Source organism: Cinclus cinclus, chromosome 6 (genome assembly GCF_963662255.1).
Source record: "Cinclus cinclus chromosome 6, bCinCin1.1, whole genome shotgun sequence".
Classification (NCBI taxonomy): Eukaryota; Metazoa; Chordata; class Aves; order Passeriformes; family Cinclidae; genus Cinclus; species Cinclus cinclus.
Window position 1 is genome coordinate 47,588,392 of NC_085051.1, and position 72,089 is coordinate 47,660,480.

Below are 72,089 nucleotides of genomic sequence, written 5' to 3' on the forward strand. Positions count from 1 at the left end.
CACATCTTAATAACATCTCTTTCAATAGCAATGCTAATTGCTAAAATCTTACATTTTGATTTCTTCTGCCTGAAAATCCTTCAGCCATGAAAAATGCATAGTCACAAGACCACAGATAAATTTCCTGGGATAAGTCACAAGTTCAGGGCAATTTTGCTTGATTGCTTAACAGAAACCTTTGTTCCCCTTTTAATAAAAAAATAGTAAGAATGAAAAGAATGACGCATCAGCGTATGAATCCGCACAGGCTGGAGAAGCACACAGGTGACACCTCTCTCCATTTAGAGGGAAGTGTCCTCCCATTTAGAGGGAGAGACCTCCCTCTGACCCATCTGTGATAAACTACTGCCACTCTGGCAGATCACCCTCTCCTCAAAAGATCCTACTTCAGAAGCTTTTTGTGGACACTCAATTCAAACTTAAAAGTAGGGGAAGAGAGGGAGAAGAAGCAGAAGGCATCGCAATATCGCTTTCACGGGACGCAGCATGCAATGCTTATGCCTTTGTGAGGCCTTTTCCCTGGGCAGCCCAGGTGGGTGAGTTTATCCTTCCTTGGAGTAGTAGCAAGCCTGGAGAGCAGCCTGTTTTTCTCTTCTAGGTCACTGAAATTAAGTCCTTGGCCACACAGCTCCCTTCGTTGCTTCATTTCACCCACCTTGCGTACTCCGTGTGTGTGCTTTGAAAGTTTACCACCTCCTGCGCCTTGATGGGGATTTGGGGATTATACAGCTGCATTGTTATCAACTGTTTTGTTGTTTTGGGAGGAGGTCATTGCATATTCGGACCGACTGGTTCCGTTCTCTTCTTTCCTCATTGGTTTCCTTGGGTGATCCCAGATTCGGTGATGTACAGGCAAAGCAGGGAGAGAAGAAAGAACAGACATCAACATCTTCTTTGTCAATACAGATCATCAAAAGCAAGGACGTGTAAGGTACATAATAATACTAAACTTCTCCTGTCTATTTTTCCCTTTTTGAACACATGCCAAAGCAGCAGCTAATTTTGTCAAGCATTATAATCTACCTGGAAGGTGACAGGTCTGATCCTAAAGTGTCATGATATGCTGTTGGTGTCCCCAGGCTAGCGTGGTAGTGTTTACAGGTGTACGTGTTGCATGAGATGAAGGCTGCTGGAAGGAATGTCCTCCACCAGCACCTTCACCTCTGGAACACAGGCTGGGATGCTGGGCTGGGTACTGGGGCGGGATCTGCCTTGGGGCAGCCATGACCTTTCTCCTCAAAGTGTCTTATTCAAACTGGGATGATGACCAGTCATGTCCACCAAGGACCCAACTCCCTCAGCAGTCATCAGGACACCACTGTGTTCAGTCACTAGGAGTGGACTCATCTGACCAGTGCAGATAGGTACACCTGTGGTGACTACCCCAGACAATCTCCACAGCTAGTGGAGAAAAACATGTACTTATAAAACATGGTTCAGAACAGCTGAAAGTGGATACCCAAAATATGTCAGATGCTTTGTGCCCAAGGCATTTGCATTTCCCTGCTCTGAGATACAGGCGTCTGTGTTCTAGGTGTCTGAGTTAGTGACTGAAATATGGTGCCTGCTGTGACCTACCAGACTTCCAGCACCATCCCCTTCTTGCTTTGTTTAGTGGCCACTCATACTATCTGGTAACACAGGATCATGTGTTAATTGTAAGACAACTCAGGAAATTTTCAACAAGTGCAGAAAACTATCAAGAATCTGTACATCACAGAGCAAAATAATTTATTTAGGGTTTTATAGTTACTCTGAAAAGGGAAATCTGAGCTTGAGTCCCATAACAGACTGTGTTTCATCTTCTAACTTCCCCCCACAATTTCCCTTCTCAAAAGTGGCTTAGCTTGAGGTTTTAAACATAGTAGGAGGAAAAGAGCTTTGTATTGTTCACACAGATATTTCAGACAAGTGTCTTGAGTTTAATGTGTTGCTGAGGGCAAAAAGAGGACCAGATACAAGTATTATAACCCTCAGTCTGTGCTATTGTTCTTGTCAATTTTTAACAAAACCAACAGCAATGGATAAAAAATGGTTAATGATATTTAATTTCAGCAAACTATTAATGAAAGATTTATGGAGAGTGATTACAGGTAAGTCAATTTGTTTGCTTGTAATCTCAAAGAAAATACTTCTGATTGTGATAACTTGTGCCTCTCTACCTGGTAAGAGTTAAAGCTTGTTAATATTAGTCATGATTCCAGCTATTAGAGAATGGAAACGGGAGACTAAGAGTTAAGGAGGCTAAGGGGTTTGATGAACTGTTTTTCAGTGCTCAACATGCAGTGCCTGTCTGCACCTGACACGAGGGTCTTTCTTCTGTGACATTGAAAGCACACATCCACCTCACCACATCCCTGACAGGAAGAATGGAGAATCTGATGGCAGTGCTTTTCTGGGGTGGGGGGCAGGAAAAATGCTGTGGCTGTCTAAACATCTCGGCTGCTTTCAAAAATTATCTTGTTTTTCTTTTCTCCCAGTTCCAAACCTATCAATAGTTAAAAAAATGAAGACATTTTGGCCACTTTAACTCACTGTTTTTCTTCTATTTACCCCTTCTTTCTTTGATCTCCTATGTTTCTGCACCTCTCCATTTTCTTTTCCTGTCTTTTCCTCTTCTTTCTTTACGTCAAAAAATGTCTTCCTCTCATTTTTATTTATATTTATACATTTTCTAGTAGTGACTTTAAGATGCACTGATTCAGTTGTCCTGAAATTTGCACTTTGCCCTCCCCAGGCTGGTGTCCCAGCACAGACCTGGGAGGATTGGAGGCTCTCCTCTGATGGTGAGATCTTTCTGCAGACCCTGTTAGACAGGTTGCCAGAGATATCACACCACTGGCACTTGCATGCAATGGAAGAGTATTTTTTTAAGAGCCTGCAAATAGGGGAATGGAGATTTTATCAAGGTTCTGCTTCTGCCTTATCAGTTGCTCTGGCTTAGTGCTAGCAAAACAGAGCAGTTATTTTCTTGAGTCTCAATGAAAAGACTATTGTCAGATGCAAAAGTTCAGGCTTGGAGACTGCTCTGTTTAACTCCTCTCAATTTGATTTCAAACGCACAACAGGCAGGGATTTGGAGTCACACTTGCCCCAGTTACACCATTTGAATCACTGTTTTGGGACATTGCTATACACTTGTCACTGTGATTAAATTGGCCCGTGTATTTAAATATACAAGGTCATTTTGGCTTGTTGTGATTTTTCAAGTACCCTCTTGCATTAGGGCATTGGCTCGCTGTGTGCCACTAGCTTTGTGCCACTAACTCTTTTTACTCCAATTTTTCTTGACTGTTGAGGTCCAAGCATGCAAACTTTCTTCTTGCACACCAAGGGGAACCCCCTATTTTCTGCCTAAAAAGCCAAACTGTGCATGATTGCCCAAAGCGTAATACTCCAAGCCCCCTTTCAGATGGTAAGCTATGGACACAAATTTATGCATTTCCATTATAGGGTTGCTCTTCATTGGTTAAAGGGAGGTTTCAAATTAGTGAGGAAATGAGTAGGGAACTATCCATATCTGTAACATACTCACTTGGTGGCAGGCGAAACACGCTTTTCACTAATAAGTGGTTTGCATTTTTTTACAGTATAATTTGCTACATATTGTATAGCAAACAAATTGGGTCTTCATGCTAAACATCTGTGAATGAAACTCTGGCCATGTAACTCTGTACAGCTTAGCACATGCCCGAAATGATGCCTCAGAGTCCATAATGACCTCTCCACCATGCATGCATTAACTTGCGCGAGTCCTAAAATCAAGAAAGCATCAAAGAGCCATTTAAGAGTGTATTTCATACGTCCAGCTAAAATTTCAGATGAGGTTCTGATCACATTATATATCTTACTTATCAAAGAATTTCATATTGGCTCGTTATATTGGTTTGAATCAATCCTCTGCAGAGTCCTGGGTAAAAGTCAGTGTACTGATGCACATTTAAACACAATTTTTATGTTCTACGTTTAGAAAACTATTTAAAAGAAGCATAGTTGCTGGCCCTTTATCATGTCTAGTCACAAAAGGTAGTTGGTATTTTTGACAAAACCCTCCTTGGCAGCTTTGGCTACTGTGTAAATTTGGTGTAGACCTACTGTTTGTAAGGCAATTATGTGACAGAGAACTAGGAGAGGGCTTCACCTTGTATCCCATTTGTACACACTTCAGAAAATCTGTCTGTGACTACTCTGACAAAAGCAAGTAAAACCAGAGCAGACTATTCATTTATCCATGACTTTATCATGCCTCATTATAGGCTTAATAAGGCTTTGAGAAGAGTAAGATCATTTTGACATGGGAACAGAAGTTTTGTCCAAAACAGAAAGCTGCAAGAGAGTTTAAAACTCCCAGTGCAATCCACATCTCATACACCTCCAGGTGCTTCATGCTTGAAAGGGATTAGAGTTTAGAATAAAACCTGATTTCATAAGACAACCTGAGTGTTGCAAACCTGTTTCTCCTAACTACCACCACAGCAATGTCTCTGATGAGTGACCATGGATCAAGTCCAGCATCTGGGAAGGCTGGGTTCCAAGGAAATCCAATCAAGCTAGGAAGGGGTGACCTTGAGCTGGCAGCAGAGACATGACAGGATCTCAAATTCATCTCCTTCTGGGGTTCCCGTACCCAACTCAGCACTGCCAGGAGACACCTGTCTCCACCTGGGGGTGTGCTGCCCTGGATTATTCTCTGGGGAAATATATATCCTATTTCTTGCCATACAGGAATAGAGGGTCATTCTTCTTTTCAGGTATAGTTAGAAGATGGAACACTTTTTTTGGTATGCGTTGTTGGAGGGGATGACCAGTGCTCAGAAGTTCAAAGTGAAATTTCACTCTTTGCTGAGCAGTGGTATAAAATTGTAAATTGTAAAAGCCAACTGCAAAATTCTCTTTCTATATACATACATATATACATGAAAGATTGCACTGTATGGGTATCAGTATCAAGTGACAGAGATTTTACCAAAGGGGAAAGCTATGAGGCATCTCAGTACTTTGCATGATTGTATCTGTGCCAATGCACAGGGTGCCCATGCCAAAATTCCCTTTTTGTTTTCAGTTCCTCTCAGGAAGGTGCTCTTCAGTAGCATGTAAAGAGCTTGTCTCTCTCCTCATTGCTGTTTCACCCCTGAGCAAAGTTGTGTAGGCAGCTCCATTTGGCAGCCCCACTTCTGTGCTGGGCGGAGTGTGTCCCTGCTGATCCCTGGGGCAAAATGGCTGAAGGAGAAGGCAAACCAAAGAGCTGTTTCACTTTTATGTGCAGTGATCTCAGAGCTCTTCTCCATAACAATATTTCATTAGCTATCTACACATAAAAGATAATGATTTTCAATAAAATTGAGTCTCATACAACACACCCATTTGCATCACAGGATTGGTCTGTCCTCAGGGGACATAGAAATACCAGAAATACCCACAGAAATATCCAAGTTACCTATATACCAATAAATAGAGATCAAGCTGCAGAGGCATCCTTCTGGGTTACAAAAAGTTGTCTAAGAATCAGGATAGATATATCTGTATAGATATCTCAGCTTCATCTCCAGGGCTAGGATGCTAGCAATACCTGTGGCAGTGCTGCTGAGAGCCCTAGGCTAGACTTCACTGCTGGAAGCCCAGACAAGATGATTTGTGGGCTACAGTCACACTTCAAATACATCCTTATTTAGCAGATAGGAATGGAAGAATAAATTTTGTCATGTTATTCAGTTACTAGACCATCACTCTGCATAATCTGAATAGGAACATAAAGAACATTAATGGAGGCTGTTTACATCTCAGTACTGGGGATGTTCATCAAACAACTGCTTGATTCATGCTGGCCATCAGTCATAAGAGGTGAATGACTTTCCATGAGAGCAAGAGAAGTTGCTTTCTAAGAGCAGTTTGTGAACAGGACTCCTGCTAGAGGAGCTCAGTGCACTGGCAACAGTTGTTTTCAGGGACACAGCCATTAAATTAGTGTGTGGCCACACACAGCCAGCCTTGCTGGCCAGCCTGGTGCTATAGCTCAGACGTACAGGGCTCATGTTGGGGGACACTTCTCCAGTGAAAATCTTCAGTATCATGGAAGGAGTCTCATTCTGACTTCTACCTTTCACTGTCTCATAGAGGCAAGAACAAAAATCAGTCTGGATATATTTTATTTGACAATGTAAAGGCAGAAGTCAAAGAAGAAACCCAAATGATGAAAATTCTCTGGAACCTTAGTTTGTCTCTATTAAATTAGCGAATGGCCATATGTGGACCATCTATCTGTCCAGAAAACAGGCAGTACACTATTCATTACTCGTAGGAAGAGGTTACTGGCTCTACTACCTCCCACATACAAAGCAAATGTTTTACACTTATAATAAAAAGCAGCTCCATCTGGACAACTTTTATCAACACAATCACTACCGCTCAATGTTTGTGTCCCAAGGCTTTTACATGTATCCCTCATATATCCATCTCCACTCAGGTAAGTTAGATAGTTCAATATCTAAAAGACCTACAGACTGTCTTGTCTCAGTGTTTATTACTTTTTATCACAATATATATTTTTTTTACTTACTCTTCCAAACTAGAAAGTGTTATAGGTGTCTTGAATAATATTACCTGCAGCATTTGAAAAGACTGTGTATATTGGGTTATTTTCAATTTTAGACATTTCACGGAGTTCTCCTTCCTCAAGCTGCATTGTCTCTTTGCTCCTTATGAAAACAAATAAAAAGTCTTTTGTGAATCAGAAAAGGCCATTCTTTCCCTAGAGACCTTTGGGTACTTCAGTCTTAGCCAAACTGAACCAGTGGTCAGATGACAAAAAATATTTACAAGAGCAAGTAATCATACAATCTTTAACATCTTCAGACCTTTTCTGTCTGTCCTGTGTGGACAGGGAGAGATCTGTGCAAGTGCTCTGCATAGTGTCAAGATGATTTTGCAAAAGGAGAAAGTCTCTTTCACAGCTCTGGAAATCATGTTGCAGAATAGCTTGCCATAATTCCAAGATACCAACTGCTAAGGAGAGCTTCTTCTTTTCTGACTGCTCACGTGAGCGTTTTGAAGCCTGTGATTTACAGCTAACTCAGCTCTGCCTCACAGCCAATTTTAGCTGACCAGTTTTTGGAGTATATTTAAGCAAGCCCTGCTGGCATGTGGGCAATTTCTGTTTTGGGATGGCTCACACTCAAATTCCTCTCTCTGTGCATGGATTGAGCCTTTGCTGAGTGTTTCTCTTATGGAAGAAAAGAATCCATTCTGCTTGGCAGCCATTCATCAGCACTAAAGAGGTTCCCTGAGCTGGTGAACTGGGCTGTGAAGCGTGGGGGGCAGATTTCCTTCTGCAGAAGTGCACCTCTCTCAGCCTGCTGAAGTCACTCTGGGTATGTCTAAAGGGAGGACTTGGACTGTTCAGATTGCAAGTAATTGCAGTGGATTGCTGAGCCACATGTGAAATTTAAGAAGTGGAATTTAGTCTCCATTTATTTTCAGCAGTGCAAAGTCAGAGTAATTCCACAGACTTCGTTGGACTTGAGGAGGATTTGTTCTGATGTTACACAGGAAGAAGATCTGTCCCTGGGAGACAAAGGTGATGGATGCAATCCCATTTCCTACTAAGACTTCAATTAAGCTAACTTCAGAATTATGCTCCAACAGAAAACCAATCTTAAGGAAGAGAAGCAGCTTTATTATTATGATACTGGACTATTAACTGACATAATTGATAAAAGTACTCTCAGTGACCCCTCACATAATAACCCACTCTTTGCATTCCCCCTAATGATCTTTAAAAGGTTTTATTGACTGGAGGGATATTACTGCTGACATTATCTGTTGGGTGTTGTCAGTGTAGAATACAATGTCAATATGTTTTGATTATAAAAGGAGAAAAATGAATGGGACTAATGTAAAAAAAAAAAAAAGAACTCATAATGCCAGCTTTTCAGACTGGCAAAAAGCTACTAAACAAGATAAAAATAAAAATCAAAGTAAAAATAAATTTAAAAATTATATTCAATGCGTGAAATGAAGGCACTTTGAACAAAGCCAAAACATGTCTGGAGGATGGTCACACCATGGCCATGCCTGGCAGTGGACTATGCACTGGCAGTGCCCTTTGGGGATGAGCTGGGCACACTCCTGCTCCTCAGAGGCCTGTCCTGTTACAGAGCAGTGCAGGCAGCTAAGGCAGAGTCATGGAGCTCCGTGCATGGTGCACCATGATCTGTTAAGCATCACAGAAGCTGCCTGGGATTGGAAATATGTATGTTCCACCCAGAAAAATGAGATTATTTGTAACTCTACTACATTAGGCATGATCTGCCCCCACAAATCTGGGACATGCATGTTCTCACAGATGCTGGCATGAGGGCAACAAACTTATCTGCCACTCTGTAATACAGAAAACATCAGTGGAAGCCCAAACCTAGATATCTCTTTTAGTTTTTTAAAATTCACTAGACCTTCTAGACAGATTGAGCAACTATTTAATGCTTGCTATCTTCAAAGTGCTTAACAAACATTAACTAGGAAAACTGGAGAAACATTAGAAGGTGTCCTTATAAAATGATGTCCAAATTGGAAGGGAAAGTGGAGGAGGAAAATGGAACAAGAATTCCCTACTATCTTTTCAAAATGAATGGCTGTTAATGCCTATGCTCTGCGTCAGGGTGGACATCAGTACTAGAAAAATGGGGATTTGAAATAATGAACAGAGACAGGAGATGAGCAGGGGCTGCTCTTTCTTGCTCTCTATCAAGGACAATACTCCCCTCATCAGTCAAGTGACTGTAGATACTGGCATTTTAGGCAATGGACTTTTCGATCCCCCAAATTATGGTACTTTGTGTCCAGATATTTTGCTGAATGCAGATAACTACCTTGCCATTTAATCACTGTCGAAATTAGGCAACAACTTGAATGATGGACTTGATCCATACAGAAGAACGAAGCTACTGCTATTTCACAGAATCATTTAAATGTAATTTCACAATATTATTTAAATAGTATGATTGATTTCTGTGCAGATGAACAAAAATTCTCTGCAGATTTTCTGTTACAGAAATGTCTTTGAAAGAAGAGTGTCTGCAACACAAATAAATGCAAGGAGCTGAGAAGAAAATTAAAACTCATAAAATTAACTGACCTTTGCAGCTATCTAGATCACTTTGCATTTGAGGCAATCTGTCTCTGCCTTCAACCAGACTGAGACCACTGATTTTTATGCAGCTGCTTCTGGCTTTCTTCACTCACAATGAAGAGTCTGCACAGCCAGACCCTGCTCTTTGCAGGATAAATGCAAACACAATGTCCACGGACTGCACAGGGTGGTCCCAGCCTTCCCATGCTCCAGGTGTGCAATGGGGCAAGACCATGAAGGGGCAGAGAAACCAGCAAGTCCTGCTCACCTTGACGTCTATGCAAAGATTTGGTTTTGTGCAGACAATTACAATTTAGACAACTGTAACTGGAGACAATTTCTGAGGCAGAATTTGAGTTTAGCCAGTCTCCACACTAGCTTCTCGGGGCTCAGAGCAAGTGAAGGGAAGAAACTACAGTTCTAGCTCCTTGCAAGTATTAACATTTTTCATAAGGTTTCATGCCACTGGGTCAAGAAGCAGACATCAAAGGCAGCACAATTTCTCCATGTGGGTCCTCTTTTAATGGTCTCTTTCAAAGGGTGGAATGAGGAATGACCCTATTTTCCCACTCCTACCTCACACACAGCTGGGATCAGACTCTTTACACACACCTGTTTACACACATCATAACCCTCTGTTAGTGCTTCACTCCACCACCTGGCATTAGCTTGGGAAATGGATGTTGTGATGCTCATCCCCACCAATGTTGGCTGACATGGCTAATTAGCCAACAGGTCTCCAAGACGGACAAACCAGTAGCATGGGTCTCCAGACCAGCCACACCAGAGGGGGTGGCCATGTGCCTGCTGATGGAGGGGACTCTGGAGTGAGAGCAAGGCAAGGGTGTTGTGGAGAGGGACCAGCCCAGCAGACACAATCTTCTCCCATGCCCAGCTCTGCCCACGCTGACCTACTGCGTGTGTCGCCTTCACGGCAGGGCTCTCTGAGCAGGGAGCTGTGTGCTGCTTAGCAACCCTGCAGCACGGTAAATATTGAGCTCTAAGTACAGGGGTTGCAGAGAAGAAAGGACAGAGGTAGCAGAAATCAGACCATGCAGCCCCTCGAGCACAGGTCCAAGGGGCTCAGGTGTGGCTGTGACTGATGTACACCCCATGAGTGTCACAGACATGCAGAGGGGAGAACCCTGCCTGTGCCTTTTCCATCTGGACAACGTAGCTGCAAAGAGCAGAACAAGATGAGGGGGTGTGAGATGTGATCTTCCTTCAGCTAGGACCCTCAAAACCATCTCAACTCACCAGGAGCTGCAGCTGTTCAGCCACTGGAGAAATCAGGCTTTACCGCCTTTACTCAAAATGTACTGCCAATCCTTTGCAGAAAACAAAAGAGGGCAATAAGGCCATCAAGGAGGTTTCCATGGGATTCTTTTTGTGCAGAAGGAATTTCTGGGTAATAAGGAGCTGGAGTATGGATCTACACCCCCACTCTGCTACCATGGGCACAAGTTTCTCTGAGTCATAAAAATATTGACCCAGACACTGCAGGCTGCTGCTGCTACAGGATTCTTGCAGGTCCTAAGCTCAAACCTAAACTCAGACACTCCAGATAATCAAGACAGAATGTTTTTTCAAATGTCTCTGTACCCTGTGCTGGGTATGCCTCAGCCACAGCTCTGGCTTTTCACCCACAGGGTCAGCCACAAGTGTGCTCACATCAGCTTGTGGAAAGTATGACTGGCTAAAAAATTAAATGAGTGCCTAAGGAAATTTTATTTTTTTGTCTTTTGGAAAAAATGTAATAAAAACATTATGGTGCACTGACCACCTCTCCTATGTGTTTCAAAGCTCTAGTATTAGCTTGTATCTTCTGTTTGTGTTGGGGTAAATCAGAAATGCTGCAACAAATATAATTAGAGAGAATAAATGTATGAGCATTATGTTCTGTCACAAGTGTGTAAAATCCATCCATGGCTATCAGAGTTGCACTGAGGCAGTAACACCCAACAATTCCTGCCTGTATGGGTAGACTTCTGCCCATTTGATGTGGCACCCTCATCTGCAGTAGAAAACAGAAAAAACGGCAAGTTTGAAAAATTAATTTGTCACAGGACAGACCATAATTCTCCACAGATTTCTGTTGGCACCTTTGTCAATATATCACAAATTAGGAGTGAACAAGTGCAAAATGATTCATAAGAGAGTGTTCTGTGAAACAACTGGATCACTTATTTTATACTGAAGACTAAAGCCTCTTGGAGGCTTTCAGTGTTCTTGACTATGAGGAACAGTGGGACATTTTACCCATTTATGACCACAAACTTTCTCCCTAGCAGAATTTTTGAGCTTCCATAACTTAAAAGAGACAGAGAAATCCTGCCCTACAACACTTACAAAAACATGTAGTACTTATAAAATTCTCAGACTGACAGCACTGGAGAGCAGATCCTTCTGCTTTTCTGACCAACACACTCTGCACAGACAACAGCAAAACAAACTGTTCTGCACAGCAGTGCCCATGTGGCTTGGCTGAGCCATCTCTCCAAGTAAAAAGCTGTTTTATCCACTTCACTCATCAGCCCTTGAACTGAGCCTAACAAGTAGTTGCAATACTTTTACTATTCTACTTCAAAAATGACACCAATCATTATTCATCTTTGTGTACCCAAAAAACATCAGGCAGCACACACCACTAGTTCCCTGTCCAAAATCCCCAGATGTCACTGAATCAACAGAAAAAATACAGCAGAGCTCTGGTATCTTCACTGGGCTTGGGTCAAGCTGTAAAGATCTTCAACAGCTTGTCTCAAAAACACTACACTCAAAATTGATGCACAACCAACATCCAGGCTTCAATACTGTTTCCTAGAACAACTGATTTTCCTGGTATTAGCGCTCAGCTTTCATCAAGCTGGGCTACATTTAGTTTAGTAAACAGTGATAAATTTGAAAGAACACAAGAAAACCAACAAAAACTCTCCACCCACAGAGATATTCAAACCCCAGCAGGACACAGACATAAACAAGCTGCTCTAGCTGACTCTCTTAGGGCAGAAGTTTGGATTAGATGCTTTCAAGCTGTCCCTGCCAACCTCAATCATCCTGTAATTCTACAAACTCATTTCTTGCTGATTAAAAAATGGGATCTCTTTCAGAAAGATTAGTTGCTCAGGGTATTTAAATTGTCTTTAGTAGATCATCTGCAGCCTCATGCCAAGGATGGGAGTCAATTCACCACTGGGAGATGATCAGGCATAGAGGGTAAGCAACACATGGGGATGTTGGGCTTTGGTTAGAGGTGACAGAAGACCTGGATAGTGGTGTTCAGTGGTAGATACTAATCCTCTTGTTGATAAACATTAACATTCAGACAGTGGAATCAGGCCACAATGCAAAGATCTTTTCCCTACTTTTCCAAAGTATTTAAGTCTGACTTTTTCTCAGCTGTCCTCAGTAACATTCCCAGGGTCTTTCTATGAAGACTCTATTCCCTTTTGAATGGCACTTCTTAGGGATTGAGCTCTTTTGCAGAGCTGAACTGGTCTGACATCAATGAATTGCATCAAAGGCACAGAGATCTGTCCCCACAGTCCCTCTTGTTCCCTTTGGGTGTCTCCCACTCAAACAGGATTTCTAAACATATCTTTTCCACCAACTATCTCACTCCATCTTCTGAGTAACAACTGTCTTTCCCTTCACCTGCTCAGAATTAAGGCACCATTTCAGTACAAACTCCTCTAATGTGTCAGGGAGAATAGGAGAGATTAACAATTTCAATTCACCTTGACCGTCTGTCATCAGTCATGCAGAGAATTGCTCTTCAAAGCAATTAAGTACATTTAGGATTCTGTCTTCTTTGCTCAGGCTAAACAGCACTATTTTGTTGTAATTAATACTGATTTTGGACTAGATCATTCTTAGCTTCAATGGCTCATAGGAGATGACCATGCAAAGGACTAGAGTTCTTGCTCTTTGGGGAAGTGAGTGGTACAAAATCGGCTGGGGAAAAAGTGCAGGGCTATGGCCTTTTTAGTGGGACATAAATCCCTGCACCATGGCACACCTTCACCACAGCCCCCACTGCCAGTTCTTGGCCTCCTTAAGAAAGTGTAAGTGTCTTCCCCTTGAAAGTATCTTGTTAAAGAAAGCCAAATTTCAGAACCTTGTTCCCACTTCTGAAACTAGACTTTGTAGTATACAGGGGCCATAAATCATACACAAATGCTAAGCACCCTAAAAATACCTGAACAATGAATTTTAAGACAGTTTAAATATGACCTGTCATTTTATTTCAGTACAATATTTTCTTCCATTTAATTATTATTTGAAGGTGAACTCAGAACCTATTTAAGGAAGTGACTATGTAGGCATTTATGGTACCCTTCTCTCAGGCTATGAGACACATATAAAACAGTGGCTTTGCAAAGTTAGAACAGTGAATAAAAGGTATATTATGCAAAACCTTCCTTGGAAAGCCCATTTTCCCTGCTGATTTAGCAGGAGGGCTCTTTGTCAGAAAACCCTGTGGTACATCTGAGAACAGACAGATCCATCCTACTTGTAATCCAGCAGAACCAAGGAGCCACATCAACCAGGCACAGTGACCTGCTCATGGGCCACCTCAGACTGTAGGGATGCTCCAGAGATACTGAGCATATATTTTTCACATGTTTGAAAATAATTTGAAACACTCCCTGCCAGGCTGAATAGCTTCTCATAAAGAGCAGGATGCTCAGCTTTGCTTTCCCCTTTGAGGTTTGAAAGATGGCTCTGTTATCTTAATTTTATACAGGGAGCCAGGGATTTATTTTCCCCTTTTATGTAAATATCTTACTCTCCTCACAGACACTGACACACCAGTGAGCTGCTGAAATAGGATTACACACTGCATGTCCCGCTCTCCCCCATCTCAGCTGCTTATTTACCAAACAACTCTTGTTAATCCTCTTTACTGTGTTTACTTCCCATGTTTACTTCCCACTTCCCTCTAGTCTTAGTGTCTTACTATTATTCAGGTACTTGCAGATGTTAAGAAAAGCTTAAGAGACAGTCACCTCCAGAGCTGATTAAAATGAATTGAATTCCACCGATTTTTTTTTTGTATCTGTATTTGTATTTTTTTGTATCATTTTTTTGTATGGATTTACACCAGATGAAGGTTTGTTAGAGCTGCTGGTGTTCATCGTGCACTTGCCCAAACCCAAAAATCACATAATACTGAAATTATCTGGTTTTCTCCACCCTGTGTTAGTTTATGAATTGTCTTTGGACCTCCTGTTTTTACTTCTTGATTACAGTCTTTTGGGGAAAGAGTGAGAATGCCAGGTTTTTACAGACAGACATGGTAGAGAATTACTTGGAAGTATTCTAGATTTTGAAGCTGTTATTCATCTGCTCTTTCTAGGTGTTACAGAAATCACTGGTTGTGAGATCACTTTTTTATTCATATAATGTATGGAAAAGTCCCACTGCTTACACTGAGGCTGAGCCCCAGCCAGTGATTAAGCCTGTCCTAGAAATCTACAATTGTTACAGGTGGTGCTGACTATCACTAATTTTTTTTCTGACATGCTATGGAAAAGACTGTTACAAAAAAATCTACTTTTTTTTTTTTTTAAGTGGAAATACCCCTCTAACACCAAGACCATAGAAAATCGCTATTTCTCCAAGCTGAGGCTGCTTTCATCACATAACCATGCTGCAGCACAACACAAATATTACATGTGATCTCCTCTGGTGCTTGATCTATGCAGCAGCACACATCTGTACCTGATGTGCCAGTCATGTCGTATCCACTGCTGCAGTCACCAGCAACACACAGAGGAAATTTAGAAGTTGCTTGAAGCACCTTTGAAGTATCACTCCATATGTAATTTCCCAAAAGTTCAACCCATCTGAGTATCAAAGTTGATGGTCCAAGTTGGTCCAAGTTCCCTCACGGACCAGAGGTCAAACACATTCACTGGAATGGATTTCAGCATTTCTTATAACCATTTCATATTGGAAGAACCTGAGTATTTCCAGGGGAGATGCAGGGATGGGGGCAGTAGCATACTTGCTTGGTACTGGTAGTTATTATATACAAAGAAGCACCAATCCACTAGGTTGTATTTTATTACAAATCGCCTTAGTGACTAAAATTGGTGATACACTGAAGTTTTAGGTTTTACAAGGGAAAACAAACTACCTCAGAAGACACAGTTTATATATATATTTATAAATTGTATAAAAACACAGTTGAGTTATGATACCTCGAGGTCACTACCTCTCTTCCTGCTACAGAAAAGCAGACATGAGAGAGTTTGACTGGGTCTGGCCCTTTGAAACCAGTAAATGAGATTTCAACTTAAGCACAATAGGATTTTTCTTTTTCTTTTTACTCCAAATTTGATTCTTATGAAAGTGAGAGATTGATATAACAGATCCAGACTCAATGCAAATAAATCCCTGCCTGCACTTTCCTACTAAAGCATTTAACCCTTGTTACACCCTACAACCAGAAGATTGCTCTTTCTTCATTCTTTAGCACCTCTTTAGTGGAGGTAGGAGAGAGATTTGTCAGAGGTGCTGCAGTGACAGAAGTCCCAGTTCCAGGAGATGTCCAGGAAGGAGTGCCCAGGAGGAGGAGTGCAGAGGAGAGCTGGTGGGATGAGGGCATGAGAAAGGAAAGGGCAGAGCATGGTTATGGAGCCCGAAGCTGGGAACACACTGGAGGAACTCTTGGCTTCAGCATCACCCAGATTAATCCCCTTACTCTTTCTCTAGTCACTTCTAACTTCCAGCAAAAAACAGAGTGAAGGATTTCTCACATTAGCTAAAGCCAATTCAGCTCAACAATATGTGATAATAGTGTGTTGAAGCCAGAGATGGTTTTCTTGTGAAGTGTCTGATCTTCTTTCCCAGCATTTATTGATAGATATCTTTTACAGTGGATCATGAAACCTGAACTACTGGGGAATGCTGCCAAGCCCTTCAGGGCATTCTTTTAGCAGAACTGTTTTAGGAAGGACTCATTGATGAAAAGAAATGCTCCAGTTACCCTGTAAAATTATAATTAATACGATTTTCTTTCATAGCTGTCCATTCCACATCTGAGCAGTTTTCAGCTTAGTATTTGTCAGCAGTGTGAATGTCAAAAATAAGAAGATCTAAGAGGAATTTTCACTCATCTCTGAGCCTAATGCCTGTTCAAGCAGCTGACTTGTAGGTTGATATTCATGCTGTTGACAAATAATGGGTGTCTTCATTAAGTATCAGTATTATTTTGTACTGAAACAAAGCATGAGATTGTATGCAAATTCCCCAAAGCTTTGCAAGGCAGCTCTAAATTTTTCTCTTTAAATTTAATTTCTGTTCCTCCCATCTACCAGCATCACAGCAGATTTGAAAAGCAATTCCTTGTGAGGCACAAGTTGCCCTGGAGAGTTACTGTTCTCATACAAATATTTTTCAGCCTTCACACAAATCATTCACAATTTGGCAGTAGGCAGACAAATACAAATGAACGGCAATGGTAGAACAGCAACTAGAAGTGTGAGGCTTTGCACTGTGCTACCAATTCAATTGGATGCCAATCTCAATCCTCCAAAGATAATTTTTCAAAGTGCAGTTGCTAGAGTGAAAGCTTTCCAGCTCCCCCAAAATAATAAACATTCATTTTAGCTAAATTACAATAGCAAAAACACGTAAATTTAGTAAGAGCTAAAATAGAGACTTTCTCTTCTTGCTGGAATTCTCCCTTTTTTCACGTTGCATGCACATAACATTTTTCATTAAATGCATTTTCATTTATTTTCCTTTTTCCCTCACTCCAGAATATTATCACTCAGAAATCAGGAAGCTGAAAGCACTGTCATTTATTCCAAGCTGAGATTCAGATGTCACTGCAGTGTCTCATGAGAGCTATGCATGGGAATCCTGCATTCTCTGCTGCATGTTGGGTCACCTGGATATACTAATAGCTTCCAGCCAAAACCTTCACAGTATAAAACAGTGACACCATGAACACTCAACTGTAGGGTGCTCTCAGAGCCATACTAAAAACAAAGGAGGAGAAATGAACCTTCATCCACCTGGCCTACAATTCCCACAAATTACTTTCTCTTCTAAATCAATGCTTTGAACTTGCATTTGGAACCTAAAAATGGAAATGCTAAAGTTTTGACCTTTTTCAACAGAAATATGTAATTTTATTTAAGTAAAGAAATTGTTTTCACTCATATTTTTCTGTGTAACTGAAGTCAGTAATTCCTAACTATTTGAGGCCTAAGCAAGTGCAGCTATTGCAAAGACAGTGAGCTGAAAGGGCTACTACACACTGTTGTACATAGGCTTCACAAAGGCTTTTACATCAAAAGAGAAAGATTTAAAATTTCATCTGTAAGTTATAACTTTGAAGTAAGAATAAATTAGCAGTACGGTCTCCAAATGAAAAACTACACATACTACCATAGTCTTTGAGTTATAAGAGTTTGCTTTAATTTGAAATGCTAAAATTAGTAATGGACTTGGGCCAAGAATCTCACAACCCACACGTAAATTTTGAACATTGCCAGAGTAGTGTTCAAATACAAGTAGTAAAGAGTTTCTACCTCTACAGATGGCCAAGCCAAAGCTCTCCACATTCACTAGCAACCTGCAGCAATTTGACTTTGGGCAAGTTCTTATTAACCTGAACAAAGTAGCTCTATCCTGTTTCTAGTTCTCCTCATGCCCATGACTGCTTTGAACTACACCCTTTACACATGCAGTATACGGTACATGAAGTGATTTTGCAGTGGAAACACATATTGGCTACAGGATGGATTTAGCCTTTTGGATGCCTTTAAACTAAACAAGATATCATGAGGCAAGTCTTGGGTCAGTCTCTGCAGGGCTACATTGCCCTAAGCACAATAAAAGCATCTGGAGTCTTACCTTTTTATGGCTTTGTAGCAAATGATGACAACTACAAAGAGGAACACTAGTGTGGCACAGCATACTGCGATGATAATAACCAGGCCTGGCCACCAGGTCTCTTCAGTGGGACAAAAGGTAGACTTGGGGGCTGTAAAAAGAGAGTGGAAAAACACATTAATTTTCCCAAATCAACAGGGTATTATCAGATATGCTTCAGTCATTCACGCAGCAGCACTACACCAGGATCACAGATACACACAAAGATGTTATTTTATGTTTAGGACTAATTTCTTTCTTTTCCCCAAGCAGTCAATTTCTCTTATTGGTACTAAACATTTCTTGTCACATTCCCCAGATGACCAAGTTCTCTGTGTCATTCCTATCTTCAACCTGGTACTCAGCACGAAGGAGAAAGGCTCAGCCCTGCTACCTGTGGGAAACATCTTCCTCTGCATACACCATCTCCAGCAGGTTTAATTTTAGAGAGGGATATTATGCTGATTAGAGCATGTTTTCAAACCCCATTAGGGGACATTTACTGAGAGCTGAAGCAGTGCCTACCAATCTGTATTGTAGCCAATATTACTGTAACCTTGGAGTGAGGAAGGGAGATTTATTTTAAAAGAATTTGAGTTCTATTAGATTTACTAATTGCTTTCAGAGTATTATAGTTGACAAGCTTAATTTTCATTATACTACCTTTGAATTCTAAGGCAAATAGTCAAGATATGTAAACATGAAAAAAGTTAACTTGGGAAATATAAACTATTATTATTTCATTTTTCTTATTGCATTTAGGGATAGAATTGTCTATTTAAGCACCACTCAAAACAATAAATATTTTGTATCTGGTGTTATTTACTTAAAATATTTTCCTTCAGGGCTATGTTCCTTCTCCCATGCTTTGAGGGGACACATTTCCTGAAGGCTGGTGAGTAACAGCTAATGCCATAAGCAGTACTAGTGTATTGCAGAGGGAAGTGAGAGCCTTAACACAGCCTGTGCAACCACATAAATTCCATGAGAATTTTGGTCACCTTAAGTGACATTTAATAATGAATCAGTTGATGGTATTGTCTTTATCTGCGTTCTCAGCTAAGTAGGTGAGAGAATGAAATACAGCAAAAGGCTCTTTTATGAGTCTCACTGTTTAATTTATACAGTTATACGCATCACAAATAGCTGCACAAATTAAAATATGTCATCAGTCCAGTATCATCTATTATGATCTGACATTTCCTCTGTCTCCTGTGTTTGATTAAGAAAAGGTATACACATATCCTTAGATTAACACTTAACAGATTAAATAATGAATTACACAATTACTGAGAAAATTTCTTTTTTCAAATTGCAAGATGTATAGAGGAGTTGGCAACATTCACCCCAAGGAATCTGCAACATCACCTTAGGAAAAGACTAGGTAAAGAACTATAAGAAACAATTAGAATAGTAAACCAAATAGCTTGACAACTAGTGATTCCCAGCTTCCTCTTTGACTATGTTAACTCCTAGACTGCCCCAGCAACTGAATTTCTCTTTATTTCTACGTCCAGTTGCAGAAGTCCATTTTCAGTGGGTGATGGAACTATTTATTGTGTTTAGATAAAGCTAATTATTTTAATATTATCTGAAAGTTTTCAATGTTTTAAATTCCAGAAGAGAATGCATTTCAAAGACAAAATATTTGCATGAAGGAGCAGGCAGTGTCAAAGTCAACTCTACCCTCCTGGTGCTGTCCTGAAAAACACAAAAGGGAGCAGTGAAGTAAAAGGAAAAGCATTGGTCAGCAGGTGCCATGTAAAATTTGATGAGATCACAGAAGATGGGGCTATCCTCTAGCCCTCGTTGTTCTTCAGAGGCAGGATCAACCAAACTAGTCATAAAGCAAAATGGTGGTGAGACTGGGCTGCTCCTCAGCACAGCAAATGAGACTGACAAATGGCAGAGACAGGGTATAAAGCCAGGCTTGTCACCTATCTGTAAACCTTGATGGTTTATCACAGTATTTTTACATGGAGAATAAACAGATATATGTGGGATTGAATAGTGAACATTACTCCTAGATGCAGACATTAATGACAAGAAAATAAGAATTGCTAATGTGGAAGTGACTCTTAATCCACCTAGCTCAGTTCCTTTCCCCACTGGCCCAGACTGGGCATTCAAAAAGAAACACAATAAATCACCAAAGCCTGTTCCTTAGTGGCTTGTGGTTTCATACAGATTTAAAATTATTTTCTATTTCTACTCCTTATTAATGCAGTGATAATCTTGTTTTCCTTTGAAATGTCCACTCCTATTTTAATAAGCTCATAGTTACATGTGCTTTTCTGCCTTTCTCAATATTTGTTCACATAGCTCTCATGCCCTGGCATTTCTATGTCCTTAATGCATTTCTCCTCACAATTATCCTCTGAGGAACAGCAGAACTGCATTTAATCCCCTGCTGATGATGGGAAGGCTGAGCCTAGCCTGCATGGATGACTCCTCTGTGTTCAGCTAGAAATGTCAGCTGAGAGGGGAACTTCCCAGAGAGCCAGCAAGGTCTGGGAAGAGCCACATCTTCAGAGAGGAGTGTCCTAGAGAGTCCCACACTGAGCTCCTGATGCTAGGAAGGTATCAATGTCCCAGTTCCCTTGGACTGGGGCTCACAACTTCTCCTGGGGCATGCTGGGGCTGGGGAGGCTCTCCATCCTCTGCTTGACTCCAGATCCCAGCTTATCACACCACACCTGGGTGAGGGTACCTGTGCCACTGTGCATGGACCAGCAGTGCATTTCACAGGCACTCCCTGAAAGAGCAAAGACATGGGTCCCAAACAGTCCTCCAAGGGGATACTGAAATCACTACAAAACACACTGAGCACAAGATGTCCCACGCTACCGATAACAATGTCAGTGTCCAGTTGTTTCATTGTCTTCACCTCTGATGAATCTCAGGAAAGCAATTCTCCTTGTTTGTACCACCTCTTTCAAACACATTATAGAACCTCAAAAGCTGTAATTTCAGAATCAAATTGTGCCCTTTCCCTTGAGTAAAGAAACAACAAGCCACATACTGCTGTCCCTTGCAGAGGTGTATCTGGGGAGTGGAGGACACCCCTGGGTGCCTGAATTCCCTTTTTCATCCCCACTGGGCTACTGAGAGCTGAGGGCTGGCCAGCCTGGCCACAGGAGGTGCCACCTCAGCACCCATCACCTTCTCGTGTGAGCAGCTTCAGCTGCTCAGAGCATGACTGCTTCTTGGTTTGACTCATTCCTGGCTGTTCTTCACTGCTCTCAAAATCAGATGAATGGAGAAAATTGTTTTCACAGTACAAAGCAACTCCAGGAAAACTTGCCTCTTCGGCTAAACCTTGAAGTGTCGTTCTGCACATTGAACACACTGCTCAGTGGAAAGTGGTGGGAAAGTGAAGATATTTTAAAGATGATAAGCAGGTTGAGCTAAGTTATCACAGCCTGACATCGTGACAGAAATTCTGCAAAAATAATGAAGATCTCATTTGATTAATAAAATATTAAAATAAATAATTGATGCTAAGCAGCATAGATTTAGGAAGACATCTTGTCAAACTAGGTATTTTCTGAGGAGATTACTAGCTGATATATAGATGTACTAGTGCTAGTGTGATAACTTTACACAGTGATATGACATCCAACTTAATTCCATGTGATTCGGGGGTTATGAAACTATAAAGCTACACAGAGTAAGTGTGGCACACATAAATTGAGTTAAAAGCCAGAGAACCAGTATGCCTCAAAATCTATCTATAAACAGAAAGTCACTGCTGGAATAACGTGGTTTTTAACAGTGACCTCCCTCTTCTCCCCCCAGAATAGGGTGCTGAATACTGATACAGTTTGTAAATGACTCGGGAATGTACTCAACTACAAATGGAGACAAACATATTTAGATTAGAAATAGGGTAATTATAATCATTAAGGATAATTAGACATTACCATAGCCTATCATTTCTGGTTGAGCATTTAAATGAAAAACTTAGTTTGAGGTAGACCTTTTATTTTTACTTCAAGAGATCTAAATTCATCTAAAGAGATTGGACTCAGAATAAGAATTGAATAAGTCAAGAAAACGTGCTGGCTCTGGAAAGTCCACATGAGTACAATGCCTTTTATCTCTTGGCCTTAAAATTTATGAAGTACAAATGTTGGTTAGGTTTACTTTCAGAGGGCCATCACCCTCTCCTATTCCAAATGGCACCAGGCCTAAATAAATGCAATGAGGAAATAAACCCATTTTGGGCTTCCAGTGGGTAAATGGATCCAACTTATTCAAAATAAATTAACTAAAAAGTGCTTTCAGAACAAACTGTTCAGCATCACAAAAATCTTACACCTGCTTCTTTGACTAAGTTTGTTTTGAAGACTCAGCATAAAGACATAGCTCTGACTCTAATGTTAGAAGGTATCTATACACAGCTGGCTCCGGCCAGAAATGTGCATACCAGAAAAGATTAGCTCAGCTATTGAGGGTTTCCCTCAATGTCTAGGCACAAAAATAGAGATTCTATTACTGGAAAGAAAGTTTCCATGAAATTCCCAAGTTCTCTGATTTTTTAAAATCGTATCTCAGCAGTCATTCTCAAAATTGCTCTGAGCTTCCAACAAAAAACTGTAATGAAGCTGTTTTGATCTTCTGGGTTAAGATTAATAAATAGTTAAATAGTTGTGTGTGTGTTGTAAAGGTGATACATGTACTGCCTGGGACAGAATCTAGAAAGAGGACTTGGGATCCTTGGATACACCATCCGGTTATCTTTAGTGGTCATGCCTGTCGTTTATAAAGCTCATAATTTCAAAATCTAGTGCTCCCATAATTTATTTTGATTAGTGTTATTACTTTCCATTACCATATTTGTTTTAGGCTAATTGCTCTTTGCATGGGAATACTGGGACATTAACAAGTAACAAGACCAAGTCTGTCAGGAGACAGAGAGTGATCTCTGAGGGGGCCATGCTGAGCTGGTGCCCCTGAGCCACTCTTGGCAGTGATGCTGAGGCAGGGAGCTGCACCAGAGCACCCCTTCCCACTGCCCATCCCACAGCAGCCAGCTCTGCAAAGCAAAATAAAACAGAATAAAGCAAAACAAAGCAAAGAAACCCAGAACACAACAAAACTAAACACAGGGCTGAACTGGAAAATAGCTAAGGGAGGCAGTGACCTGTTCTCCCACATGTAATCCCAGGGGAGGTATCTCCAGTGGGCTCTGTCAATTTGCTCACAGACCCAAGAAACTGGTGAGTGTCCACTAATGTGATGTGGAAGGTGACCCCCATCACCTCCCTATAACATGCCTAAAAAAGGAAGAGCACTTTCAAGATAAATCAAAACTAATTATTGTTTTTCTTTTGCTTTTATTCCTGATCTTACAGAAAGGTCAAGAGTGCTGTCGTAATCATCCTTATGAGACATCTGCCTGTTTTTAATATTGTATACTCACAACAGGCTAAACCCTGCCATCCCTATGCCTGCAGCATTTCTCTTGCTATTGTAGGGCTGCCTGAATCAGCCATGCACTTTTAATTAGCATGCTAGGAAGCCAGGATAGGATTTTATTTTGAAGGCAGGCTCATATTCCAAGGGCCTCAAGTGTTTTATCAGTCTTGGTTGGAAATTAAAAGGAACTGAAGATGCAGGAAGTGTGTTTTCAGCAATCTCTATGTATGCCACATATTCTAGAGACCTGTTAATCTGCTGGCTAAAACAGAGTTTGGGTCGTCATTTCATCTTCACTCTTATTTATTATTTTGATATTCTCATAAGCTGCCTGCTGACATCTCCATTTGCAAGACAGAGACACTAGTTCCTGCAGCCATTATCACACTGAGATGCAGGGAAAAGCCCAGAAAACATAGAGAAGTTTAAATGTGATATCAAATGTCAAGGTATATGAAAAAGACTCCCAGGACACTCCAGTGTCCAATCTGACCTCCCAGTTAAATGTGGAGAAGGATTTTGAATGTGTTACAGTTTGGGTCTCTTCACATCAAGGTATCTCATCCAAGCTCTTGTGGAATAGAGGCGTTCAATGAATCCCCTGACTAATATGAAATAATTTGGGTTCTGTGAGGAAAAACCCTACAGAGGAAGTTGCACAAACACCAAGGCTCGGACCTTTACTCTAAGCTGTGTAAAACACGAGAAACAAGGAGATCCTCCATCACATGCTCATATCTTTTTTGAGAAAGCTGATTTCAGTCCTGAGCCTAAGACACATTGTCTACTTTTGCATAAGACCCTTCAGTCCCCCCAGCAGTGTAGATTCACCCTAAAGTGAGTGCTATTAATGTAATGCTGATTAATTTCATTGTATGATAGGATGAAGCCTTAGGCAGCTAATAAGAAAGATCCAAGGGCTAAAGTCATGTAAACTAGCAGAAGTCCACCCAGCTGTGAGACTGATGCAAGCTGAGGACCTTGTTCCAGCATCTGCACGATGATGCTCAGAAGAGAAATGTAGCTGAAGGTCAGGATCTCGGCCTCCAGAGCCCTGGAGGCTGTGGGCTCTCTGGGAACAAGATTGGTTACCTAACCCAGGGCTATGGGGAGAGATCTGTGAGTCAGTGTCAGCTGAAGCATCCCCTCTGTTTGCTGTATTTCATCACGTAGGGACTGCTACAGATGTGTTTGGATAATGCATGTGGCAGGAACATGCTGCGTGTACCCAGGGCTGCTCACAGTCAGAGCAGACGGCATGGGAAAAACAAATCCTTTAAAAGAGCCTGCTAGTGGAGTTTGTGGTGCTGCTAGACTTGATACAAATATAGATCTTCAGCTGTTATTCTAAAAGGCATTTTGAGAACAGGCAAAGCCTGTGTACCCTTCCACACTCTTGGATTTAAGTGGAAATTTTCCTGGGAGGATGGGGGAGAGGAGGCTGACCAGGAAATAGCTGACCTTGGCGTCTTGTCCAGGGGCAGAAAGCCATGACTGCAGACATGACCTGCATCCTCACAGCACCCCAATGCACTGGCCCTGGGGCTGTGCTTGCCCAGAGGGACCCCTGAGCTCACCTTCACGTGGCAGCCACAGCTGCCTGCAGAAAGCAACCCTCGGGCTGGTGATCAGGGATAGACAGGTTTGCAAAGGAAGGACTGGCATTTTCCAGACTGATGGAAAAACGGCTTGTGTAGCCCTGTCGGGTTTCCTCATGCTGTGTTTGTTTTTTTTTACTCCCTTACAGATTTCTGCCCTTCCTGTTGCCCGTAAGCTTAGGGCCATTTCCAGAGCGCCATGAGCCAGTCGAGTAAACAGCCAGGCAATAGCTCGGCAGAAAGCCTGTCCTGATTTATAGCCTCCCTGGAGTAGCTAGGTTAAATAACACTGCTAGGAATCAGCTATTCCTGTAGCAGATGATACTTCTGTTTATCACACTTTGTTGCAGACAAGTTTATATCGTGCAGCTGCTCCGTGCATATGTTCCTACTACACTTCTAAGGGGGATACTGAAATCACTACGCAGCGGGAACTTCTGCTATAATAAAAACGTGTGGGAATGATGCTGAAGAAATTCCCTCCCCCGCAGCTCTTACACTGTAGACACTGTTATTCTACACTCTCAGTTGCCTCATCTTCTTAATTTTCTCCTTTCTAAAAACACTTCTCTTCTGAAACAAGAAACACAGTTTTGTGCTTAGTTCTGGAGACTGGAGTGTGCAGGAGGGGAAGGAAAGGGGTAGCTCTGCAGGAATTTTCTGAAGGTCAAAGGCACTAGAGGAGTGCATGGCTCATTGCAAGAAACAGAACTGGAACTGCAGGTGAAAAAACCTGAGTGTGGATAGTCAGTATGGAAAAGAACAGCTGGGTGGGGGACGTTAAGTGTGATGCTCAGGATCTAAGCTTCAGGAATTATTGAACCTGCACACATTTAGGTTTGGGTTTAGCAGTGGATTTCACTAAAGCTCCATGTTACTGTGCTTTCTTGGTAGGTGTCATGAAGCTGATTTTCCTTGGCATTGTTATGACCAAAATAAAATAATAATAATAGGTAACAATATTGGTCGGCCAGACATAAGTAAAGCACATTGTGGGGAAGCAGCTTGTGCAAAGTCACTGCACCTCAGTGAGAAAGCCAGGAAAACAAAATGTCTTTTGACTGCTGGCCAGTCCTCCCCTCTGGATCGTGTTTCCTCTTCTTTGGGAGTAAACACAAACAACTGATTTGGCTAAAACTACATTACAGGAGTGGAAACAGCAAACTCCCTTTTTGACTTCTCAGGCAGATGCCAGATCTCTGCCCGAAGCCAGCACAGAGATACCACGGCCAGCAGCTCAGTGTGGCCAAGTCCTATGGTCAGAAACAAGGTAGGATCCCACAGGATGCCTGGAATAGCTGACAATAAGCTTGTGAGATAACCCGTCTTGGTTTTGTACAATTGCAGAGGGAAACTAGAGAACAGCTGAGAGTTCTACACACATAGGGAAATACGCCGATGCATAGAGCAGAGCAGTCAAGGGATTGTCAAAGTAGGAAGGGAAAGTCTGTGCTCCAAATAACTGACAGGCTGAGGGCCAGACCTGCCTGCCTTAATCCTGTTAGGTTGTGGGTGAAGCTGATGGGACTCACCAGAACTGAGGAACCCCTCATCTAGGGGCAAAACATGCTTTCATCTGCTGAGGTCTTTTGGAGGAGAGCAGGGTTAGAGAGCACAGAGGGAGAATCTGTTCTCTAAAGCATGATCTGGAGAAGCAGTAGCATTTATAGACCTTGTGGAAAAAAGGCTTTTAAGGAGATTACATCATAGCTAGCTTCTAAGTTAATACTCAGCTCTCGCACTTATCTTTACAATGCATGCTCACATCAGCCACTGTCCTCTGATCTGACTTTGTCCCATGTTTTTCTAACCAGCAGCCTCCCCATGAGACGTTGCTTTTCACTCACCATCTGATTCTCTCTCAACATAAAGGACCAAATTGTTTTCACCCTGATTAAATCACACCCCATCACTCTGTCCTGAACAAATGAGAATTGAAGCCTGAGCCTTGCAAGGCAACATCCTCCTTGCATCAACACAAGCATTTGAGAGAGCCTCATGGGCATCATCACATTGTTCGCTCTCCTCAGCCTGGGTCACTGCCAGGCTGGGCAGCACCAGGACAGTCCTAGTGACATCCCCAGGTAGTCCTGAGTGCTGTCTGTCCATAGGAGCCATTGCTCAGGTGAGCCCTGCCAGACTTGGTGGCCTGTTTTCTGAAATGCAGGAGACATCGATCGCATTAGAGGGTGTCTGGTGCCTCTAAGAAACAGGTCACAAGTGCCAAAGCATTTGGTGTTAAATTAGCACTATGGCATTTATTTTAGAAGGTAACGTGGTTTCCAGAGGTTCTCAGCACTCTGAGTACCAGGATGTTTTAAGCTGGGTATGAAGATATACAACCTTAAGTTCAATCTTCTGAGTTTCATGATACAGGCTTTAACCTCTCTGTATTTAAGCAGCATGTCACTTGCAGAAGACAAATTCCCCTCAGGATGTGGGTTCGAGGCTCAGTTCTTCACCTTGCTTGCTGGGTGATTTTGGGACAATTTCCATTCCAACCTTGTTTCTCCTTCTCCAGGATGGGAACAGTAGCTCCATCTTTCTATATGATTGCAAGGTGTAGGGATAAAATGTGCAACATAAGGTTGCATGTCAGCACTGGTGCTATTTCTTACCCAATTCTTTCATAGAACAGACAAGTCCATTTATAAGTACTTCATCTATATTTCTACAAGAACTAGCTGTAATTACCTGACTTTCCTGTCCATCACCGATTCAAGGAAACAGCAGCAAGGCCATAGTCTGTGACTGAACAGCAGAGCACAGCACTGACCTGGAGACAGTAATTCTCAGTTCTTTTGAACAGAGGCACCACTGAGAGACACAGAGATATGCCAGCACAGTACCATCCACTTCATTGCACAAACACACAGTCTAACTCTTCAGTGGCAGCAGTATGGACACTGTAAGCACATATAGTGATAGCCCTTCCAGGTTGTTAATTCCCTTATCTGCTGATACACTCTCCTTTACCAGGGTTTTGCTGAAGCTCTATCATCATTGGCAGAGGAGTAATGAGACAAGCCATAGTGCTAGTTTTTTTTAGTGTGGGTTCATGTCCCTCAGACTGCCTCCTTGCATTAATTACTGTATGGTGATGGTGTGGCTGTAGGTGCTGCATCTCCATCATTGTGTGATGGTACAGCCTCCTATCCCATGGGACAGGACACAGCTGATCAATTCTATAATAATCACCATTACTTTTGAGCCTAATAATAATAATAATAATATTAATAATAGTAATAATCTTCAGTGCTTGACATCCACTGGTCTCAAATATAAAGTTTACAGAGATGAGGATGTATCTCTGTTTCAGATATGATAACTCTGGGTGTCTGATATTGTAGTTGACTCTGCTGAAACCTCCCACACATGGTGGCAGAGGGGGAAAAAGTGCCCTGCTTTTTTCACCATTCCCTGGAGGGTGGGCAAGATGTCTCCTTTTTGGGAGTCACCGTATGTCACCCTCAAGCCCTCTGAAAGCTTATCAGTCTTTCTTTCAGCTCTTACAATGAACAGACCTTCCAAAGAGGGATGATATAGGCTGAAATTCAAACAGCTGACACATGATTTCAAGAGTCTGCACTCTTACAGTTATACCAGTCTTTCACCAGCAAATCATTAATGAGATACCTCAGGGTTGGCAGATTCAATCCCACAGAAAGACAACAGATTTTCTAGGTATAATGTTTTATATACAGATTGAATTAAAGTCCAGATTTGCACAACTCCTTAGAGTTCCATAGTAGTCACATGAGTGGTGCGATCAGTCACAACCTATGCAAAGTGAATAACATTCTGTGCTACTGGTATTAAGACATTATCTTGTAGATCCTTAACAGCTTTTTTAAGAGCTTAAGAGCCTCTAGGTAATAGCAAAGATTAGACAAACCTCACGTCTTAATGCTGACACTTTCTCAAAATTAGTGCCTTTGGGAAAGTCTAAGACAAAACCAACTGCAGACTGAATTTCCTAAAAAAGATTGTGAAAGGCTTGGAAATACTCTGCATATTTTCCTAATGTGTTAATAGGACAGTTTCTAAGGTACTGGTTTGTGTCCAGCTCTGAGAAATAAATATTTTGCCTGCTGGGCACCCCACTATATGAAGAGAGTGACTATAACAGACACATACTTCAGATTGATAAGTGAAGATGGCTCTAAAGAGTTCACTTTAAAAAGAAAGCCATATTGAAAGTCATATGTCTAAGTTTTAGGGAACCGCTGCCTATGTAGCTGATACTTCTGTTGATGTATGGCATCTGTATAAACATAATCCTCTTGTTTGATATTATGTGTTTTATTCCTTTTATCACTTCAACAACTCAGTTATTGCTGGAATTAAGGGCTACAGTGACCACTTAAAAATGTACCTGAAGAGATCAGTTAATAATTCCCACACATACTGCTCTTAAGTTCCTTTTTCAAATTGTATTCAGATTCAACTTAAGGGAAATTAAATTGATGACCCACCCAGATTAAGATGGAACTGAAATGTGAAAGGCCTTCCAAACCAGGTGTAAATTTAATTCTAATGTAAGCAAAATTAAATTTATCAATCAATAATTTTTTCATGCAGTTTCCATAAAATACAGAACACTTAAAAAGGCAATTACATCACATTAACAGATCAAGGCATTTCACCATGCCAAATGCCCTTATATGAAGTCCTCAATCACCACTCAGTGTATTTGGAATGCCCAAAAAGCTAAAAGACAAGGCACAGGTTTCTCCACAGTCACAAATGCAAGCAAACTGGTTACAGTGCTGCCTGCACTGCCCCCAGGCTTTAGGCAGACCATGACCCCCTACTGAAGCTATGGCAGTGGTCACCCCCTGATGTACAGCTCTGAAAAGCTGAGGCAGAGCACCTGCAACTTGCCAAATTGAAACAAGAGTTAAACGAAACCCTCCCTGTGCTCCACTGATAGTCATTTCCTTTGATAAAGACTATGAAATAAAAATATGCATCACTTCCAGAAGGAAAGGAAAATGTCCAGGGATGATTCAAGAGAATCTGCTCCATTGGTAAAAGTCCAGTTTAATAGCAGCATTTGTCAAGGAACAGATCTTTGTCTAAAATTATTTCTAACCAATGAATTGATGAAATACCAGCTCCATTTAAAAGACACTTCAAAAAAATAAAATAATTCATTTAAACAGCCATTAGAGATCCACAATTTGCTGCTATATTTATGTAGTTATAATGCAATATGATTTACTAGTGGAAGGGTTAAATTAACTTGCATAATTATTAATGACAGATTTTGGAAGCAGCAGCATCAGTTATTAGCCAATATTCATAATATATTAATGGACACTGTGTCCTCACTTTGGGATAACGTCCCAAACTTCCAGACTACTGCTTCCTCGACCTGCTACATTGACTTAAATATTACCCTTAAGTTGTAATTACACAAGCAGAGCAACACGTTTATATCATTTTCATAACTATACAATGCAAAAAACCCTCAGAAGAACATATTTCTGTAGGTCTGCTTTACTGAGGTCAGCTGCTTAGCCATTCCTGCTGGAACAGCTTGTGCCAATTAAGCATTTACTTCTGACTTGTCAAGATGAGGCACAACTCCTTCTGCCAGGAGCAGGTGAACCTACAATTACTTGTAAATCAGAAGCCTCTGACTCATCAGTAACTTCACTGAAGATTTGTTATCTTCTTAATCAGTGAAATGGTAGGCATGTACAAATGGACTGCCATCCACAGAAGGAATTAATGTCTTCAGCTTAGCCAACTCCTTCTGCTTAAAAAAAGAATCAAGATGTTGGAGTATGCATCTCTGAGTAGAAAGGACTGTCCTATTGTAGGACCAGTTTAATATGTGATGGTTCTTTTTAAAATTAGACAATCTATAGACAACAGAACTCCCACTGACTCCTGCACTGCAAAATCTGGCCTGAGGCTCTTATTTTTATATAGCTCAAAATGCATTTTCAAGAGAGGGTTTTTCCTTTATATCAATTTATTACTGTATGAAAAATTCAAAACAAATATGCTCTCCTCCCAGAGCAGGGGAGATTTTAATCACTTGTCTAAATAACAATTAGACTTGACAAAACATTTCAGAATTCATTGTGATGCAAAACTCTGAAATGGGAAAACACTGAAAGCTGTGATTGACCATCTGGTCTTGCCAGTGTTTCAAACAGAAAAACAGATTTTACAATAACTCAATATGAGGAGATGTTAGGTGAAAGAGTGACAGCAGAATCCTATCATGAAAATATGAGTATGAACCTTTCCAGTCTTACCTGCTTTCTAGTCACTAATCCTGCTCTTCAGACTTAATATAACATCTCAGATTCTCAAACTATTTCAAATTTTGTATTTGACTGCTGCTTAAGAAATCTCCTCACCATAAATGATTTTCTTATTTTGACTGAGAGGTAAGGACTTGTAACTTTTATTCCTACACCAGAAACAACTGTGCGAAATGGAAAAAAAAGCAGGATTTTGAAGTCTTTATGTCCTTGGTGACAAAATCAGAGTGTGTGCAATTTGAGGCAGAAAATCCAATCACTGCATTTCTGATTTAGATGGGTGAATTCTGTTTAATCCAGTCGTGGATGCTTAATGATTTGATTCACTGTGCTAAGAGTGAAGGTAGTGTCTGTGATGTGAAAACAATATGATGGGCACCTCGACGAGACTCTACTTCTGCCATCATCCATGGCTCCAGGCTGCAGGGCTGGAGTTCAATTTAGATTTGAAAACGTCAGAATCTTACAGCCAGTTCTGAGAGTCACATGCTTCCTGTACACAAAAGTGTATCTGGGAGATGACAAGAATTGAATTTTGGTTTTGCTTTTTAAATTATGAACAATGCTCTCACACAAGACTGCAATTCACAGTGTGACAGCTGTGTTACCAAAAGTGGAAGGGCTTCCCTATTTCAGCATTCTGTTTGCATTTTAAAAAAGTCACTGTCTAGACCAGACTTGCTCTCGCAGTAGCAGTCACTACTGTAAATGTCTCCATGAAGCAGACAATGTGTCCCCTGACATTTTGGGGCTACTCTAGTTCTCCGCTCTTCAGTTTTTGTAGTCACTATGTTGTATGCAGGATGGAAGGAGATGTCTTCTCCATAATATAAAACAAACTCAGCCCTGCCTGTCTGCTAACAATTCCTTTGGGCATCACTTGGGAGAAATCCGCCCAAGATTCCTCAAATGTGTTCAAATATCTCAAAATTCCTCTGAACAAGTCTTTCAGACTTGAAGAAGGGCAGCAGGTAAAGGCTGGTCCTGCCAGCTGAGTTCTTAGGGCCAACAGCTTTGCAGTGGGTGCTTGTAAAGATAGAAAGCCCTCACAGGATGAAATGCCAACTGAAGGGGAACTTAAACTCAGAGCTCTCTGAGATGCTCAGCTGCTCTTGCAGCAGCCTACATCAGACTGACCCGAGCTGATTACTGGGCATCTCGTACTTGAAGACACATCGTGGCCTCCAGGAAGACTTCAATTCATTTTGCAATCACAGCTTCCCCTCAACTCCTGGGGGATAACCAGACCTCTGCCAAGGACAAAAGTTCTTTAGGCATCGAGTAGGCAAATACGTCAGCATCCAAGCACAAGAAATGTAGTGGTGAGCATCAGAACCATGCTCAGCTTTCCTGGTTACTTGAAAACCTATGCTAAGTTTAAGAAGTTCCAGACTATTCCTGTTCTTCAGATTCCTGCCTAATATACACACACTGTGACAGTCTAGAGATGAGTGGCATTCCTCAGGGGATGGTATTAGGACTGGTGCTGTTTCACATCTGCTACAGCAACATGGACAGTGGGATCAAGCACACCCTCAGCAAGGTTACTGATGACACCAAGATGTGTCGTGCAGTCAACACGCTGGAGGGTATGGCTGCCACCCAGAGGGAACAGATGCCATCCAGAGGGAAGGGATGCCATCCAGAGGGACCTTGACAGGCTTGAGCAGCGGGCCTGAGCAAACCTCGTGAAGTTCAACAAGGTCCTGCAACCATGTCAGGGCCATCCCGAGTACAAACAAATTATGTGATGAGAATAGATTAAGAGCAGCCCTGAGGTGAAAGACTTAGGGGTGCTGGTGGACAAGAAGTTTGACATGACCTGGCAATGTGCGCTCACAGCCCAGAAAGCCAAGGGTTTCCTGCATGCATCAACACAAGCATGAGCAACAGGTCGAAGGAAGGGATTCTCCCCACTACTCCATTCCCATGAGACCCCACCTGCAGTACCATGATCAGCTCGGCCTGGAGGAAATGGAGCCCAGAGGGGCCATGAAGATGATCGGAGGGCTGGAGCATCTCTTCTGTGAGACAGGCTGAGAGACCTTCTAGCACCACGCAGTACTTGAAGGGAGCCCACAAGAAAGCTGGAGAGGGACCTTTCACAAGGGTATGTGTGGCTAAGGACAAGGGGTAGTGGATTTAAACTGCAAGACCATAAATTTAGATTAGATGTTAGGAAGAAAGTTTTACTGTGTAGATGGTGAGGCACTGAAACAGGTTGTCCAGGGAAACTGTGGATTCCCCATCCCTGGAAGAGCTCAAGGCCAGTTTGGATGGGGCTTTGAAGAATCTGGTTTAGGGAAAGATATCACTGCCCATGGCAGGGGGGTAAAACTAGATTTTTACAGTCCCTTTAAACCTGAACCATTCCAGGAATCTATGATCCGTCCCAAAAGATCTGAATGTCCTTAGCTTTCCTATTTGCACTGAAGGGACCCTGCATGCTTTCTGAAATTGAGCTGTACATCTGAGCTTATATAGCTGCCAAAAGGTTTCACCCTTCTGGTAGTTGGTCATTTTTATTTTGGCATTTCTACCAGCCCAAATAATGAGTTAATTAGATGCTCTGTCTCCAGAGATAAAGATTTCACTCTGGAAAACAAAATGATACAATTACTGCATAGAGTTTAGAATCCTCTGCAGTGATGTCATTCACTTTGGCTTTGCACTAACATGATTGTGCTTGATCTCAGCTGACAGCTCAGGGCAAACTTCCACTAAGGTCAGGAGCTGTAAAGACTTCACTGTGTACCTATGTGCGAGCATCCAAATGTCAGAGACTGGTTCATGTATCCTGAATTTTGACTGAAGCAATGTTTGACTGGACACTTCCTTCATCCAGAGAGCAGATGGCAATACCATGGACTCCTCACCCAATGTGGGAGAACGGTAGAGCAGAGACAGCAAACATTGCTCACCAACAAGTGAGGAGTACATTCAAGAACATTCTTTCTCCTCCTTGTACCATTTTAAAGTCACTTCTGAATTTATTTTTCATAAACCTTACACAGGTTAAAACTGATACTGACTACAGTATATATCTAGTTCTACCCCCTTCCCCCTTTCCTGATTTGAAAGCCTGGCTTTTACTTCTAGACAAAGTCCTTTCTTCTTTGCAATACCCCTGGAGAAACCTGCCTGCTCATGGAGTATTTAGGGGTTGACAACAGCAGTTTCTCAGATTTTTAAGGGTCAACATCATTTGAACTAGCTTAATCTCATGGGTCTGTGAAGCTGGGTTAGAAATGCTGTCTAAATAAGTATTCCATCCACCTTGTCTTAGTCTTGGCTGAAATCCAGAGACAAGGAGGAAAGCAGATGGAGAGAAAAAAGACACAGTTAATTAAAGGCCAGGTTCTGAGCATCTCTATGGCCTTCAGGTCATTGCAGACATATCTAGGGAGCACACTCAATTTCATTGAAAGTTCCTTCTTCCTTTGCTGTCAGCATCTAAGTTTAGTTGCCCTTAGGCACCTTAGAGCCTCATGAGCTTTCCCTTCACTTCATCAATGAGTGTTTTTCTAGGCATGGGTTAAAGAGCAGGCTGCTGCTTGCATAAGGGGAGTTACTCCGGAAACATCGATGTGCCAAACTGTCTGGAGGAACTGCTGTGGGCTCAGGGACCATGTCTCCTGACAGTCCTCACCATCACACAGTCCCCACCACCCTAGTTACTTCTAACATGGGCTGGAGTCCCTCTCCTCAGAGCCCCTTGGTAAGGTACATATCTATATCGAATCAGACAGCAGTATCTCAATGGGATGACAAAAAACTCCACCTGAAATGAAGCTCAGGAAAGTCAAAACTCAAATAGTCCATGTCTCCCATTTTGTAGAAAAAGGTAAGGGTGAACCAGCAATACTGAGAGACCCAGCATGCACAGGGAGCAGCATGGCTGATGACAGCTTTCATTCACGTACTGTAAGGCAGATGGATTCCCAGGAGGAGGCACAGGTTATGCTGCCATGATGGAATTGGCTGCAGAGCAGAGGCAGTGGAGGCAGGGGTTGGATGGATGTGGCACCATAAACGTAAGTGGTCCATGTGAAGGAGTTAGAAATGTGGGGAAAGGAGACCAGGGGTCATCCCTGAAGGAGGACAAAAGCAGTCTATTTAATTTCCCATATTCATATAGTTTCATTCATTTACTCAGTGCCTCCTCAGATATGCTGAAACACTCTTCACACATTCTTGATGTAAACACACAACTGTAACAGGGAGGTGTCTCCTAAACCAGGGAAAGCTGGTGCTCCTAACACTGCTTGTGATTTTAGACTGCCTGCTAAGCTGTGTGATTCGACTCATTTTCTACAGAGGGAATTTGGTTATTTCCCCTCAGAGTAAGCACAGCATTTGCCAGCTATTGTATGTGAATTCCAGGTTTCTCTGCATTTAATAGATTTTATATAAATCTGTCTGCAGGAAGCAGAGCTAAAGGTTTGTTGCTGGATCAACCTGTCAATATTGTAGTGTCTAATGAGACACTAAATGTACTACAATTGTTCCTAAAAGTCCTCAAGCACAATAAAAGCCTTCCAGGGAGTGATTCAGCTGCTCACAAACAGTTATGCAGTGCCATCCCATACAACCAAGTAGGATTTGTAAAACAATCAGGTGGGATTAACAGAGAGGACACATCAGAGGGTTCTTTGATTTTCCACAGCAGCAGCTGGAGGCCATGTCAAAGAGCACGAGATGCTTCATATAGCAGATAACTGAACTGTCACTATCTGTAGTGACTGGAGTGACAGGATTTTTGCATCTATTGGTTTAATCACCCAGCCCAAACCATGGTAGCTGCTTTAAAGTTGATCTGAATCTCCAGCAACATTCAGTTTGATTTCAGAGAGAGCTTTTAAGGACAGTGCCTAGCAGACTTCAGCCTTTAGCGGCTCACAAAGCTCTGAAAGCAATTCCAACATCTTTATGTGGGACCTCATGGCACAGACACGGCACCTTGTAAATGTAAAAATCTTGCAGCTCCTGGACTGCTGTTTTTTTCAGATGTCATTCCAGTACTAAATTTTATTCACTTAGAAAGTGCAAAGTGCAACTATAGCATCAACCCCTTCACAATAGCTTTTGGCTCTTTACTTCCCTCTCCTCTGAATACCATTTAAAAGCAATGTCTATAACATCAATATTTAACCACGAGGCTTGTTCTTTCTCCCAAGGAAGGGGATTGCTGTACACATGGACTAAATCACAGTGCCTAGACAGCTGATGGTAATGAAAGCATCATTCAAAATGAGGCACTTGATTGCTACTCTAAAGCTTACCAGTGAAAGAAATGTGTAATCTATTTTTTTCATTGTATTTGAAATGAAGTCACTTGCTTAAATATTAGTCATCTGGATTTATATAGCTCATTTTTAGAACTGTGTTAGCACCTGGCAATCCAGCCTGAGAAAGCATCAGGCTATCCCAGCAACAGACCCATTTGATTTCTTGTTCTTCTTTCTGCAATGTGACAGATTTCTTTTTTTCTGACATGATTTATTTCCCACTTGACAGGGGACAAACCCATGTACTCAGAGCAGCTGCCTGATGGAGAAGAAGCAGCCTGGCAGTGGTGCTCCCTTCCTAGTGCAGCTGGTCAGCAGGGCTGGTCCCTGTACCAACACTCTGCCACATCTCCCTCAGGGCAACAGGGTACCCCAGGTACAAGAAAAGAGAGTGACAAAGTACTTTATATTCTGGCTGTGATACAAAGAACAAGGTAATTTTCCATATTACTTTCCATGACATTTTCCTGAACATTGAAAGAGATTTTTCCTGCTATAAAAGCTATCCCTCTCTGCTTTCCCAGCTGTCTTTGTACATCCTTTCCCAAGTGTTTCACTGTTGGCTTTTCTCTTCCCTTGCCTTAATTTTCTGCAGTGTAGCACAAGTACAAAGCATGCTCCTGGCAGAAAAGATACTGAAAAATCCTGCCTGTCCTCTGCCTAAGAGCTGTGCTGAAGCTTTCTTCATGTCTTCTGCACATCTGGACATGGCACTGATAAAGACAAAGAGCCAGATGATGATACCTAATGATTTATTTTTCCTTGGGGAAAGTGCTGGAGGTACTGGATACACTTTGCAACACTGCTCCCAGGAGAGTTTATATAAGCAGGGAGAAGAATTAGCAGGCAGCCTTATAGGGAGAGACAAATTTATGAATATGCGTAAGTGTTAAGGAGATTTACTGGAATGCCAAACACCCAGGATCCAGTCTGTGTCCCTGAACCCAGTGGGTGCATATAGAACTGGGAAGGCTTCTCCCACTGTGCAGGGATCATGGGGACAGATATCACTCTCCAGAAATTATCTGTATGTCAGGGATCACAGGAATACTGATGTGGAAAGCAGCTGCAGAGCTAGCCAGCAGGAACTGAAGGCACCAGGTGTGCTGGGCATGGGGATGTATGGCTGGAAATAAGGAGGAGCTTGGATGCAATGGGTAAGGCTTGGGAGCACAGATTTTTATGAAGAGAACGAGATTAGTCTTAGCCTGTATGTGCATTAGTGGGAAAACTGCTCACTTGCCATTGACTCCTGACATGCGTCCTATTTTTGTAACGGTTGTGAGCAATTTAAAACCAGTGAGCCTGACTCACTACTATGGTAAACTGTAATGCTCCAGTGTCTTGACAACAGTCAAACATACTGAATGGTCTAGACAGAGTGTTTAGATTTTTGTCTGCTTATTAATTAATTTGCCTTGGAGCACTCAGACCTTCAAGTTGCACACCTGGCAAAAAATGGGGTCAAGCAACTCAAGGGGCAGTACAGCACTATGTGTCTGTAGGAAAGCATTTCCCAGGGCTAGGGGATTAGGGAACCATTTAAATCCAGGGAATCATATGTAACACTATGAAAGGAGGGAATTTCTCTGGCTTTCCTCCAAAAGCCAAGCATTATTCATTGATCAGAAAACACATCTCCAGCTCTACTGAGAGCATTTCTTCTTCCATTTGCTAAGTGGGAAATGACAAATGAGCTAGCTGTGCCCTTTCCCACATCCTTTCTCCTGTCTACCCAGGTGTCCCCATTGCTTTGCCCTCCTTCAGCACACCACAACTGCACCAGTAGCTACTTACTTGGCACCTCTAGCAACCTCGGGGGCGGTGGAGGTGGAGGAGGTGGTGGTAACAGTGGAGGTGGCCTGCACTGGCAAATTTCCTGGCAGCTCTCTGTAAATTTCTCTGCTACAGGCTTGGAGCATGACTTCTGGGGCTCACCCTGAGTGATCTGTGAAGAAACAAGTCATTGCATGAGCAGCAGAACAGTGAAAGCTGACGAATGTCATTTTTAGACTTGAGTACCTGAGTGCCACCTCAGACCTATAGTGAGAACTGAGCTAAAGTTCCTAAGATGTCCCTTCCCTACATGGTCCCAATTTTTGATATTTTTTTCTTATTTAACACAGTCTCTTCAAGACCTCTTTCCCTCTGTCAAATTTGGTAGATTGACCAGCTGCTTTCTGAGTTATTATGGGGTAAGGAGAAGGCAGGCAGTGGCAGACAATACGATTGCATAAGCCTTTTTTCCTTAAGAAAGCCATCTAGCAGCATGCATTATTCACAGGGTCATTGCTGCAAGCCAAAGAGAGCTAATAAAAATTACAAGACAGTTAGGGTCAGGATTATGTTCATTTTCCTTATGGCAAAACTGAAAGCCAGAGGACATCCCTCCTCTGCTTTCCCAGCCTCACTTGAAGTTCAGAGAGCATTTCACAGGGTGTTTCACTTCCTGCAAAGAGGAGAGGCTACCACATTTTAATCATCTGTGGACCACAGCAATAACATGGTTTAAATGGAAATGCCTCCTGTGAGTTGCAGTATTGGCTAATAATAACAGTGAAGGTGAGGCATTGCAGAACCCAAGCATAAGCACCACTTGGCCATGGGCAGTGATTTAACCAGTACTGGTATACGATATATTCAGTAGCTTGATCTAGTCATGACAAGGACTATTTATTAGCAGCATGTTTTTCTTACCAGAGTAGCATTTACATAACTAGGGATTCAAGGAATATTCAGTATAATTCGGTAAAATATAATGCTACAAAATGGAGTCAGTCCCCAATGAAAAGGAAATTTGCTGAGCATCACAAAAGCTTCTGAGAGGTGCTAACTTTAGAGGTCTCTAAGCTAGCTCTTTTTGAATGACTTATACAGGATACAATTTCAAAGAGACAAAGCAAAGGCTAAAAGATTAATAAGCAAGTTATCTAACAAGCACTATGAGTGTAAGTATTAGAAAACCACCTGGGACAGGCTTGTGTCCTGCTAAAGCTAAGGACAGTTATGCTAGCATATTGTCTTGTACAGTTTGGTCTCAGGCGGGTTATTGTCCTAAAAGTTTTGGTCTAAATCATCTTCTTCAATTAGCTTTTTTCCACAACATGCTGGTCATTACAAAGAAGATGTCTCATGCCATGTTTTCTGATCTGATTTAGGCAGACTTCTTCTGCCTCTCTGGCAGGGTCACCCAGGGTTGCCTTCTCCCCACTTCTCTCTCCTGCCCAAGTTTTGCTTCCCTTTTCCTGCCATCTCTGGGCACACAGTGTGTCTCCTTTCCCCTTTCAACCCTGGCCCCCAGCACAGCCAGTGTGCCTCTTCCACTACCCCCAGCTGGGCACCAAGGGGGCTGCACTGCCCGCAGGAAAGCTGTATACAGTAGTTTTATATGTTTCTGGCCAAAAAGAGAGTCATGGCTAATTAAAACAACATCACTGCACAAAGGACGCATTCCCATGCGTAGGAGGTTTCTAAATGCAGAAAGACGCATTACTCTGGCCTCAGGGAAATGGAGGTAGGGCTTTGTTGATTAAATATTATAGGGAGGGAGGAAAGAATAGAAAAGGCTACATGTAGCTAAGTTGGAAGGACGGCTCAGCACAGCATAAGGCAGAAGGCACAGTTCTTTAAACAGCTTGTCTAAATCTATTACCAAACATAGGGAAAAACAAATTCAGCACAAGCGCTTTCCAACTTTCCCCTTCATCATCAGGTAACAGTAAGAGGATGGTTAAAGACCATCCCAGACATCTTCCAGGAAGTTACACAAACTCTCTGAACACTCTAATGAATCAAAGCAACTTGGCTGCGTAATCCCTCATGGCTAGTAATAAATCTGTCCACTAAGAAGGTTTATTTGTTTTTAAAGTAAGTGATCCCAGGCAGCAGAATATCCTCCAACACTGCTCACATGAGGGGTTGGGGCTCCAGGCACGCTCCCAAGAAGAGCCCTGTGAGAGAAGCGTCCTTCCCGTGCAGTGTCAGGGGCAGACCTGGGGTACCTCCTTGTTCAACAGGTGTGACAAGATTTACTGTGCTGGCACGAGGAGGTAGGGCAGCACCTCTCCACTGGCATCGGCAGCTGATTAGGAAGCAGCTATTAACTCCTAGCTATAGCTACAGTCCCCTGCCTAGGCCCTCGGTTATTGGATCCTGAGAGCTCACTACAGTCTTGCACGAGGTAGTGTGATGGGAGAGGATGGATACAGGGAAGAATAACATTGAGCAGACTTGGAGCCAGCTTCATTTGCAGATCAGAAGCAGCTTTGCATATATAAGTCTGAAGACAGCGCTGGTATGGCAAGGCTATGTTGTTGACTTATTGCTCTAACTTAATATCAACCAGAACCAAAGGCTTTCTCTGTCTTTTTTTAGAGCTATTGACTGCTTTTAAATCCCTGGAGGCTCTCCTACCTTATGCTGGTAATAGAGTGTCTTCAGAAAATAGTGGATAATTTTGTCAATTACTTTGCAGGCAAGATTAACACTATCATGGCCAGCCACTTGCTGCTCCTGCTCTTGTCTACTTTAAAAACATTATTTTAGGGGGGAAAAAAAGAAAAGAAAAAAAAAAGAGGAAATTTTGCTTAGTTTCTCAATACTTTAGCCTGAACCTCTATAAAAATTTCCCATGCTCATTTTTAAATAGTTGGGAGAGAACTGACATTTAAAAGCATGGGCTTTATCACCTATTTGTTTCTCTTCTCCTGTCACTGGGTGAAATGTGTGGTTGTTAGAAGATAGAAGAAGGAACATAAATATTACCTTGACATGTTTGTCTTAAAGGCTTACTTTTAAAAACAAAGATATTTTAAGTTGGTTGAAATCTGCCAGGAAAAGGAAAGACCCAAATCGAGGCTGAGGGCCTCGGGGAGGAAAGAAATAGTCAAGGACTGCAGCAAGAGGACAGAATAGTAACAGTAATATAAAGCAGCAGATAACAGTAGCAAGATAGAATCAGGGGGAAAAAGGAAGTCATTTGGCTCCTTTTCAAGAAAAAAAAAAATCCCTCTGTTGATGTCTATTAGTCTTCTTATGAAAGAAATGAAAGCTATTACTTGTGTCTTCTAAAGGTAAGCAGAAAAAATAACTAGAAAATATGCTTTAGGGAACAATCTTGCTCTGGCAGGAGATGATTAAATAATACTCCATTGTTTCTTTCTTACTGTCTGCAATTCAAGCTGCCTTTACAGCACGTGGCAGGAAAAGGATTTGGAAAGAGTCACACCTTTCTATGGCCGGGTCACCTAAAAGACTCTGGCCTCAAACTTTCCTGCTTATTTGTTCTGGCAGACACTTCCATGGCCCCAGAGCGGCTTTGGAAGACCTTTGCAAGTAAGGTGTAACCGGAAACCCACCAGGCTGCCAGGCAGTTTGTGGCACAGAGGTTGCCTTGGCAAGGGATCACCTTTGGAGATGGATGCACAGGGCTTGGTCCCTCGCTCTCCCAGCCATTCCTCCAGCTGCTGGAGGTGCCATGAACACATTTTCTTTGCCTATCTGAAACTTGGTCGCTTGTTTGGCACGAGGCTTTCTTAACACATGAGCTGTTGGCCAGTCTAGGCACATGCTACTTGGACTTCAAGCTGATGCATGTTTTCCCTGCTCCAAAAATGAGTAGAGTTGACTTTACGGATTTGTGCATTTGATGTGGACATGTTTTGCAAAGAGGACAAATGTTTCAAAATACTTATGTAAATGAAAATCTGGTCCACAAATATCCAGGGAAGAACAAACAGAAAGTGGTAACTGGTGGCTTCCTTTTGCACTCTCTGTCAAAGTTTGTGCCTGTGGAATACTTCTCTTTAATCCAAGATTTCTTTTAGAAACAGTGATCCTAGTCCTGCTTTGCATACCGTGGAAGGACAAATCTGCTTTTGGTCAGAACTGTTTAGTACTTCAGTAGAGTCCCATGGGGTTGCAGCAGTCCACAAGCATGTTCTACTGAGTGGGATGGGAAAAGAGGATTAATACAGTCCCTGGAGGGTGGCCTTCTTGTGACTTTTTTAATCAGGTTAAAGGAGCAGAGCTATAACAGAAAAGTGCAGTTGACTGAAGGCACAGAGACCTCTAAAAGCCTGCTGATGTGGCAAGAGCTTTGTCTCTTGGAAGCAGTCTACAGAGATGAGATGAGATCTCAACACCGCTGCATAAATCCCAGGACAGTTCTGTGCAATTCACAGCAGTTAATCCAGATCCATGTTTACAAAACCAGAAAAAAATATGTCCTTGCTATTTATCATGGCCCTTTCTGCTCTTTTTAAAATTATGTCAAAAGCTTCTGACAGAATAATCCCTGTTGTCACAGAACTGGCTACCTCACTAATAAGAAAAGACTGTGGGTTTTGTTTTGGTTTCGTTTTTAGGAAGATAACTGCTTCTCCACTGATTAGCATCTGACTGATTATCTTAAGTGTCTCAAGGCGGGGCCTAAAGAGGGAATGCCGAGGTGGGAGGGAAGGCAATGCCACACTAAGTCATTGTGGGGACAAATGAGTGAGGAGGGGCTGGGGGATGTGAGAAAACACAACTGCTGCTATAGATGGAGCAGGGGCAGGGGAGCGGCAACATTACAGAATTAGTCAAGGAGAGAATGGCTTGTGAGACTGAAGATAAGAGCAAGGATTATGACTCAACATGGGGAAGGGAATCATGGGAGGGGTTCAACGAGGAAGGAGTTTCAGTCGCAGGAGGGATGGAAGGCTGGCATGCCAAGGAGAATTCCATACCTGCCCCTTTCCATTGGAACCAGCTAATGGGAGCCCTAGATAAAACCTAGCTTTGAAAAAAACTGGAAAAAAGCTGAAGTATGAGCGGGCTTATTGTTTATTCTTCCACAGAACAGCAAGCGATAGCACAAGTACAGTTGATGAATGGGACATTCATACAAATTCTAAATTATTGCAAGGAAAGGCTGTTTGGCTTTTGTATTTCTCAGAGCCTGTTCCAATTTTTATAAATGTAATTGTTTTTGAAAGATTGTTTTGGATCATGTGAGTAGTTTGCCACAAAGATATTTATCAAAGGTTTTTTTCTCTGCTCAGTTGACTGATAGGAGAGACGTTGCAGGAGGCATCTCTTTTCACCTAACTGTGCTTCCTTGAAAAATTCAGTTACAGTTTAACTTAAGATTAGCTACCTAAATACTTGAGGAGGACAGCAAGAAGGTAACACTGGCAGAATTTTTTTATGACAGGACATTGGTTTAAAGGTTGTTTTTGTTGTATTTCTGTCCATTTTACTCCATAAGGGGCACAAATCCTCTTTGTCATTCATGGCAAGAGACAAGATGCTAAAACAAACAACATCTCTCTTTAATCTCTTGGGAGTCACTAAGTTTAGATCAGGGAGTAAAAGACGTGGAGTCTCCACTTTGTTTTTCCAAGAAAGAAACTGTAATTGGTCTGTTCATGAACGGCACTTGGCTGGCTCATCAATCACTTCACTGGAGACATATATTATAAATAAACTTTAAAATATCGAAGTGACGCATTTGAGCTGCGCTCTACTGCTGTTCTGATTCTCCAAACTGGATGGGCGCTCTCCCTCACTGTATATCAATTTCTCCCAGTCTCTCTTGCTGGCCACCCACATTACAATCAAGGTCACACAACACCACAGCGTCGGAGTTGGCAAAAGCTGATTCAGCCCTTTACCCAGAAAACCCTCAATTCAATTCGCAATCAATACCGAAAACCCACGGCAAGGCTCCGCTCCGCCGCTGCCTCTCTCCGTGCATCTTGCCATCAGCAGCAAAATGCGCTTCTCAACCATCTGACCGCCGGCGCGCCGAAGAAAGTCAACTCCATCCTGCTAGGACCGAACACTCTCGGACCGAGTTCAGCGCTCCGGGGCTGGCTCCGGTCGCCCGTCCCGCACACCCGCCGTCCCGCAGCACCCAGCAAGGGGGGCCCTCGCCCGGCATAGAAACAGCTCTCCCGGCTTTGGGGCCGCCTGCGCGACCACCGCCCCGCCACGGCCTCCTCCCCGCAGTGCCGGGGGTCCGGAGGGGCTCTGGCCGCGCCCCCGCTTCTCCCCCGCCCCGGCCCCGCCGCCCCCCGCGCCCCGCAGCTGAGAGCGGGCTCGGGCGGCCCTACCTGGAGGGACCCCCAGAGCGGGTGGAGGGCACAGTGCAGCAGCAGGGAGGGCCAGCAGTAGCGGAGCAGCCCCAGCAGCTGCCGGAGCAGCATCCCTCCTGGGCGGGCGGGCGGGGGTGCGGACTCCGGGCGACCTGGGGAGGGAGCAGAGCGAGCCGGCAGCAGAGGCGTTGGCTCGCACCCATCCCCGGAGCGCGACTGTCCCAACTTTAATTCTGGAGGGGAGGGAGGGAGGGAAGGCGGGAGGGAAGGAAGGGGGGGAGGGAGGCAGGGAGATGGGCGGGTGCGGAGGGGAAAGAGTGGTCGGGAAAACCCACAGCCCTGCAAGTCCCGGCTCCCTCGGCATGGAGACGCGCCTCCCGCCCGCCCTGCCCGCCTCCCTTCCCCGCCCGCCCCGCCGGCTTCCCCTCCTCGGGATGCTCCGGCTGTCGCCGCCGGCAACCTCTCCGTGCCGGGGGCTTCCCGGCCGGCGCTCACCGCCGAGCTCGGGGCTTCCGCACACACGGGAGGGCAGCGGGAAAAGTTTGGAGCCAGGCACGGAAAAAAGGGGCTGGGCCGGGGCCGGGGACGGGGCCGGGGCCAGAGCCGGAGGGCAGAGGCGGGGAGAGCGGCGCGGTCGCGCGGCCCAGGCGTTGCATCTCCCACCAGCCCGCCGCCGCTGCTGCAGTGATTTTTCAAGCCCATCGAGCCAGTCCCTTCCGCGCACGGCTCCCCTCGTCTCTCGCTCCCTGCCCGGGCTCCTCCCGGAGGCAGCTGCCCTCCGCTGAGCCCCGGCGGGCGGCCCGGGCGGCTCGGGACCTGCGGGAGCGGGGATCGGGACCTGCGGGAGCGGGGATCGGGACCTGCGGGAGCGGGGATCGGGGATCGGGACCTGCGGGAGCGGGGATCGGGACCTGCGGGAGCGGGGATCGGGGATCGGGACCTGCGGGAGCGGGGATCGGGACCTGCGGGAGCGGGGATCGGGGATCGGGACCTGCGGGAGCGGGGATCGGGACCTGCGGGAGCGGGGATCGGGACCTGCGGGAGCGGGGAGAGCTGCGCCCGCCCCGCGCCTCCCGCAGCCCAGAGCGGCACCGACCCCAAGGGGAGGCGCGGGATGAACCGGCACCACCCGTCCTGGAGGAGTCCCATCCCGAATCGGAGGTTCTGGGGTTGGTGGTTGTCGGTGTTCGCCCCTTCCCCTTCTCTCATGAGTGATGCAAGGGCTTGTCCTGTGACAGGCGGGACACGGTCTGGGTCGAGCCGGTGTCTCTGGGATGTAAAAGGGAAGATTTCTCGGCATTTGTGGTTCTGCGTCCTAACAAAACACGCGGAAATGTGTAACAGTGCATGAGAAGTGGATAGACCACCCCCCAATATCAAGGCACCCCACAGGAAGCAAACAGTAGAAAATCAAGACTGAAGATAGTTTTGCTTCCAGTGAAGCACTGAAAGCAAAACAGCTGTTTTTGAAAGGTGGCTATTGCTGAAAGTTGGGCCTTGTGGGTATCAAGATGACCATAAAACATTTGTTGTTGGGTCCATGACAGAGGGATCCTGTTTTCAATGTTTCAAATGCAGTAAGCACATGGGTTTGAACAAAATACTAGTTCCAATGTTTACATTTAATATCTAGAGATGAATGAGTTTGAGGACATTGATCTTAGTTTTTCTTTGTATTTCTTGCGCTCACTGAGCCAAATTTAATCATCAGTTTCATAAAAATCTGCTCAGATAGGCAGGAATGGAAATACATTAACCTCTGAATGGTTACACAGCTAAAATTTTTTTCCATACCACTGTTACATTCATTTTATGTCCATTCATTTTAGCCCTGACAGGCACTGTTTTAAATGTCAGGACTATCAGGCCCAGCAGCATTTTACAAATGAGAACAGCACACTGGAATTTAATGGTGTTACACCTGAGTTGAGGTAGAGTTGTTGAACCTAGGCATCTATTTGTAAATCTCTGTCTTGTGGTTTTGTAAGAGCAGAATTCAGTGAGGCAGAGACATTTTGATCTTGGGTGCAGGCAGTAATTGTGCAGCAAAGATATTTTCTGTGATGATGCTGGAAAAGATGGCGTCCTTTTCTGCAAGCCTACTGTGTAATACGCAGGGCTTAATATATTGTGCTCATTCAATTATAGTCTTAGTGAGCTGGAGTCACAAGAGACAGCAAAGCTTTTCAGGCTTTCTGGTGATTTCCTGAAGGTATTTCAGCACTTGGTCACAGTACAGAACATAATAAATAGCACCATCTGTATACATAGTTCTTGGTTCCTGACAGAATGAGAGATAAAGCTTTAGGCATTGTATGCCAAAAAAATACAACACAGATTTATTTTCTTTCAGTATTTACAATGCCTTAATGTCTGAAGAACTGTGGATTTTCCTGCCATTAGCGATTGCCCAAGTAGCTCTCTCAAAGTGCTGTGCCTGTGGTTCAAAGACAACCCAGGGAACTGAGGAGACAGCCAAACTCAACCCACAGTCACACGGAAGCAAGCACAATCAGGGATATTGTTCTGACACAAACAAGAGCAGAGTTTGGCCCAGGTAATCAGCATCTTTTCTGTCTCACACTGGTAATTGACAGTTCCCTTGGGAAAATGATTGGCCTGCAAATACATTAAATCCAGCCTCTGGACCCAGTCATATGGTCCACACAGAAGCCTATTTCCCATTAGTCTGAATGGCCACAGAAAGGGCTGAATGCATGCCCTGTTCTTGTCCACAAGACACCAGTACTTTTAATTAATTACTTTGACTTCTCTGTAGTTTCTGTGGGGAGAAAATAAGAGTCCAGGAATTTTTTCCGCTTATAAGGAAGATAAATGACATAATGCTTGCAATACTGCAGGCCTTGAATCAATGAAAGGCTTGGAATATGTTTTACATTAAGTATTTTGTAGCACCAGGACTGCTATGTGGAAGAACATGATGATTTGTCTGCAGCAGTCACACTTCTGAAGTGTGGAGAAGGATAATGGCTAGGGCTACCCTCCTGGAACCAGAAACAGGATTTCCTGGAGTATAGTCCCACTACTACTAACTTCCTTTGCTGCGTTGGGAATATTTTTTAAATTACCTATACCAGATTCCCTTCCTGTCGAAAACAGCACAATGAGATCCAGCTACCTGAAATTCTTACTGTGTTTGGTGGGAAAGGCAGTAACAATATCCTGTCCTCCAAAAAGTTTAGCTCATCACAGAAACATGGAAGAGTACCAGATCCTTTGCTGGTGTGATCAATAAAGGTCCGTGCTCTGGTTCAGTGCTCTGGAGATGAAAATTGATTTATAAGTGTTACAGCTCAAAATAATATTTTAAACTATTTTAAAAAGGTCTTTTATTTTCAGAAAAAGATGGCACAAACAGCATCATTCAAGTAGTTTCTTGAAAAATTTTAGTAAAATATTAATACTCAATGGAATGATGACCATTACTCTTTTTCCCTGTCATCTTTGGTTTGATTACCAAGGAAGAATATTTATCTTGTTTGCTTAATTTTTTTTTTTTTTTTAACAATTGCTGATAATCAGAGAAATCGTGATTAACACTCCAGTGCAACAACTACTCTGGAAACATTAGTAAGGCTTGCAACACTGATTAGCTGTGCAAACAAATATCTATTTCTTTTAATCTAAGAAGCCATAATGGTTATAATGGACTTTGAGAGGCTATTTATTTTGTAGGTATTGATGGAGTTTACAACATAAATTCAAATGTTCAGGGAGCACAGGAGAAGATACTCTTTGATGTTCACTTGTCAAAACTTTATTAAAATCAATAGATATTCCCCAGTCTGACTTTAGGCAAGTTTTGTCCCTATGTCTTCAGAGACATCAGAGGAGTTTTAACTGAAGCCAGTAGCAGAGGAAGCAAAGGCAACCTCTTCTCAGGCTCTATGGTCAGTCAGGCCTAGAAAGAATCCAGTTCAGCTTTTTTTTACTAATGACATTTCTGGATGCAAGTCAGTGAACTCGAGAAGAGTGTCCAGCCTGGAGAAATGATAGAAAATATACACAGAAAACATTTGAGCACTGACTTTTCAAAGCTTTCTTTAGCCTGGCCTGGTCTGTCCCAGATTAATTTTTGGGTTTGAGTCTAGAAGAACATTAGCAAGCAGGTAAATGTACAGCATCACTTTTTCTTGCACTGAAAATATTTTTGTTGCTATTTTTAAAAGGTATTTTTATTACTCCATATATCTAAAGCAGTGCTTTCAACGTGTGGAAAGAAAATTTACTGGTTTTGGATTTAAAGTTTCTACCCAGAAATCTACAATTTATTGGGATGTTTTTAGAAGATCATAAATCAATAAAGGTCACAGCAGCAGAAACAGTGGAAGAAATTGCATTTCTTCAAATACCATAATGTCTTCCCAGGGAGGGGAGAGAATTCTTGATGTTCCCAAGTATTTAATAAAACTGAGGACCATACAAGTAACACATTTGAATTTTGGAAGATTCTATTATTCAATTGTTCAGTATTTCCAACTTGTGGGAAAAGATTCCCAACGTTGAGCATATCTAGAATACATTTGTATAACAAATTATTCTTTGATTTTCATGATATTCAAGTTTTGGAAATGAGTTTTAAGTTTCATAAGTATCTGAATTTCAAAAAGTGCTCTTAATGTTTTCCTTCAGATAAATACAGGCTATTGCACTGCATCTGGAAAACAATGGCAGAGTGCTTCCTCTTCCTTGCTATAGGTCAGGAACACTGTATTCAAAATCAATGTCTCCATGTCAGGTTAGGTGAGGAGTGAATAGGACCAACATGGAAAGTTGTATGCAATCTTTAGCTTGTGTTCCCTCACCTGAAATTACAGGACATGGTAGGTTTTTATTTATGGCCAGAAAAGCTGTGGCTATACATCATATAAGCCTGTTCTTGTATTTTCAATTTTCTGACTCTGAGATGCTGCTTTCAGTGATAAACAGGCCTCCTGTTTACTCACTTGCAGTAGCTTCTCACATTTTCTTCTCTTCACAAATGGATTTGCTCAGCAGTATCTCTGCCTTTTTTTTTAGAAATATAAAGGTAAAATGTGTGGAATTAGTTATTAAACTATCCAGAAAACTCCTAGATGCAAGGAAGAGATTGTATGCCCCAAATATATAACTTTTTAGCTTTATCAATTGTTCACACAACACATTACTTCTTACATATATTACATTTCCGATCCCTTGTGACTTTATTATGAAATCTCTACATGCTGAGTGAACTGCAAGTTGCAGCAATCACTTAAGTGCTATATCACTTTTTCACTCATTATACATTGCTGCTTAGGTCTCAAAGATTAAATACTTGTTACTTGAATGTGTAAAAGATGGTATGAAAGCATTGCCTTCACATTTACTCTTGGACTCTGTTTGCCCAGATCTTATGGAAACCGATGGATTGCAAGGACAGGGCTGAGTGAATGTATGAGAGTCTAAGTAGTTCCAGATGAAGGGCAAGGATGGAGAATCACTGCTTCTAAAACAAAATTATCAGTATGGCTTTTTTTTTAACTTGCTCTTCAAGGAGAAACCTGAACATATTTAGTCTGACTAATCTAATTTTGGTTGTCAGTTTAATCAATCCCAAGCATCAGAATACTCCCTAAAACTACAAGTCAGAGAGTGTCTATGCCTAGCAAAAAGATGTGACTAAAACTTCTGTGTGAAGGTCTGTATATTTGATAATGTTTCATTAAAAAATGCATGAAAAATAATCAGTTTCACCAAACATTATTTTCTTCTTCTTTCTCCTCTCTGTCTCTTTTTAATATGTTTCTAGCTGACATGAAATCTAGTCTCAAAAATTAGGAAACAGACAGACTTTAGAAAGCTGTCAGTCTGCACATCTCAGGTGTGGGTTGTCCAGCTTGTCTTTGCAACTGCAAGGCCACAGACCATCTGGGTTCATATCTGGGTTCCAAGATGTGGGGATGCTGGGAGGAAATCACAAATGTGTTATTAATTGTTGTAAGAAAATACTGGTAGAAACATACCCCAACTTTATTCTTGTTTTTCTTCACTTACTTCTTCGGAAAGCCATTCTATTGCTTCTTTAGCAACACTTTCAACAAACGTGGCATACACTGTGATAAGATAATCTGTGCCGCTGACAAATATGTGACATTTGTTAATGGTGGGGAAAGAAATATGAGGTTGTGCCAATGTCTAACACAGAATTTTGGTGAATATTTTACATCAGCTAAGGTTAAGGGTTAAGAGCCAGACTCTGAGCAGGTCAGATTATAATGGATCCATCTGTCTCATAACAAAAGCTATTGATTGTTTGTAAGTGCCAGCTAGTGAGGGACTATCACAAAGACAGCACCAACTCACCACTGACCACTGTGGTCATATAGCACTGGGGCTAATGGGGACAGTTTCCTTCAGATGTCTGGATGCTGAGCACCAAACACTGCTCTAGGGCAAACACTGGCAGACGCCAGTGGTGTTACTGGTAGCCAGTCCCAGTTCTTACAGCAAGTCTTTTTGGTATGTAATACAGGCCTTTGTTTTATATATTTCAGTTATATATTATATATATATTTCTGTCCAACACATCTGTAATATCCAGTCAGTTACCTGTGGTTCTGTTTGCAGAGGGAAAGGAAAATCCAGTAATTTGTCAGTGGTTTCTAGACTTTTACAGCTTGTTAAATTTTTCTAATTTTTTTTGCATTACCTGTGTCTGAAGTCACCTTGAGGTACACCAATCCAGTTGGCCACCACTGTAGTTTCTTAGATCCTGTGTACTCTGCAATATCTGAAGAAAGAGAATAAAGATAGTTAAAATGGTGCCTATGCTTTCTGGTATGCAGAAGGTATCCTGGGATCTGCCTGCTGACAGTAGGTGGTAGGTTAATGTTCGGTGAGATATTGCTAGAATTTTGTTAGATTAGGGCAGTAGCTGGGAGCATGGCTCCTTGTAGCTTAGACTGGCTGTCAAAGGGCCACACACACAGACTGCCTGACAGACCATGTTGCCTTCCCTGTACGGAAGACAGCCAAACACATGGGTCTTATAGCACTGACAACTTGCACTAATCCTGGCTTGGCCTTTGAAGACCACAGATGAATGCTGCTATGAAAGTTCATAAATCTACATCATAAAATATTTCATACATTGAGGTACAGCAAAGCGTTTCTCCTCTCTTGGCATGTGTTCCTAAAGCAGTCCTATCAGGTTGTGCATGTGGGTATCTGTGGTCCCCTCTAACCATTTTCTAGGGTCAGAAGGCATTTTTCTGGAAGCAGTGCTCTCTGCAGGGGTAGATTTGGAGATGTACACAGTGCAAAGAATTTTCTCAGCTAGACATAAGGAAAAGGCAACAATATCTTTAGGCAGCAATTCCAAGAAAAAAAGGTGTAAATTTGGAAATACTTTACCTTGAGCCTATGCTATGGATGTTTTGATGAAATCAAACAGAGATTATACTGCTTGTAATTTCTTTTGTTGCAAGTTGTCACTGTAATGCAAATTGCTTCCCTGGCAAAATCTTATGCAAAATGTGGGGTTGTCTCTTACTGAGGCCACCAACATCAACTGGCACACATCAGCAGTTTTCAACACTTTCTTGCTCTGAATCAGCAAGTGGATTTAGATCTTACTGCAGTCTAAAAAAAAAAAAAAGTCTTATTAATAAAATCCCAGTTATTATCTTTATGTTTCTAAGATTATAGTGTTCTGTCTTTTTGGAAACATTCAAATCCTTGGTCTGTTCCTTTTCCTTCTTCATCTTAACAAATACATGCACTAGGAAGAGGAAGAAAATCCTCAGTAGGGCCTGGCAGTCCATAGTTCGGCCAGCTGAAGCAGTTACACCTTGGAGTAGTCTTTATCTTGCAGTCTTCTTTGTCTCACCAAACAGTGAGAGAGCTCTCAGAAGGTCCCAGGAAGACAGTGATTTAGGCTTCCCTCTTCATGACTCCTAACATCAGTGCCCAAACTGCTCCACACAGCCTAAGGTGTGTTCTCACTTTAAAATTCCATTCTGCTCAGCCTACTGAAAACAGATGAAAGAACATACTAAAAAATTCCAGTGCTTTCTTTATTGTGATGAGTGATGAGCCACATAATGGTTTTGATGGTACAAAGAATTCTTGGCAAGTGAGAAAATTTTGGGAGTATTATTGTATTTGCAATGCATTTTCCTGCTGCTTATTTGCAACATATTTGCTTGCTGATTACATGATGGCACTGTGGTATAATCAGAGAGAAAAAAGAGGTTAGATATATTTTTAATTGCTCTATCACTGGATATTTTAAAGGATATTAGAAATGCATCTGTGAGGATCAACAGAGCCTGAACCTGTTTGAGGACCAGAGGATGTTTCAGATTCATCTTTGTCAGGCCTTTCTCTTCCTTGAGACCATCAAGTATTAGTCTGGTGTGTTGGAAATCCGTGGGAGCCACTAGCTGCTGATTTGAAAAGAAATGCACCCACAGCCGTCCTGCAAGACTAACATCATCATGCATTCATCTCAGTGCTTCCTAAGTGTTTTGAGATCCTCTGATGAAAGGCATTACATAAATGCATAGCACTGTATTCTTAAATGTTTAAATAATGACAGATTTTGAATACATATTTTTTTGTGACTCAGTCGTGAATTACCAAAATTTGCATACAGTATTTTCCTGTATTCAGCATACCCTCCTTCTCATTTAATCCTTCTGATTTGTGCTGCTGTAATGACTTTAAACCTGAATTACAGAAACAATTGTGGAGTGCCTTGCTGTTAACTTGGCTGTGAGTAATCTTGCTGTACCTATAGACAAGAATAATTGATTTTTTCTTGTAATGAGCAAGGAGGAAACCTGTAATCAATGAAAACATTTCTGTATTTATGAACAGATGCATCCATTTTACTCTCTGTGTATCCAAAGCTATAGTGGCTGTCTAATGTGAATATTATTTTCTTTTGCTTATTGCTGCAGTGACAAGGGATAAGACAATATTAAGCTTTCACTTAATAAGGCCCTGGTCAAATGCTGAGGAATAGGCAGGGAAGAGAAGAACAGTGAGAAGTTATAAAATGCAAGCATTAAGGAAACTGAGAAGCGATTCTCTGTCTTTGAAATGTTTGTTTGCAAAGGGTAACTTATTATTTCTTGGGAACAACCTGCTATTTATCCAATCACCTCCTTAGCTGCCCTTTTCTGGTTTCCTCTACAAAAATTGGCCAGATGACAGCAGCAGTCCTGCTGAGTCCCAGCTGTGGGAGAGGAGCTGAAATGCCTGCAACAGCCTGTGTGTACCCATGCCTGTAGAGCATAGTCCAGTGAACTGGAAATCCACAGTCCAGCTCCACACACTTGTCCTAGAGATCTAGAAATGTAATTCTGCCATTATATACTGGATATTGCAGGTAGAAGCCCACTGTCTTTGTTGTCTTCAGGAAGAACCCAAGTTAGGAACACACCGGGCCTGCCATGCTGCTTTCAATAAAAATCCCCTACTGCCCGTTTGAAAGTTTTTGCAATGCCTCCTCCCACCAGGAGAGGAAATCAGGTCCTGAAGATGGTATATCCTCTGGCTCCTTTAATTATGGAGGATTTGAACAGTTATGATTTCTTGCCTGGGGGATTAAATGTTTACTCTTGAGATAAAGAACTGTCTCACAACAAAGCTGTTTTACCATATACTGGTTTGCCCCATCCCTCTCCTGCACCTGAATATATTTTCATAATGCTAATTTTTGCTGTAATAATCCATCATCCGCTATACTGACAGTACTGCACAGAGCTATTTAGAATGGCTAAGGGCTGATTTGGATCCCAAAGCAAACAGGCTGGTTCTCTTTTTACCCTTTTCATCTCCTTTTCCCTTCTACAGGTTAACCTGGTGCTGATCTCTCCTTCTTCCCAGCCCTGTTGGTTGGGGAAGAGGGGGTGACAGGACAGAGGCACTCTCTGAGGTGCAGCTCCAGAGTCACAGGGCTTTTACTCCTTGCCCCCTTGGTGGGGATGGCAGCACTGTTCAGGGTGTGCATTAGTCCTTTTCAAATTTGTGGTGCTGGAGCAGGATTAGCTCTCAGCTAGTAGAAGTCTTGCCCCTCCAACTTTCAAAATGTACCTCAGTCACCAGGCTTCTTCCCAGGCACAGCAGATAAGCAGTTATTGGATCCCATTTTGGTGTTTGAATCTGGAAGCTGAGCTTGCCACTGGCAGTCTGGAAAATAAGTCACCACACAGATGCAGAAAGAGAATAATTGCACCAGAAAGATTTTGCCTATAATTACTTGGGGTAAGCTGACAAACTCCGTGGGTGCATTTTCACACTCAGGCTGCAGTGTGCAGTGCACCACCTGTGTGCAAAGGCCTCCAGGAATTTTTGACTCTGCTAATATCTTCTGTCTCTCACAACTCAAACTCTTTTCTGTAACTAGCTCAAGTGTGAGAAGACACTGATTCTTTCCTATCTTTACAACAAGTTTTAGTTAGAAGAAAGTAAAATTTTAGCTCTGACTTGCTTAGAGTTCTGGTGAGCACTGTCAGACCCTACTGGCATCTGCAGGGTGGGAAACTTCATCAGCAACGGGTACACTGCGTATTTTAATTTTGGAAAGGGAGAGAGGTTGTGTTCAAAAGCTTTCTCCAGTGTCAAACATCTGCTTTCCAAAATATTTCTCTTTGTGCTATTACGAGTCTGAACTGGGGGTGAGGTGTAGCCTTTTTCATCTATCCATTCATGCTTCCTTTTTATTTGTTTAAATCACTTGTCCATCTTGTCCATCAACATTTCTTCGCTTACCACAAAGATAATAAATTCCTGTGCCCATAAACACTTTGGTCCATAGCTTCTCTAACATAAATATGCTTATTAACTTTTCTGTGGGATGGCTTCCATGAGGAAGATGGCATATGTGCACACTGGAAGGAAGATAAGAGTCTGAGGTAATTGGATTAGCTGTAATAGAAAAATGGGTGAGCTGCAGAGACAGAATTCACCCAGGACTAATTTGGAGCACCAAATATCAGAGTGCTGCAAATCTGATAGCAAATGATGCATGTTTAGATTACAGACCAGGAGACTTTATAAGTGTATATCTAATAATGAATCTGTATATCATCTATAGGATACAGCATCCATAGATACCTGTATACAGCATTCTTTGATGAAAGGGTGTCCTGATGAAGTTGTTTATTCAGGCTAAGAAAATAATAGGAATTTCACTGTAGTTCAGAATCCAGTAGAAATAACAGCTATTTCAGAATGTGAGGGCAATGTGTACTTCTTCCCTTCATCTCCTCACCTTTAGCTTTCAAATATGGAACAACTCCTGCTCCCTCAATTGGCATCAGCTGGAGGCACTGCTTGTAGAGAATCCTGTATGTTTAGTTCTGGGGGAGGTTCTTCAGAGCTAGCTCAAATAGAACAGCATAGGCTTTTAACCCAAGAAAGATAATTTAGAAACAATTTTTATAGAAGAGTTCAGTAATTCTTTCAGAAGACTGGCTGCAGACAGAGCCAGCATAACTCACACATTGGGTACACACACCTGTGATTCAGACACATGACCTGGACAAGGGGAAGTTGCTTGGTTCTGTTGACCCATGAGGACTGATGGTTAACATTTAAAGACTCTGTTACATTCTGCATTCTGTATTTCTGCTCTCCAGTTACTCATTCCTCCTTCTGTTGGCAAAACATTCAGCTTTCCTACTGGTCTCCTTCCTGGAGCAGGGATAATTATTCCCCACAGTAGTCTCCAGGACCTGCATGTGGCTCACAGAGACCTGAAGATTCATGTTCAATGCTGTTGCAGGTGCCCCAAGAGCCAGTTCTCTGGGGCCTCTTGACAGCTAGTCTCAGCCAGCATTGCTATAATGTGTGCCTAGGACTGTGCTGCCAGGGATGGGGCTTTGTTTCCAACCCCTCTTTGCCTTGCTTCACTTTCAGTTGATTTATAGTTGTCTCTGATAGTTGAGATTAATGTGGATTTTATTTTACAAGTGAGCATGGTGTTAATTTTAGGAATATTTATTGCTCCAGCCACATAGAGGAGATAAATCACCATAGAAAGAAAATGTCTTCTTGCATGCAGTCAGCTCAGTAAGTTTGTCTAAATTCATAAAAAGTTGCCATTTAATATCTGCCTGAAGTCCTGTGAAACTACGATTGAGCAGTACAACAGTGGTAAGCAGTACAGAAGACAGGTAGTGCTTGCTTCCATCTTTCAGAAGTACTCAACCCTTACTTCTTTGCACAAGCTCTTAACGCTTTTTTCAATGCTCAGTGGAGATAAATATAACATGCCCACAGCTCTCTCTTGAAAGGAATAAATAAATTTATATATTTATTTACATAGCTATTCAACAGTGTATTTTAATGTAATATAATGTAATGTATTTTTAATGCGATATAGCAACATGCTTTTAAAAAAACCTACTCACCTGCAAATGGCTCTCCACATAAAGGACCAAGATCTCCAAAGACCACTAATGATTTTGAGCAGCAAAGTTGAGTTGCTCAGCCTAAGACAACAACATCAGCTTCACTGAGACTTTTGGGATATAACTTAAGCAGGTGATATGCCCATTCACTAAAACATTTTTCTGAGTATCATTCATGCCTTCTATTTTACACCAGACCAGTACTGGTCTGACTGCTTACATTTCCAGATAATTTTCCTCCCAGGTATATATGAACCCATCTATTTTTCTACTTCAACATCACCTGCAAGGTAGCTTGGCATATATTGACTTCTCAATCCGGCCAGAACTGACCATTTTGAGGTAGATTTGTAGTAAAAACTTGATTTTATTCTGTACAATCAACCAGTCTATTCCTCATGCTCGTGTTGCAGTCAGTTTTGGTATCCATTTAGAAGAATCAGAAACAAAATATGCCTTGTTACCTTGCTTAGTAAATGTAGTGAGAGACCCAGTTCACGGTCATCCAGAGTGGCAATGACATCCACTATCTGTATGTTCATGTACCTGCATTGTTTTTGCACTTTGCTGTCCATGCTAATTTTGGAAGACTTTCCTACAGAGAATAGTTGCAATAGCTGCTGTTACTGCCAACATAGCATCCAACAGCTCCATGGTGCTGTTTCTATGCTTATAATGCTAAATAAACACAAGTTTTGAAATAAATTTAACAGATCACTTCTGTTTGTCAGCAGTTAACAATGGAAGCCCAAGGATTTTTTTTATTTATAAAATTTGTCATGTCTCCAACCCTGGGTATTGAACTACTGGAGAAAAACTGGTGTTTGTTTTCATTCATCCATTCAGCTGCTTTTGGTGAACATCCCAAAGTGTCATGTTTGATTTTGCTTTCAGCTTCTCACAGAAAATCTGCCTCTTCTAAGGAGACCTGTTGGATAAAATTAAATAACCATTAGATGAGGGGGTTGTTTTACTGTGATTTAGTAAAGCAGAGCAGGCTTCTTCTGCAGCTCAGAAGACTAAGAATCAATCCCCTGCTTGTTCTAGCTCTGTGCCCATTCATATCTCAGTATATTTATGAATAACATAACTCACAAATTAAAGAATACTCTAACCTTATTGCTCAGTACACATGCATTTGAGATCTGTATAACTTCAGCATCTCTGTGCTCAGCAGAACAACTGGAGGAGCTTATTAGTGCAGCAGATAGGAAAATAGCTAAACACAGGGATTGGAGTGCTCTGATAACTGTCACAGATCCAAACCTGTGATGTGGTTAGAGTAAAAAAGAGGAGAGAAAGGCCCCCTTCTAAAATAAAATACAGCAGAAAACAGAACAAGTGTGAACTGAAGTGATAAATTATAGAGGACTTTGTGTGGAGAAATCAAATAAATCTCTAAATATCTTTAAAAGTGAGCACACTCACTTTTCTTTCAATAGCTCACCAGGAGGTTCAGTGGTCTCACCTGGCATCTTATTAAATCCTGCACTGATTGGTGAGCATGCAGGAACGGAGCAGCACTGGCATCTGGGTTAATCAGGTCTTCTAGGAAATTGTGAAAATGACACAGGAGACACTCCACAAATGGCAAGCTGAGGTCTCGCTGCAAAAAAAAAGCCTTTGTTTTCACAGCAGGTGGTCAATAAATCTAGTTCTGTTATGGACCATAGCTATAAGTCAGGTTTCAAATTTTCCCAACTGCAAGAAGCATATGCCTTATTTGGAGTCTGAACACATACAATCTCTGCTGTAAGTTCAAGATGTAGGTTCTCCTGCATCTGGGTTGCTTACTTTCATTTGTAAATTTACTTGATCTTTTCTTTTACTTGGTCTCTTTTTTGAATCCTGATATTTCAGAAGACTATTTTTGATCAATATAATCCTTATGTAGTGCCAACTGATTTTCTTATTTTGAACTAAAAATCTATTTCATATGCAATTCCCAATAGAAATGCTCCTTTTAGTCTTATGCACTACTTGGATTTTTCCTCAGGGATGGAATGTTATTTTTCTTTTTAATTCTCTCTAAACTGCTGACACTAATGCTCTCGTTTTTCTGTAGGCCCTGCTCTGTATTTCGTCTATATTTGGGATTATGGAGAATTTATTATCATGTGGTCCTAAAGCAGCTTTTTTGAAGTCTTGAGTACACTCTTCTGTCAGGTGAGTTCTGATTATATATTATAGGAAAAAAAAAAAAGGTTTTAAAAATAGATCCAGGAGTGAGAAAAATCTGAAGGCTTGAGACAAATAGTTAGGAGAAACAAGACTGGGAGGAATTTGCAGGAAGAGAAAAGTCTTAGTTCCCATGAGGGATGCTCAAGTGGATGATGCTCTTTATTCTGAATGGAAGCAGCTATGGCCCAAGAGGTGACCCAGTGGAGATAAACACCATGACAGCCCATGACACCTGAGCTCATTTTCCACCAAAACACAAGATTTGGAATCTGGAAGTTTGATTCCATTCGAGGGGACTGGGAACATTCACAGCAGAAACCAGTCCCCCATTCAGAGAGCTCAGTGCACAGGCACACACATACTACATATATAAATATACACGATCTTTTGGGAGACACATCAAGCTGAAAATCTACCCTTTGAACCAGGTTGTTTCCAGACATCCCAAACCAGACACTTAAATATGGAAACGGCCTCAAAACCAACCTGTTTTGAAGGTGTTATTTTGGCATTTCCGCTGCTGTTGGAAGACATATGTAAATTCACAACGAAATATTTCATGCCTTACACTTAAAGTGATTTTAAAGGCAGTCACTCACTGAAGAAAAGAAAAAGAAAGTACACTGCCCCTTGATGGTCTCTAAAACACACAAGTAAAACAGAATAATTTATGTTTTGTGAAGGGGATATCTCAGAGGTTAAACATGCAGGTTGTGGAAAAGAATGTTTCCTATTGCAAAAAAAAAGGTTATTCTGAATGTTGCATTCCTCACCATATGCATGGTAGCTGTTCAGAATTTATAACCTTGATAGTTTTAAATAGAGCAAAATACCTATAAATTAATCAAGTTTTAATATGTTTAAACTGCAAATCTGACAGAGATAAATTCTTCAATGAATCACTGGCTTCTTGTTTGAAGTTACCAGCAATTTAATTAGATTTGACTTCAAAAAAATACTTTAGCATGGTTTAATGGTATAAATCATGAATTGATCAAATTTCTCACTGAAAACATATTATTTAAAGAGGCATTTTAAATGTTAACAAGAGTAAACAAGCTGTATATTTGATGGGTTACACGTTTTATTCCCAGCAGACTATTTTACACTGGGGACTATCATTAACTTGTCAGTGTGATATAGAGCATGAACAGGAGCATCAAAATTGGTGGTTGCAAGACAGAACTTATGTGATCTTGGGAAAGACATTTCACTTCTGCATTGTTTTTTCACCTGTAAAATAGAGAGCAAGGGAAAAGTAATAAAGCTCTCCTGGGGCCTGAGTAAGTTAATGCTTGTAAAACACTTGAGGGTTGTAAATAGAAAAGGCGTTTGAGAAGTGTCATAACTTCAATTATTTCCAATTATTTTTTTTCAAGAAGGGGTCAGAACCTTAGATTTGGCTTTTTAAGAGATTGTAAATCTGCTCTGAAGGTCTGTTAGTAGGAATTCGGGCTGTAAAGTACCTCTCTATTTATTTCTGCTTCAGTTTGCACCCTATGGAAACATCCAGCTCCATTTTTCACTTGAAAGTTAATAAAGACATATGATAGAGGTAAAGAATTAAAAGCTTTTTAAGAAAACCAGCATTTCTCCATTCTTGCCTAAACAACCTCCCAGTGTATCCATCATACTGGCAGCTCTAACCAGCACTGTAGCTGATTTGTTCTTGTGGCATTAAAAGTTGAAAATAGTTTGTTTCCATTGCTGTTTCTTAACTCCTAAAACTAGTAATTGGCACTAATGACTTTAACACCTCCTGCCTTCATAGTTGACTTTGATTCCTGCAGGTGAACCTATAAAAGCATTAAACATTTTTAACATGTCACTATTCCTAATCTTGCAGGTTCCATCAATAATTACTTTTCCTTACTCTCCCATCAGCAAAATTTCCACCTTAAGTGTTCAGCATCTCAGGAAGTCCCACCTGGGGGAAGGGCCCAGGAAAGCCAAGAGATATCTAAAGTGGAACATGAGACAAGCATACCTTGATCCTACCTCTTCTTGGCCTTTATATCAGTTGAACACTGCTGGAACCTGGGAGTTGGTAGCTGTATTTGTTTTCTTCTGTCTACCTTCTTTTTCTAGTTCCATCTTCTTGGAATTTTTGAGCAACTTAAAATCAAACTGGCTTAGAGCCTGTGAAGATAATGCTTTAAGAATTGTTTTATGTTTATTGAATGCTGCTTTAAACCTTTTGCCAAACTTCTCTGATTGTCTGAGGTTGCCAGAAAAGTTTTTTGGGTTTTTTTTCTATTTTGAACTCTTGAGAATATCTTGTCAGTATTTCTCCCATGCATCCAACTCAGAGTACATGAACAGCTGTAAGCCCTTCTAAAAGTCTCATTCAGTGAGTTTTTCGGGGTCCTACAACATGACATAGAGCACTGCATACTGAATCTTTGTCCTTCCTCTGGTTCCTCCTTGTTATGGTTACTGGGGCCCTCCTGCAGTGTCCTGTACAGTCCAGGATATTGCCTGGTCAAGAAATATTTGTACTCCTTGTAGACAGGAAAATTATAATTCATATTCCCCTCCAAAGAAAACCTATTAGTACATTATTTAAAAAAAATATTCTTCTGTGCTTGCTTAGTGGTGGCTGTCATAAGACCCAGACTGGTAGGTCATAAGCTTCGAGTCTGACATCTCTTTTTTTCTTATAGTCATTAAAAGCCTTTCAGGAAGGCAAATTTAGTAGCAAGACATCATTGAAACATAGGCTAACTCCCATTGCGTAATGGTAACCCCTGTCTCTGGGAGTTATTAGCCAGGGTGACAGGCTATGCACTTATTTATTCTTCCAGTGTCAGTGAGATCAGAGCACAAAGGTCCCTTGGGGACTGCTCCATCTCATTCCTAACTGGGGTATTTAATAGTTTCTACCATAGGCCTTTTAAGGTTGATTGTGAACTCTGTCCTGTTAGCCAGAAACCACTGTTCAGCAAAGTGACAGCCAAACCTTTTGGAATATTGTTATTTTTTTAAACTAGCCTAAGGGTTTAGGGTGAGAAAAAGGGAGAAATAATTGCTTAGTACTGGGAGAGACTCAGGCACAATTTAGAATTCATCCCTATCTATTAAAGCGGAATAATTTCTATATTGTATATTCAGGAGAATAATGAAAAATTAGATTTGTACTTACAGAAAGAAATGTCCTTTCTTCTTTAATTGGTTCCTACTTGGAGAACACCTGTCAGCACATTCTGTGACCATAATTCAGTCTAATCCACCATTCAGGTGTTTCAACCTAAAAACACCTTAGTGATTAAATTCTCTCTGAGTAGTATATATCTCCAGGGGACTCCCTCCCCCTGGCACTAAAGCTCACCAGGCACACCTTGTCATCTAAGAGTTCAAAGCTCACTCCTATTCAGTGCTTTGCCAGAATACAAGAAGCATAATGTTTTTACCAGACTCTGTTTTGTTTTGTTTTTTTTTCTTGCCAAGGGTGCTGGCTTTTTGTTCCAGTATGGAATATATGCTGGAAGATCAAATTGAGAGACTCTAAGTCCTCAGAAGTCCTCCAAACATTACCTGCTTGATGCTGTTCAACAAATAGACAAGACTGAAAGTTCAATATAAACAAGACTTTTACTCACATGATTTACTGAAGCATGATTTACAAAAAATAAAACAATGAAAGAAGCTTGGCCTTATCTCTGCTGCTTTTTGAAGAGTAAAGCTTGAGAAATATCTATTTCTATCATCTCTCATTGTCACAGTCACATAACAAGCATGTGCAGACTATCTCATTTATCAATCTATTTTTGCTGGGTGTCTTCATTATATCTCCCATAAAAGCATTGTAAAGGCCAAGGTGCCAGCCTGTGAGGTACTTTGGGCTGGTTGGTATTTCCACTAGCTATTCTCTGGATGACAGAGGGTACATAAAGATAATGGATAGAAGGGACTGCTTTAGGTGAGAGGAAAAATTTTACAGACATTCTCCACAGTGCATTTAAAGTATGGTTTGAAAGTACAGTAAATCAGAGCTATCCTACAGCCAGCATGGCACATGCCTTCTTTTGACACACGTTCTACCACAGCAGTAACATCCAACCAATTGCCTTCATTCCTAGTTTTATTGTATTGCCTTTATTTGCTAGTGCATTTTACCAGATTTGGTAGTGTCTCTGAAACAGCAGGTTAGCATATAGATGTCTGACAAAGCAGAGAGGTCATGTGGAAAGAGCTGGTTATTAATTTTGAAGAAGAATGTGTGCTCATGCCAGTAACATCCAAACAAGAGGATGTGCGGAGGGACAAACCTCGACTGTGTTAAGCATATAACCTGCATACAGATCAGCAAGTTTTCTAATTAACTTCAGTGGGAAGTGGGTTAGTTGTGAGTCTAGAAGGTGATGATTTAAGAACCTTTACTATTATACAGCTGCTGCTATATGAGGGAACACACAGACCAACCAGTTTTATGTATATCCTCCTATCCTACTTCATATATCACCTCTTACCCATCAAACACTCCAGAGACTGCTCTTGAAGCTTTGTGGAAAAAAATGAGACAACTGGTACCCGAGCAAAGTGTCCTGAAATATGTTCTTACATTAAAAAAAAAGTATTCTCTTGCCTTTTTCAGCTCCTGTCTATAAATCTTCTTTCCTTGGCAGGGTTATTAAGAACAACTGGCTGAAGCAGCACTGTTGTTAGCTGAGATTCTTTCTGTCCTGTGAACCTGTCAGCCAAGTTGCAGGAGTAAGTATAGAGAATCAATAGTCTTTTTGGCAAAGAAAAAGAGATAGAATTGATTCTTTCAACTCTGGCAGGTGCCTTTCATACTGTGCCCTTCGATGTGAGATCAAGGCCTGTCTATGGCCCCATTGCAACCTTGTATGGTGTTCAGTATAGAAGGAAGGAGAGTCCTACAAAGCCATATCATCCCTAACTTCCACAAACTAAGGAATGGGTGAGTTTGACAGAACTTCAGACCTTCAAAGGGATTAATGGAATTGAGTGAAAAGGCTCCTCTTACTCCTTCCTGTCTTGGATGTCTGACCATCTAGCAGTGTTCTGTGAGTGCCTTTAGTGGACTTATGGAGAAGTCTTCTGTCATAATTTATTTGATTACACAGTAAGATATGGTCCAGAAACCACCATTAAATAGATAACTGTAGACTACAGTCCCAGGCTATGTTACGGACTAACAAAAGCTTGAACTTGCAAATAAGGCAGGTTACTGAGATTTAACACAGGCACAACCAGAGAGGTGATCTACCTATACTGTGATAGTAACACCAGGCAGAGTCATGATATAGTTCCTTCTTTGCCCTCATACTTTCCCGTCACTGCTCTTTAAAAACAGTAACTAAAGTCACGTTTGGCTGATGCTGCTTTGCAGACTTTTTGGATACTTGATTTTTCTTGAATCAATTGTTTTTTGAAATGTTGTGCACCTCTGCAAGAGCTCAGTCAGAGGTGGGTAGAGGCTTTACTTTACAATGATTATTCTAAATCCTTAATGCCACCTAGTAAAACAATCACACATAATTTGACTTCATTAAGTATTCTTTGTTAGTTCACTAACCTTGGCATTGTCAGCATGTTGCCATAATCAAATACAATTTATTCCATGTTGTGCAATGAGAGCTGAGGGCAGATCTCACACTGGGCTGTAGTCTAATGGACCTGAAGCACCTGCTAAACGTAACATTGCACTGTGCTCAATATAGGCATCTAGCAAGGGGAGAGGATGTATGTGCTGGAGATGACCTGGTATACATCCAGGTGCTGAGCTGACCACACCCAGTCCTTTAATCACAGTTTCATCAAATACCTGACAAACTTTCTGAAGCCCAGACTGTTTTCCCTCTTGAGCTAAAGCTAAACTAGAATTCCCACAGGACCGTTTCAATTTTGCTTACTTGAATGCTGTTCTCAGAGGAGGAGAGAACTGACATATAGGCTTTGCTCAACATCTGTGGTACTTTTCAAAACTGCAGATAATCAGTGGATAATGCAAAATGATATAATTTACATCAGAAAGATAACTGAAAAGCCTCTTACACATATTAGTGGGCATAATTTAGCTGTTTGATGTAAGAACAACAAAAGATTATTAAGGGCAAATTCTGCTTTGTATAGTATGTGCTGATGGAAGAGCTGAAGCCAATGACATCTTGCAGATTTCTGCCACCTTTTTTCATGTTGACCTGCCTGTGGCCAGCTCCCAAAGGTCCCTGTGTGATGCAAAAAGCCTCAGGCCCAGCTGCTTGGAAAGGATAACTTCCTTAATTCAGGGAATCAAAAAGACAACCTAAAGCCAAGCACCCTCACTAGCTCTGCAAAGGGAAGGAAGGGGATTAAAAGCACCCTGAGAAACTTCTTTTCAATCTTGTTATAAGTAAGAGTAATTGAACAGTGCAAAGTGTCATGAGCAATTTGTCTCTATGTGACATACAACAGACCTGTTTTTGAAGGTGATGATTACACTGACTTCCCAGCAGTAGCTCAATCAAATCTGTGGTTATAAGGTTTCCTTCCAAACTGGAGAACACAGCAGTGTTGCTGTTATTTGGTAATGATTTTGTGCTTATGAATTTAACACATGCTTTCTACTTGGGCTGCCCTTCAGTGGTTGTCAGTCCAGACTCCACAAGCAGGACTACCCCATCTCAGCCAGATATGTCAGCTTACTTCAGTCCTGACTTTCTGCCTGGTTTGGACAAAGCAAATACAATATTCCACAGTATTTAGGCCATGTCAGTAGTTTTAGGTGTCATCATTTCCAGTGTTGTCTATGCTCAGGAGATAGCATGGTAAGAGGAAAGTGCTGTATCTTGTAGGCTGTAGTGTGTTAAAGAAGATAAAGCCAGTTACAGCCATGTATGGAAACAGACGAATAACACTTAGCACTTTGAGCACTGTAAACTGTGGTTGTGGTTTACCTTCCAGACCTTCCCTTGTAATAGTTTAAGGTTTGCCAATTGTAATATATTTACCTTTTGTTGTGAAATAGGATTAGAAGTAAAAGTAAAGCAGGCCTAAAACTCAAAAAGGGAATAAAGAAAAAAGCTTTATTAACAACACTAATGATAATAATAATAAATTCAGAACAGATTTTCAGACCAGTTCTTCTTTCCCCCTTTGTTACAGCTTAACAACATACAGGGACACTTCGCTCAATTCCTTACTTAAATAATCTTTTCCAGTTCACTTTAGGGAGAGGAGTTTCTTTTTGTTTAGCTATAAGGATCTTTTACCAAGAGAGGAAATCGCCAGTTCTCTCGACTCCTTTTTCATGATTAGCAGCCACCCAGGGTCTGCTATCATGAATTTCCTCCCACTTTACAGTCTTTCCAGAACTGAGTTGCAGGCCATGTTAAAAAGTCATGGGGTATTACTTTTAAGGATGAGCTACTCAAAAGCAAAAGTTCTCTTTAGCTCACTTCTCTCTGTTCATACTTCATTCCCAGGAACAGAGATCCCCGTCTTTTCCTCGGGGCAAAGGATTCTTCAAACACTTTACACCTTGCTTCACCTCCCATGTCTTTCTTTTTTTCATGGTTTAAAGGAATTTTTTCGTGAAGTACAGTCCGCCCCTACAACTTACAAAAAGATATTTCAGCCAACCTTCATGGCGTCTCCTCATTCTCCTTCCATTTAGAAACTTAGCTTTTACTTCATTGACTTTGGTGTATCCTTTCTGTTCTCCCTCTCACCCAAGGAAAGATGAAAGTCTGTAAGTCTTATCTGAGCATTGGAAAAGTTAAAATCTCACCCAGAAGTTGCAGGGGCTGTGCCAGGCCATGCCGGAGCTGTGTCAGGATCTCAGGGTGCCCAGGCCACGCTGGAGGGGCAGGACGAGAACTGCAAAGCGCACGCAGAGGAGAAATGGGTGCCAAGGCCGTGTGTCCATGGCTTTCCCCCGGCGCTGCCCGCCCCCAGCTCCAGCCGCAGCCCGGGGGTTCTCCCTCTGCCCTGCCCAGCACACAAAGCCCTGGGGGCTCTCCCGAACCGGGCCCGGCTGCCTCCCCCCAGCCCGTGAGGGCGGCAGGGCAGGGCCCCCCGAGCCACGGGAACATCGGGAAAAGGCGAGAATCCAGCAATGGGCTCCGCTCCCCTCGGCCACTGGGACCCCCGGTTAAAGACGGGGCCCAGCGGCCTCCGGAGCCGCTCCCGCCTGGGCCGGGCCAGGTCAGCGCTACCTTGGGAGAGGCTGGAAATGCAGGAGAGCTTTCCCAGGGTTTACTTGCTTCAAATGCGATTCACGAAGAGAACCGACTTTTCCAATTGGTTTCTCAGGCTGTCAACAACTAAACCAACCTCCAACTGGTCCCATCAATTCACAGAGGAAGTTCTCATGGAGCAAAACTTGCTAGTGTGCCCTTCCCCCAGGGTAAAACCGGCACATCCCTATAGCCCATATTCCTAGAGATCACTCTGTTTTCCACCAGCCATTAGTCTTTACAGATAGAAGATTAATTCTGTTTAAAAATGTAAAGCAGCATTTGTGTTTCTTAAAAAAACCCAACAATGTTAAGAAGGTAGATTTCACAGGTGAATAAGACTCCTATGGGAATCAACAAGCCTTTCTGTTACCTAAGATACCCTTTTCCAGAACTTCAGGTTTTTATCCATCCTCTTAATTTCATTTTATTACTGCATCTGAATCAAAACACTCTGCTAATAGCAAAAGCAGGCCTGCTGCTTTTCCATCTTAGTACGTATTTGACACCCATTTCTTGGCTTCAATTTGGAGTCTGTCCAGAGTTGTCCTTAGGATATCTCCTCAGAGTATTCTTTACTTTTTATTTGCACCAGTTAATATTCCAAACTCCCTATCAGCTATCAAACTTTCAGCTAGAGGCAAAATGATATTTTATTGCTAGTGATTTGCCCATTTGAGCTTATAAACCAGCAATCAGTGTTTCGATGACAAATAATCCAGGTATTTATCATTTCAAATAATGGACATAGGTCAGACTTCACCTACTTACTCAGAGTATTGCTGAGTTATGCCAGCATACACAAAATCAAAACCTCAGTGTTCTGACATCAGAGAGTGACATAACTTCCGTGGAGTCAGTAGATCTGTCTGCAAGTGTAACTTAAGTGAACAAAGTGGCTCCTCCTGCTCTTGTTGAACTAAATGGGAAAAACCCACTAAATCAACAGGATCATGATCCTGTGGAGTTTCTGTTTACAGAGAGACCAGCTTGTCACAGAATCAAAGACTATATTGAGCTGGAAGGGATCCATATGGCTCATAAGTCCAGCTCCTGTCCCTACACACAAAAATCCCCAAGAGTCACAGCAAGTGCCTGAGAGCATTCTCCAAACAATCTCTCTCAGGTTGGTGCTGTGACCACTGCCCTGGGAAGCCTGTTCTAGTGTCCAGTCACCCCCTGAGTGAAGTCTTTTTTTAGTATTCAACCTAAACCTTCCCTGACACAACTTCAGGCCGTTCCCTTGGGTCCTGTCAATGTCACCACAGAGACGAGACCCATGTCTGCCACTTCTCTTCCCCTCACAAGGAGGCTGTAGACTGCAATGGAGCATTGGATTTGGACATGAGGCAATTGAGGTTGTAGCTGGTATTTCAGTGAATAATTTCTGAGCTGGGTATTTTATTATTTATCAAAAAACACCACTTCATCAAAGCTAAGGAGTCTATTAAAAACTTGTTGCTTTTGAGAAAGTCTGAGCCTTGCAGAGTGCAATGAGAACAAATAAATGCCTGAACCCTGAGTGTTTCAGAGACAAAGTCCTCGTTTGGATGGAGGGCTATTTAACTTTGTTCACATTGACTGTGGCCTTGGGAAACAGGTATTACCAGCAAGGTTACTTGGTTTTGTTGAAATATCTCAGAAATGGAGAAATAAGGTTAGGGGTGGGCGACATGGAGAGAGAAACAGGGCAAACATTTGCCCAAGTTTAAGGGCATGTTACTACCTAGGCAGCACCAGCTGGGCTGGCTCAGGTTGTAGCAGTAAAGCTTTGGTAGTTCCATTACACCAGCAGAGAGCAGGAGAACAAGGACATTCTCCCTTCAAGCTTGTGCTGTCTGTCCTTGGTGTGGAGGTGCCCTAGCTTGGGCAGAGTTTGTGGCAAAGCATTGCTCTACTGATTGACTTGACAGGCTGTACCCTCTGTAATGCTTAACAGGCCTCCTGGTCCCTGGGAGAAAATAACTTGCTCTTTAGATTTAGGAATACTCCTGCTTATTATGTTCCCCCCAGCCCTGATAGCTCTCTCTGACTGCAAACATAGCAAGCTGGAATGGTCCCTTCTGCCTCCTGGTCAATGAGTTGTGTGCCACTGGCCAGGCAACTGCTGCTCTGGGAAAAGGGTCAGTGGGTGCACACTACCTCATGCAGGAGGGTCTCTTGCCTGTCTCTCTCCTACTGTAGTGACACAGGCTCAAGGCCTTAATAAAGTCACAAGTCACCCGCTGAATTTCTTAATTTATTCACTGACTGTTGGAAAACAAGTATACATAGAGGGGAGCCGAGTAAGGTCCATCCAGAGCACTCTGATGTGGTGTTTGCAGTGTCACCATAACCATATTGGAAGCAAGCTTGCAAACACATGTCTGGCTGCATGGGAGAGCTCCCTCAGGCCCTGGTGTGAGCTGAGCATCCTGACCCTGGGCTCTGGCCCTTGCTCCACTCAGACTACCTCCCTGCCCAGGTCCAGGAGTGCCAGCCCACTGCACTCTGTTCCTGCTCCCAATGTCTGCAAGGCAGAAATTGCTGAACACTGTTTTGACTCCAGCTGGCCAACTCACACTGGCAGGAGAATGAGTTTCAAAATCCCCTTAGCTCCATGCATGCAGACAAGGAAGTCATATGTCTGCATATATCACATCCTTGGCATTGGGAAGACATTTGCAGTAAAGCTGGAGGTGACTGGGATCAGACTCCCAGGCTGCAAATTAATGTAACTTGCAGGGGCATCACTGAGTTCAGAGAAGAATGGATGGCACTGCTCGCTGAAGAGCTTCAGAAATAGGATAAGTCAACTTTTAGTACACTGCAGTCTTGTTTAACTGGCAATATTTTTTTGCAAATGGATAAACCAGACAGTTCTAGAGGCAATGGTGAGCCCATAAATTGCTCCTATGTTTTTGCAGAATGGCTTGCTACAGTTTTATGGTCAAAAATATACTTTCTGCAGCTGTTTTCAGTCAATGCTTCTGAAAGTTTTAACAGGGTAGAGTCTAGTGTCTGACTGTTGCCACAGATTAATCAGTCCCTGTCTCCCCCATTTTTTGTTCTGAAGTCCTTAAATACATTTTGTCTTTATTTTGGTAAAATCTATTCCTTGAGTTTTTTGTTTGCATTTCTTTTTGTTTCATGTTGTAACATTGAGCACTGTTGAAATAATTCTTTTCCATGTTGTTCCTGTGCACTGTGCTTTTTAAATTCCATGTAACTTCATATTTGTTCAAGCAGAAATGCTTAAAATCCCTGGCAAGGGGTGGTGTTGTCAGGGGCAATCACCTCCCCACAGAGACGAGAAGTACAAGATGTAAATGAGTACCTCTGCTCCCAGAGGCAGTGTTAGCCAGCAACAGCCACGCTCCAGGATGTGTCTTAGAGGTATTGTGGAATGTCTTGTTTTTCCACATAAATCATTTAAATAAATTATCATGATGGCTGGAAACTGCTAGATGATACTAAAATGTCTTGAAGACAGAAAGATATATCTTTTAAGCACTTACCATCATGACACGTTCCATTAGTCCATTATTTAATTGCCCACAAGAGGCAGTGTCAGGGAGGGGAGTAGGGGCTTGTGAAAAGATTGTCTCCTTTAGAAGGAGGGCAACCAGAGTATGGATTGAGGGGCAAGCTGAAGTCAGTACTGTTTCAAAAGTGAAGCTTCCTGGCATGCCAGCCCTGTTATGTAGGGGTACCCAAGATGGCTTTAACTACTGCTGGGGCAAGCTTGCTACCACACAGGCTCCTGTGCAAGCTAGACTTGCTGCTGCTTTGCCAGCTCCTAGTGTCACTGTTACAGGAATCTTCTAGCCATGTTACCCCTTCAGATCACAGGGAAGGTGTCAGCCTCATCTGCATGGATTAGATTTCATCTTGATCTGTCCCCTGAAGAGCACAATGACTTTATGTCTGAGATGCAGTTTTACTTTTTGTATTTTTAAACTTAACTTTTACTTATTTTTTGCTCGATTTTTAATTTAATGTACAGAAAACTAGAACTTCCCATCCTTCATTTTTGTGATGAGCAAAAGGCTGTTGAAAGACATTGGGAAGGCTTGGATACCACTGGCTCAAAAAGAGAGTAATGCAGCACATGTTGGGAAGGAGATCTGCTGTGCTTTAGACAACCTCTTCAAGCAAATTGTCAAGGGCAAAAGACCAAGCTATAGACAATGTGGCTTAAAGACCGTGTTCAAAATGTCCCAAAACCTGGGCCTTTCAGGTGTGGTCTAGGTGCTCAATACTTGGAACACCTGGCTGTGATTTGTCATTTATGGCTGATAAAATTCCATGCGAATGTGTATTCTGTAATTCACATCCAGGCTGCATGCATTGTTCTACCTTTCACAAATCAGCTGCAGGCAGTACATGATCAGAGGTGGTCTTGCTGACAGCTGTGAGCATGGGCCCTGCTGACACTGCTCCAGAGCCACCTCTTCCAGACACTGACCATCCACAATGCCCTGCACAGGAGAGGGCGGTCCTGTCAGCTCTCCATCACCCACAACTACTTTATCTGCAGTGAGGTGGACCTGCTAGACCTGCTCAGATACCTCTGGCACAATCTGCACCAGGCTTTTCCCCTTTTCCTCAGCCTGTCTGGGCATCAGGGTCCCTGGATTAATTCCTTGGATACTTCTCACTGCAC

General features: G+C 42.2%; 1 protein-coding gene across 1 annotated transcript; it reads right to left on the reverse strand.

Moving 5' to 3' along the window:
• Window positions 1-721: 721 nt before the first annotated feature.
• PRIMA1 (proline rich membrane anchor 1) lies at window positions 722-44,790 on the reverse strand. The gene is made up of 4 exons (XM_062495531.1): window positions 44,698-44,790; window positions 38,399-38,549; window positions 17,996-18,125; window positions 722-821 (listed from the first exon to the last, which is right to left on the reverse strand). Exons 1-4 carry the CDS (start codon window positions 44,788-44,790, stop codon window positions 722-724), a joined length of 474 nt encoding a protein of 157 aa, XP_062351515.1.
• Window positions 44,791-72,089: the final 27,299 nt, after the last annotated feature.

Coding starts and splice junctions, on each gene's coding strand:
- PRIMA1 (XM_062495531.1), bottom strand. CDS start 44,790: ATGCTGCTCCGGCAGCTGCTGGGGCTGCTCCGCTACTGCTGGCCCTCC. Junction 18,126..38,398: donor GAGGTTGCTAGAGGTGCCAA/GTAAGTAGCTAC, acceptor CTCTTTTTACAG/CCCCCAAGTCTACCTTTTGT. Junction 822..17,995: donor TGCTACAAAGCCATAAAAAG/GTAAGACTCCAG, acceptor GGATCACCCAAG/GAAACCAATGAGGAAAGAAG.